The sequence below is a fragment of the Leptodactylus fuscus genome, chromosome 5 (genome assembly GCF_031893055.1).
Source record: "Leptodactylus fuscus isolate aLepFus1 chromosome 5, aLepFus1.hap2, whole genome shotgun sequence".
Taxonomy (NCBI): domain Eukaryota; kingdom Metazoa; phylum Chordata; class Amphibia; order Anura; family Leptodactylidae; genus Leptodactylus; species Leptodactylus fuscus.
In genome coordinates, this window is record NC_134269.1 from 15,993,740 (window position 1) to 16,065,828 (window position 72,089).

Here is a 72,089-nt window from a genome sequence, read left to right on the forward strand (position 1 = left end):
GTCACTGTTATGGGGCACTGTGGGTGTCACTGTTATGGGGCACTGTGGGTGTCACTGTTATGGGGCACTGTGGATGTCACTGTTATGGAGCACTGTGGATATTACTGTTATGGAGCACTGTGGATGTCACTGTTATGGGGCTCTGTGGGTGTCACTGTTATGGAGCACTGTGGATATTACTGTTATGGGGGCACTGTGGGTGTCACTGTTATGGGGGCACTGTGGATGTCACTGTTATGGAGCCCTGTGGATGTCACTGTTATGGGAGCACTGTGGATGTCACTGTTATGGGAGCACTGTGGATGTCACTGTTATGGGGCACTGTGGATATTACTGTTACGGAGCACTGTGGATGTCACTGTTATGGGGCACTGTGGATGTCACTGTTATGGAGCACTGTGGATGTCACTGTTATGGGGCTCTGTGGGTGTCACTGTTATGGGGAACTGTGGATATTACTGTTATGGAGCACTGTGGATGTCACTGTTATGGAGCACTGTGGATGTCACTGTTATGGGGCTCTGTGGGTGTCACTGTTATGGGGAACTGTGGATATTACTGTTATGGAGCACTGTGGATGTCACTGTTATGGGGCACTGTGGGTGTCACTGTTATGGGGCACTGTGGGTGTCACTGTTATGGGGCACTGTGGGTGTCACTGTTATGGAGCACTGTGGATGTCACTGTTATGGAGGCACTGTGGATGTCACTGTTATGGAGCACTGTGGGTGTCACTGTTATGGGGCTCTGTGGATGTCACTGTTATGGGGAACTGTGGATATTACTGTTATGGAGCACTGTGGATGTCACTGTTATGGAGGCACTGTGGATGTCACTGTTATGGAGCACTGTGGATGTCACTGTTATGGGGCTCTGTGGGTGTCACTGTTATGGAGCACTGTGGATGTCACTGTTATGGGGGCACTGTGGATGTCACTGTTATGGGGGCACTGTGGATGTCACTGTTATGGAGCACTGTGGATATTACTGTTATGGGGCACTGTGGATGTCACTGTTATGGGGGCACTGTACATGTCACTGTTATGGGGCACTGTGGGTGTCACTGTTATGGAGCACTGTGGATATTACTGTTATGGGGCACTGTGGATGCCACTGTTATGGGGCACTGTGGATGTCACTGTTATGGAGCACTGTGGATGTCACTGTTATGGAGCACTGTGGATGTCACTGTTATGGAGCACTGTGGATGTCACTGTTATGGGGCACTGTGGATGTCACTGTTATGGAGCACTGTGGATGTCACTGTTATGGAGCACTGTGGCTGTCACTGTTATGGAGCACTGTGGATGTCACTGTTATGGGGCACTGTGGATATCACTGTTATGGAGCACTGTGGATATTACTGTTATGGGGCACTGTGGGTGTCACTGTTATGGAGCACTGTGAATGTCACTGTTATGGAGCACTGTGGATGTCACTGTTATGGAGCACCGTGGATGTCACTGTTATGGAGCACTGTGGATGTCACTGTTATGGAGCACTGTGGATGTCACTGTTATGGAGCACTGTGGATGTCACTGTTATGGGGGCACTGTGGATGTCACTGTTATGGAGCACTGTGGATGTCACTGTTATGGAGCACTGTGGCTGTCACTGTTATGGAGCACTGTGGATGTCACTGTTATGGGGCACTGTGGATATCACTGTTATGGAGCACTGTGGATATTACTGTTATGGGGGCACTGTGGGTGTCACTGTTATGGAGCACTGTGGATGTCACTGTTATGGAGCACTGTGGGTGTCACTGTTATGGAGCACTGTGAATGTCACTGTTATGGAGCACTGTGGATATTACTGTTATGGGGGCACTGTGGGTGTCACTGTTATGGAGCACTGTGGATATCACTGTTATGGAGCACTGTGGGTGTCACTGTTATGGAGCACTGTGAATGTCACTGTTATGGAGCACTGTGGATGTCACTGTTATGGAGCACTATGGATGTCACTGTTATGGGGGTACTGTAGATGTTACTGTTATGGAGGCACTGTGGATGTCACTGTTATGGAGCACTGTGGATGTCACTGTTATGGAGCACTGTGGGTATTATTATTATGGAGCACTGTGGATGTCACTGTTATGGGGCACTGTGGGTATTATTATTATGGAGCACTGTGGGTGTCACTGTTATGGAGCACTGTGGGTATTATTATTATGGAGCACTGTGGCTGTCACTGTTATGGAGCACTGTGGGTATTATTATTATGGAGCACTGTGGCTGTCACTGTTATGGAGCACTGTGGGTATTATTATTATGGAGCACTGTGGATGTCACTGTTATGGAGCACTGTGGGTATTATTATTATGGAGCACTGTGGATGTCACTGTTATGGAGCACTGTGGGTATTATTATTATGGAGCACTGTGGCTGTCACTGTTATGGAGCACTGTGGGTATTATTATTATGGAGCACTGTGGATGTCACTGTTATGGAGCACTGTGGGTATTATTATTATGGAGCACTGTGGCTGTCACTGTTATGGAGCACTGTGGGTATTATTATTATGGAGCACTGTGGATGTCACTGTTATGGAGCACTGTGGGTATTATTATTATGGAGCACTGTGGATGTCACTGTTATGGAGCACTGTGGGTATTATTATTATGGAGCACTGTGGCTGTCACTGTTATGGAGCACTGTGGGTATTATTATTATGGAGCACTGTGTATATTACTGTTATGGAGCACTGTGGGTATTATTATTATGGAGCACTGTGGATGTCACTGTTATGGAGCACTGTGGGTATTATTATTATGGAGCACTGTGAATGTCACTGTTATGGAGCACTGTGGGTATTATTATTATGGAGCACTGTGGCTGTCACTGTTATGGAGCACTGTGGGTATTATTATTATGGAGCACTGTGAATGTCACTGTTATGGAGCACTGTGGGTATTATTATTATGGAGCACTGTGGCTGTCAGTGGCCCCCAGTAGCCCCGCCCCTGTACATATAACTAGTGCACTCTGTAGTGGCAGGTGATGGACATTTCAGGGTATTACTCAGTATCCACCAATCAGAGCGCGCAGTCAGTGACTTGATTTGCATATCTTTACGCACACCGTCCTCGGCCAATCAGGACACTTCCACTCCCGAATCCCCCCAACGGAGATGCCATCAGTCTTCGCACGTCATGACGTCACTACACACCTTCAGGGGGCGGGGTCACTGCTATCGCAGTGACGTAGGTAGGAGAGTCAGTCCGAATTACTCTCAGCCAATCACAACTCACGGCGGACAAGAACGTACTCGGGGCCCCGCCCAGTGTAATACCGTGCGCGTGCTGGAGAGGGAGGAGGGCAGAGAGCGCGGCCCCGGCTGTGACTGAGGCGGAGGATCCGGGAAGATGGGGGAGAGAGCGGGAACACGGTGAGTCCTGCCCGGGGTGACACCCAGTACTGGGGTATACTGCCGGCTGGTGTCCGGGCCAAGTATAGACTGTATACTGCTATGTACTGTATGAGGGTATACACCACCCTGCTATCTATATACTGGCAACTACAGCCCTGGCTATGTATATAGTATATACTGATATCTACTGCACTACTATATACTGGTATACACCACCCTGCTATCTATATACTGGTAACTACAGCCCTGGCTATGTATATAGTATATACTGATATCTTCTGCACTGCTATATACTGGTATACACTGCACCTGGTATGTATATACTGGCAACTACAGCTCTGGGTATGTATATAGTATATACTGATATCTACTGCACTGCTATATACTGGTATACACTGCACCTGGTATGTATATACTGATATGCCCTACACCAGTATGTAAATACTGGTATACACCACCCTAGTATGTATATATACTGCTATCTACTGCCCCAAGTATGTATATGCTGTATACTGGTTTCTACTGCTTATGATATGTATATACTGTATGCTGGTATCTACTTCCCTGAGTATGTATATACTGTATACTGGTATCAACAGCCCTGGGTATGTATATACTGGTATCTACTGCATGACAATGTATATACTTGTATCTACAGCCCCAGGAATGTGTATACTGGTATCTACAGCCCTGGGTATGTATATACTGTTATCTTCTGCCCGACAATGTATATACTGGTATCTACTGCCCTGCACTTGTATATACTGTATACTGGTATCTACAGCTCTGGGTACGTGTATACTCAATACTTGTATCTACAGCCCTGGGTTCGTATATGCTGTATACTGGTATCTACAGCCCCGGGTACGTATATGCTGTATACTGGTATCTACAGCCCCGGGTACGTATATGCTGTATACTGGTATCTACAGCCCCGGGTACGTATATGCTGTATACTGGTATCTACAGCCCCGGGTACGTATATGCTGTATACTGGTATCTACAGCCCCGGGTGTGTATATGCTGTATACTGGTATCTACAGCCCCGGGTACGTATATGCTGTATACTGGTATCTACAGCCCCGGGTACGTATATGCTGTATACTGGTATCTACAGCCCCGGGTACGTATATGCTGTATACTGGTATCTACAGCCCCGGGTACGTATATGCTGTATACTGGTATCTACAGCCCCGGGTACGTATATGCTGTATACTGGTATCTACAGCCCCGGGTACGTATATGCTGTATACTGGTATCTACAGCCCCGGGTACGTATATGCTGTATACTGGTATCTACAGCCCCGGGTACGTATATGCTGTATACTGGTATCTACAGCCCCGGGTACGTATATGCTGTATACTGGTATCTACAGCCCCGGGTACGTATATGCTGTATACTGGTATCTACAGCCCCGGGTACGTATATGCTGTATACTGGTATCTACAGCCCCGGGTACGTATATGCTGTATACTGGTATCTACAGCCCCGGGTACGTATATGCTGTATACTGGTATCTACAGCCCCGGGTACGTATATGCTGTATACTGGTATCTACAGCCCCGGGTACGTATATGCTGTATACTGGTATCTACAGCCCCGGGTACGTATATGCTGTATACTGGTATCTACAGCCCCGGGTACGTATATGCTGTATACTGGGATCTACAGCCCTGGGTACGTATATGCTGTATACTGGGATCTACAGCCCCCGGTGTGTATATGCTGTATACTGGGATCTACAGCCCCGGGTACGTATATGCTGTATACTGGGATCTACAGCCCCGGGTACGTATATGCTGTATACTGGGATCTACTGCCCTGGGTACGTATATGCTGTATACTGGGATCTACAGCCCCGGGTGTGTATATGCTGTATACTGGTATCTACAGCCCCGGGTACGTATATGCTGTATACTGGTATCTATTCCCCTGGGTACGTATATGCTGTATACTGGTATCTACAGCCCCGGGTATGTATATGCTGTATACTGGTATCTACAGCCCCGGGTATGTATATGCTGTATACTGGTATCTACAGCCCCGGGTACGTATATGCTGTATACTGGGATCTACAGCCCCGGTGTGTATATGCTGTATACTGGTATCTACAGCCCCCGGTGTGTATATGCTGTATACTGGTATCTACAGCCCCGGGTACGTATATGCTGTATACTGGTATCTACAGCCCCGGGTATGTATATGCTGTATACTGGTATCTACTGCCCTGGGTACGTATATGCTGTATACTGGTATCTACAGCCCCGGGTGTGTATATGCTGTATACTGGTATCTACTGCCCTGGGTACGTATATGCTGTATACTGGTATCTACAGCCCCGGGTGTGTATATGCTGTATACTGGTATCTATTGTCTTGAGTGGGGGGTAAATACAGTTTCTCTCTTGTGCTCATCCTGAGCCTCCTGTTGCTGGTGCAGGGTCTGTCTTGTGTCTCCTCGGCCTCTTATTCCTTATATGTAGATATTTTCTGGGACAATCTGCAGTAACTCAGCCGAGCACCTTCTATATACTGAGCCTTAAAGGGACGGCTCCTGCACTGCTGATATTAATCTTCCCCCCCCCCCCCCCCCCCTGCGCTGTCTATTCTGACCGTCCCCCCTATCATCCGCCAGGAGGTGGTACAGTCCTCGGTGTTGCTCCCCCTGGTGTTTGCCGGATAGTTGCCTGGTTGTTCAGCCTTCTGGATTATTGGACGCTCACTGAAAGGAATGTATTGATTGGTCCTGGATTGGTCATGTGACCCTGATTCTGCCATAATCTCAGTATTCGGAGAGATTGTGTATTATCGGATGTGGGATTAAAGGAATCCTCCAGAATCCTGACACCCTGTGGTCTGTAGTGCGTCATGTCAGACCCCTTCCTCCTGTGCCCTCCCCCCATAGTGTCATAGTTTGGGACCTGACGTGGTTTTCTCAGTGTCCGGTATGTGGTCCGTCCTGGCACAGCTGCTTCTTGGGTAACATTGAGCAACCCTTTGCGTCTTCCCTTTATTACCTTCCCTTTTAGTATCCTGTTCTGTCTCATGGCCCCCTCCTTCCCTCTTCTGTGTCGGTCTCCACTGCTGCTTTTGCATTCTATTCTTAGCCTAGTGCTTTATATGTGTATGCGGTTCCTTGGTGGCGTTCCCCTTTAACATGTTGTTGCCCTCGCCCTGTGTAAATGTCAGTCCACACTGCGGTTACGCACACGCTCATTTACAAGGGAAATTAGGTAAGTGCATTGGCCATATTTACCTACAAATAGAGACTGATTTGCACAGGGACGCCTGCAATGTGCAGACCCCTCAGGTGCCCCCCTACCCCTCTATAAACAGGAAGTCCAGCAGTATGGAGCTATGACATGACCCAATCTTCATAACCCCTTTCTGAATCCTTTTGTGTGTCAGTCTCCACTGCTGTTCTCGCATTCTATTCTTGCATGTATTCTTTTTTCCACCTTGCACTCCTACCTATCCTTATTCATCATGGTATCCTGCGCAGTGTCATGTCCTCTATTGCTCTCTATTATCAGCCAGCTTTGGAGTCAGATGAATGACAGGGCTCCCCATAATCTCCTATCACATATCTGCAGCGTGTGACTGATCTCCTCCGCCCCTCCTATAACGGTCCTGGTGCGATCAGATATCGTGACACGCTCCGTTACAGTCCACACTAGTTTATAGGCCTGTTCACACTCCGCTAAAATGCTGCCAAATTTCCTACTCGAAAAATTTGCCAAGTACAGCAGCTAAAAAAAAATCAGGTGAGATTGTTACGGAGCAGGAGAAGGAATCCTCGGCGGAAATAAAACTTCTCTGTGCAGGTTTCAACACTCGGAGTGAAATGTGCAACAATGTTGCAACAAGATCTGTAGCGGATTTAGTGCAATGGCGCCTCGTTCACACTAGAGTGCCGAGTGTTCACCTGCGGGTAATCCCTGTACTCTGAGTCTGTAAAGGGATATGTAAAATTTGGGGTGTGAATGAGCCCTTCATGAGAGGTGTCCCAGATACACAGGATGGGGGAGAAGTGTCAGCTCCACTGCTGCTAGTGCCCCTTGTCAATGGAGCGGAGGTGCATTGTGATCCTATAGAAGTCAATGGAGAGGCGGTCACTTGTGTGCACCATCACTCTATTCACATGGGGCACTTGTGGGTCCCCCAATCCCATGTCCCACCCCGAAGCAGACCATCTCGTCCAGATAAGTTGGCACAGTTACTTATGTCTCCATTGACTTCTATGGGAATGATCGCCATCCCACAAATCCCATAGAAGTCAGTGGAAAGGCGGCCCCTATGTGCACCATCACTCTATTCACATGGGACACTTGTGGGTCCCTGTGCCTGTTTTTCTGATATAGCAGTATTGCAGAGTCCCCCAATCCCCTGTCCCACCCCGAAGCTGACCATCTCGCCTTATGTCTCCATTGACTTCTATGGGACTGATCGCCATGCCACAAATCCCATAGAAGTCAATGGAGAGGTGGTCACTTCTGCGCACCAAAGCTCCCTCAAAGGGATTATCTAGTCTCTACTACTGAGTTCGTCCTCCATATTAGATCTGCTTTCTGACAACCGGGACCCCCACAGATCAGCTGTATGAGGGCAGCATGGCTTCATGTACCAGTGCTGCCTCACTGAAGTCTACGGAACAGGGCTGCGCCATCTAAACCCGCAGCTACACTTTGTACGGCAAGTGAGCAGCACGGTCCTGGTACAGCTGATCAGCGGGGGTCTCTGATGTGAGACCCCATCAGATCTAATATTGATAGCTTATCCTAAGGATAGGTCATCTATGTTAGACGCTGGACAGCTCCTTTAATGTGGGGCCCCCATTTTCATGATGGTTGGGGCCCTCACTGACCAATAACCTCGTCCATGTAAGTTTTTTTTCCATAGACTTCTATAGAAGCTGGTTTTCCACTTCTCCCGTGACACCAGGGGCATTTGCAGCCCCCTTTATATTCAATCTCTGCAGATGGGTGCCTGTCCCACCTCCGGGACCCTCCCTCATTAGACATTTATGGCATCCCCTGTCATAGGAGTTCCCCTTTAAGGTGCCATGTTGTAGAGAACTTTGTTAGTACATTTCAGCCCTATCTGTCCCTGGGAGAGTTGGGTGACGCCTTACATCTTCACTGCCTAGTCATAAATCAATTTCATACTGCTATGTGACGGGAAAGTGGGAAAGCTGGGTAGTAAGTTCAGCTGCGACGTGGCGGTCATATGGGTGGTCACTCGGCTTTCTCATATTCCTGATGGGCAGATCTTCCTAACTGTACTGCAGTAAGGAGCTAGAGGTGCAGGAATGGAGGACAGCTGGGTCATTTCAACGCCAATCAGTCACCATGGTTGTTATCCAGCTTTTCCAGGCTCCTGACTGACATGTCAGCCATCCTAAATCCTCTGTAACAGGTGCTGCTTTTCAGAGCTCTTGGAAAGCTGGGTAACCCGATCCTGTGGGCAGTTTTTTTTTTTGTCCATGGCAGATCTAGCAGCACGTGCCTTGTACTGCTTGTTTGTCGTTCAGGATTCTGGGAAAGCTGGGTGGTGGATGCAATGTGTGCAGACAGCTGGAGTACCCTCTGCGTCAGCGGCCACTCAGGAAGGAAGCGCTGCTCATCTGACTAGTGCGGCGGCAGGTCACGAGTCTGATACCGTCTGTCACTGCCAGGACGTGTGTGCCAGACCATGTACATGGCAGTGCTCGCCCGGGACATGTATCATACTCCAGTCACTACCAAAGCTGCGTCACAAATTCTCCTGAACACACGCTCGCTGCCCTATATTGTATTTCCCCCTCTCCCCTGGATACGGGGGCGGCCTCGCCAGTCTGGATGAGATGGAGGACCCCTCCGTTCTACAGATGGGGTGCGGGTTCGGACCCTTATGGCCTATACGTAGACGCCCCAAATCTGGAACATTAATGTGAGTTTTATTTTTTCTTTGCAGGGTTTTTAAGAAGTCCAGCCCAAATTGTAAGGTGAGTAGTCCCTGCAGGATCCTTGTCACCCTCTGGTAAGGAAGGGGTTAGCTCCTAATGTCACTGTCACCATAGCTTCCCCGGGCCCCTGTGCTCGCTCAGTAGTAGGTGGAGCCTTATCTCCAGAGGGTTGCGGCGGGTCCCCGGGGTGGGAAGGCTGCAGGGCGATGTAAACACAACAAGAGGAGGCAGCAATAGAGCTGTGCAGGCGGCAGATAAGGAGCCGGGCAGAATGGACCTGTCAGATTTAGAGAGGATCCGCTGCGTTATACCCCGAGGCCTCACAGTCTATAAGAAACATCTGCGGGACGTGGTAATGACAACAGGGGCCCAGCAGGGGGCACTCTATACAAAAATCTGGTGTTACTAAGGGGCAAAAATACATGCAACTTCTATACCTAACATTACCCCATTTCTTGCAGTTGACGGTGTACCTGGGGAAGAGGGACTTTGTGGATCACCTTGATCGAGTAGATCCTGTTGGTAAGGATCACTTTATTCCATCTATTTGTATGTCCAGGGTTTTATATTTTTGATGTCTTCCCTATTATATTCCAGAGCTGCGCTCACTATTCTGCTGGTGCAGTCACTGTGTACATACATTACTTATCCTGTATTATACTCCAGAGCTGCGCTCACTATTCTGCTGGTACAGTCACTGTGTACATACATTACATTACTTATCCTGTATTATACTCCAGAGCTGCGCTCACTATTCTGCTGGTGCAGTCACTGTGTACATACATTACATTACTTATCCTGTATTATACTCCAGAGCTGCACTCACTATTCTGCTTGTGCAGTCACTGTGTACATACATTACATTACTTATCCTGTATTATACTCCAGAGCTGCGCTCACTATTCTGCTGGTACAGTCACTGTGTACATACATTACATTACTTATCCTGTATTATACTCCAGAGCTGTGCTCACTATTCTGCTGGTACAGTCACTGTGTACATACATTACATTACTTATCCTGTATTATACTCCAGAGCTGCGCTCACTATTCTGCTGGTACAGTCACTGTGTACATACATAACATTACTTATCCTGTATTATACTCCTGAGCTGCGCTCACTATTCTGCTGGTGCAGTCACTGTGTACATACATTACATTACTTATCCTGTATTATACTCCTGAGCTGCGCTCACTATTCTGCTGGTACAGTCACTGTGCACATACATAACATTACTTATCCTGTATTATACTCCAGAGCTGCGCTCACTATTCTGCTGGTGCAGTCACTGTGCACATACGTTACATTACTTATCCTGTATTATACTCCAGAGCTGCGCTCACTATTCTGCTGGTGCAGTCACTGTGTACATACATTACATTACTTATCCTGTATTATACTCCAGAGCTGCGCTCACTATTCTGCTGGTATAGCGTCTCTTCCTCACCCGCCTATGTCTTGTTTTGTAGATGGAGTAGTTCTGGTGGATACAGATTATCTGAAGGACCGTAAAGGTAATGACTATTACACCCCTATGTATTACTTCTTTACCTGTAGCGTGTAGTTAGGGGAATCCTTCTCCTGAGCACTATGGTGGTATTATTTATATGCCTGTCTATTGAGGGAGATCTTCTTATAAATTTGGCCAGATCCCTTGCACACACAGAATTCCACAAGATTAGCTGTGGTAACCATTACCCCTATTATAGTTGGGGAGCACCCCTTTAATTTTAACCCTTTCCCCCTGCAGCCATGTCATCCCCCTGTCTCAGCAGTATATGGGGCTGTTTTGTGTACTTGCGCCCCCCTCCTCCTCAGTGTATTCTCCTTGTTGTTCTCCTTTCCCTTGCTCTCCATGTCTTACTTGTTCTCTTTATTTTTTTTATTTTCTTTCCCCTTCAGTCTTCGTCACCTTGACTTGTGCTTTCCGCTATGGCCGGGAGGACCTCGACGTCTTGGGCCTGTCGTTCCGGAAGGACCTCTTTATGTCCACATTCCAGGCTTACCCCCCATTACCTGAGGAGAAGAAGCCTATAACCCGCCTGCAGGAGCGGCTGATTAAGAAGTTGGGGCAGTCAGCCCACCCCTTCTACTTCACCGTTAGTCTCAAGCCTTCTTATTTTCTTCATATCCTTCTTTTCCTCTTCATCTTCCCTCTTTTCCTTCTCTTTTTTTCTCCTTCTTCTTATATTGCTACATCCTTCCCCTCCCCTCTCCTTCCATCCCCATTTCCTCTTCCTCCTTCTTACATCGTCACATCCTCCTCCTCCTCGTTAATCCTCAGATCCTTCACACCCTCCCATCCCCAGTTCCTCTTCCTCCTTCTTCTTACATAGTCACATCCTCCTCCTCCTCAGATCCTTCCCCTCCCCTCTTTCTTCCATCCCCAGTTCCTCTTCCTCCTTCTTCTTCTTACATCGTCACATCCTCCTCCTCCTCCTCCTCCTCCTCAGATCCTTCCCCTCCCCTCTCCTTCTTCCATCCCCAGTTCCTCTTCCTCCTTCTGACATCGTCACATCCTCCTCCTCAGATCCTTCCCCTCCCCTCTCCTTCCATCCCCAGTTCCTCTTCCTCCTTCTTACATCGTCACATCCTCCTCCTCCTCGTTAATCCTCAGATCCTTCACACCCTCCCATCCCCAGTTCCTCTTCCTCCTTCTTCTTACATAGTCACATCCTCCTCCTCCTCAGATCCTTCCCCTCCCCTCTTTCTTCCATCCCCAGTTCCTCTTCCTCCTTCTTCTTCTTACATCGTCACATCCTCCTCCTCAGATCCTTCCCCTCCCCTCTCCTTCGTCCATCCCCAGTTCCTCTTCCTCCTTCTGACATCGTCACATCCTCCTCCTCAGATCCTTCCCCTCCCCTCTCCTTCTTCCATCCCCAGTTCCTCTTCCTCCTTACATCGTCACATCCTCCTCCATCCTCAGATCCCTCACACTCCTCCATCCCCAGTTCTTCTTCTTACATTGCTGCATCCTGCTCCTCCTCAGATTCTTCCCCTCCCCTGTCCTTCCATCCCCAGTTCCTCTCCTTCTTCTTACATCGTCACATCCTCCTCCCCTGTCCTTCTTCCATCCCCAGTTCCTCTTCCTCCTTACATCGTCACATCCTCCTCCATCCTCAGATCCCTCACACTCCTCCATCCCCAGTTCCTCTTCTTACATCGCTGCATCCTCCTCCTCCTCCTCCTCAGATCCTTCCCCCTCCCCTCTCCTTCCCCTCCCCAGTTCCTCTTCCTCCTTACATCGTCACATCCTCCTCCATCCTCAGATCCCTCACACTCCTCCATCCCCAGTTCCTCTTCTTACATCGCTGCATCCTCCTCCTCCTCCTCCTCAGATCCTTCCCCCTCCCCTCTCCTTCCCCTCCCCAGTTCCTCTTCCTTTTAGTCACTTTCTTTTTCTTTTTTTTTCCCCCCTTTTTCTCCAGATTCCACAGAATTTGCCATGTTCAGTGACGCTGCAGCCAGGACCGGAGGATACTGGGAAGGTGAGTGAGCGGTATGTGCCGGCAGTGGTGTTGTCCTCTGTACATGCGGGGGGCTGTGACACAGGTTGGGGGATGTATTGTGGAGTTTTCCTCCTATAGCGTTATGTGGCGCACTACACTATAGCCGCACGCTGGCTGTGTGGTTTAGGATGACTGGTATTGGTCGGTACAGGGGATTTGTGATCCGAGTTGCTGCTGCTATACTTCCTGACTATCCTTGTCTTGTCTTTAGGCCTGCGGTGTCGATTATGAAATCCGTGCCTTCTGCGCCAAATCCATGGAGGAAAAGATGCACAAAAGGTAGGACTGGACAAAACTAATATAACATTAAAACTGCTTTTCAATATCTTTTTTATGTGGAGATAAAATGACTTAAAGGTACAAGCCCTGAGCCTGAGGCTGCACTACTGAGACCCCACATCAATGTCTGATAAGAGCTGTGTCATAGATACAGATATGAAGGGGCACAAGATCCTCCTAAATGCCCTGGACTTGATGCCATCAGACTGTCTCAGTAGTGCAGCCTCAGGTTTCAGGCCTCTGATTTCGCGACCTCCTATCTCAGCCTAGAAGTAAGATATGAAATTCCCGTTTTCCAAGTTTCTCTAGTGAACATTTCATCCTTTCTCAAGTCTCCTTTAAATTCAGCCTGTCGCCGCAGACGGCCCTCGCTTTATTTAGGGCTTTCGGAAAATCTGGTGTCAGCCTATTTGCGTCCTTGCGTCATTTCCATAACTTACTTCTGCGGTGTAATTGCCGGGTTATTTTCTATTGCGTTCCATACTATTGCAGGCACGGAAATGGTGTGGGCCGGGTCCCCATGGGCTGAGTGAGCGGCCCGGTGTCTCGAGAGAAGCTCATTTGTTATTTCCCCTATGGGACCCGGCGCCAGGGGCCAGGAAGCTTCTGTGATGTTTACTCAGATCTCCGAGCAACTACACGGCAGCCTCCGACACGTATAGAACGTTGCGTCCTGGGGATGGGGCAGACATGACGCGTTATAAAGGGGTTAGCAATTGATTGGTTATCAATTGAAGATCGATAGGGGTCCAACACCCTGGACCCCCACGGATCAGCTGTCTAAAGAGTCTGCAGCCTGCGGGTGAGCACTCCGACCTCTTCACTGCTTATGAAGCACAGAGCCATATATTGTATAGTGGATGTACTTGGTATTGCAGCTTCCTTGGATGGGACTGAAACAAACTGTAAAACAAGCTGCTGCATCAAACAGCTGATCCCTGGGGGTCCTGGTGGCCTACCCTAATGTTACAGCATGCTTACCCTACCTGTATACTCTCAGTATATAGATATGCACCTGTACTATATAGTAAAATAACAAAACTTGACCACACTGTGCGCCCCGCCAAACCCAAATAAACTGTGTTCCGTATAAAGTCCCCAAGCGGCGTCATTCACGCTGTAGTGTACAGACCTGTATCATAGAGCCCCCTCCGGTGGTTAGCCGCGGTCTCGCTGTCGCTCAGGACACAGGAAGAGGTGTAGACGCTGTTTCCGCCACCACCGAGAGTCTCACTCGCAGCTTCTCACCATTGACATGAAGGGGGAAGGTCAATGAACTCTCTTAAAGGGCCCTTGTCGCTGATATGGTTTGGCCTCCGCCTGATAACAGAGAGCAGTAGCCAGCACATCCCTTTAATATTCCCCCGGTCACATCTTTTTTTGCCTTACAGTCCCTCATGCAAAAATAACCCGGTGCCGGCACAAGGGGCCCCCGAGGGGAGGGATCGGAGGGACAGAGATGCGACGCAGCGGGGTATTTATAACTGGTATCCAGACTGAGAACAACAAGCGTTTAATTATAGAGCGCACGGAGTTAACTAATAACCCAGAGCGCCGCGGCGGCGTACGGAAATACATGACGTCAATGGTTAGTTGTTTATCTGTTTCTGGGAAAGCTGTGTGGCTACAAATATGGCTGCTGTCCTAGGAGAGTTCACCCAGCTTTTCCAGGTCACAGAAAGTCCTCTGGATTGTATTGATTTTCCTCCTTGGCAGCTGCCATGAAGGACATCGGGAAGGTCCGGGCCGTGCCTGTTTACTCTCCCTGTTTGTTTAGGTAAAAATAGGCATGTGGGCGGGGCTTGTGTCCCGGTCTTGTTTGCTCCACGCCACTAACTCCCTATATATGCAGGGCCTGTGCTGCGGCTGTAGCCATAGGCAGGTCGGGGGTCCTAGGCTGAGCCTCGCACCGCCCTCATGGCTTCCCCCTATCTACGTGCCGCAGCCTGATCACTACTGGCCGAGCACAGCGCCATACAGTGTATAGTGGTTGCACTTGGTATCGCAGCTCAGCCCATTTACTTGAATGGGGCTGAGCTACAAACAGGCTGATCTGTAGATCCCCCTCATGGTCCTTTAGATACATCCCGAAAAATCCCTTTTGTACCTGTAAGATGGTTAGGCCTCAGTCCTGTGCAGCCAATCACAGCTCAGCTTTCATTTCTCCAGGGCCTTGTAAGGCACGAAAGCTGAGCTGTGATTGGTTGCTAGCGGTACAAGGCCTGTGGTCCCTAAATTGAGGCCCTTGCAATGCAAAATCGTCCTCCTAATCCTGTGTGTGTTCTCTGGCGGTAGGAACTCCGTGCGTCTGGTCATCAGGAAGGTGCAGTTCGCCCCAGAGAAAGCGGGACCGCAACCCGTCGCCGAGACAACCCGGCACTTCCTGATGTCCGACCGCTCGCTGCATCTGGAGGCTTCACTCGACAAGGAGGTACGGGGGAGGGTTGTTTTTTTTTAAACGAACCCTTTAAGCACCAGTGCATTATGGGTAACCCCTCAACGCCCCCTTTAATCTCAACTTCTATCCCTTTCCAGCTCTACTACCACGGAGAACCTATCAATGTGAACGTGCACGTAACCAACAACTCCAGCAAGACCGTCAAGAGGGTGAAAGTGTCTGGTGAGTGCGGACGTGCTCCTTTGATGGCCGATCATAATCTCCATAGTATTAACCCCGTCTGGCTGCAGCCAATTTTTTGATTTTCAGCGACCTGTCCTAAGGTTAGAACATTGATATCTGATCGGTGAGAGAACCCCGGAACATCTCCTGATCAGCTGTAACATCACAGGCCACTGATGTTACTACATTCATTAGTCATTTGGCCTGTGTACTGCTCAGTCCCACTTTAGTGAATGGGTCTGAGCTATAATATTGAACACAAGCACTATATCATGTGGCCTCTTTACACAGTGCTGGGTGACAAACACCTACTGATCTGATATTGGTGACCTGTCCTGATGATAGATCTGGTGCTGAAAAAACCCTTAAAGGGGTTTTCCAGCCCCTAATTGATATTCATTTAGGGGAGGTGCAGCACCCTGTCCTCTGTATAGTATTACTTCCAGGGAGGTGCAGCACCCTGTCCTCTGTATACTATTACTTCCAGGGAGGTGCAGCACCCCGTCCTCTGTATAGTATTACTTCCAGGGAGGTGCAGCACCTCGTCCTCTGTATAGTATTACTTCCAGGGAGGTGCAGCACCCCGTCCTCTGTATAGTATTACTTCCAGGGAGGTGCAGCACCCCGTCCTCTGTATACTATTACTTCCAGGGAGGTGCAGCACCCCGTCCTCTGTATAGTATTACTTCCAGGGAGGTGTAGCACCCCGTCCTCTGTATAGTATTACTTCCAAGGAGGTGCAGCACCCCGTCCTCTGTATAGCATTACTTCCAGGGAGGTGCAGCACCCCGTCCTCTGTATAGCATTACTTCCAGGGAGGTGCAGCACCCCGTCCTCTGTATAGTATTACTTCCAGGGAGGTGCAGCACCCCGTCCTCTGTATAGTATTACTTCCAGGGAGGTGCAGCACCCCGTCCTCTGTATAGTATTACTTCCAGGGAGGTGCAGCACCCTGTCCTCTGTATAGTATTACTTCCAGGGAGGTGCAGCACCCCGTCCTCTGTATAGTATTACTTCCAGGGAGGTGCAGCACCCTGTCCTCTGTATAGTATTACTTCCAGGGAGGTGCAGCACCCCGTCCTCTGTATAGTATTACTTCCAGGGAGGTGCAGCACCCCGTCCTCTGTATAGCATTACTTCCAGGGAGGTGCAGCATCCTGTCCTCTGTATAGTATTACTTCCAGGGAGGTGCAGCACCCCGTCCTCTGTATAGTATTACTTCCAGGGAGGTGCAGCACCCTGTCCTCTGTATACTATTACTTCCAGGGAGGTGCAGCACCCTGTCCTCTGTATACTATTACTTCCAGGGAGGTGCAGCACCTCGTCCTCTGTATAGTATTACTTCCAGGGAGGTGCAGCACCCCGTCCTCTGTATAGTATTACTTCCAGGGAGGTGCAGCACCCCGTCCTCTGTATAGCATTACTTCCAGGGAGGTGCAGCATCCTGTCCTCTGTATAGTATTACTTCCAGGGAGGTGCAGCACCCCGTCCTCTGTATAGTATTACTTCCAGGGAGGTGCAGCACCCTGTCCTCTGTATACTATTACTTCCAGGGAGGTGCAGCACCCCGTCCTCTGTATAGTATTACTTCCAGGGAGGTGCAGCACCCCGTCCTCTGTATAGTATTACTTCCAGGGAGGTGCAGCACCCCGTCCTCTGTATAGTATTACTTCCAGGGAGGTGTAGCACCCCGTCCTCTGTATAGTATTACTTCCAAGGAGGTGCAGCACCCCGTCCTCTGTATAGTATTACTTCCAGGGAGGTGCAGCACCCCGTCCTCTGTATAGTATTACTTCCAGGGAGGTGCAGCACCCCGTCCTCTGTATAGTATTACTTCCAGGGAGGTGCAGCACCCTGTCCTCTGTATACTATTACTTCCAGGGAGGTGCAGCACCCCGTCCTCTGTATAGTATTACTTCCAGGGAGGTGTAGCACCCTGTCCTCTGTATAGTATTACTTCCAGGGAGGTGCAGCACCCCGTCCTCTGTATAGTATTACTTCCAGGGAGGTGCAGCACCCTGTCCTCTGTATACTATTACTTCCAGGGAGGTGCAGCACCCCGTCCTCTGTATAGTATTACTTCCAGGGAGGTGTAGCACCCTGTCCTCTGTATAGTATTACTTCCAGGGAGGTGCAGCACCCCGTCCTCTGTATAGTATTACTTCCAGGGAGGTGCAGCACCCTGTCCTCTGTATACTATTACTTCCAGGGAGGTGCAGCACCCCGTCCTCTGTATAGTATTACTTCCAGGGAGGTGTAGCACCCCGTCCTCTGTATAATATTACTTCCAGGTAGGTGCTGCACCCAAACACGTAAATGTACATGATGTATAAATGAACCAACTTTACAATGGGCGATTATTAAAAATGGCCTCCTGCTTTGTCTCGGCTGTGATCCGCTGCATAACTGTAGAAAATTAACAAAGATGCTTTCGTTTTTCGAGGTGTCCTGGGACAAAAATAAGGGTAGACCTATCAAGGGCCGTCATTTTTGGTACAGGAGCGCCCTCTAGTTGTCAGTACTGGCATTACAGATGTTTTAGGTTTTTAGTATTTGGTCCACCCTAATAACTCTCGCGCTTCTTCCTTTCAGTCCGACAATACGCCGACATCTGTCTGTTCAGCACCGCCCAGTACAAGTGCCCGGTCGCCCAGATTGAACAGGAGTGAGTACATTCCCCCAGTATCGCCTCCCGTCACCCCAATTACCTCCCCCATCTGACCACCGCCCTCTTCTTTGCAGTGACCAGGTCACCCCCAGTTCCACGTTCTGCAAAGTTTACACGCTCACCCCCCTGCTGTCCAATAACCGGGAGAAGAGGGGCCTGGCCCTAGACGGGAAGCTGAAGCACGAGGACACCAACCTGGCGTCAAGTACCATGTGAGTGCTGCGGCGTCCTGGCCGGCGCCCGGTCTTACGGAGTGGGGCCGTCTTGTAACCTCTGCTTGTTTCGGTTCCAGAGTGAAGGAGGGCTCCAGTAAAGAGGTGCTGGGGATACTGGTCTCCTACAAGGTGAAAGTGAAGCTGGTGGTGTCCCGTGGAGGGTGAGTGCCCGCTCCCTATGGTCGGTGACCTGTGCTCTATCTGGTGACCGCTGTCCTGATATCTCTCTTCTGCCCTCCCAGTGATGTCGCCGTGGAGCTGCCTTTTGTCCTAATGCATCCAAAGCCCCCAGAGCCGGTGACACGTACGCTGTCAGGTGAGTCTTATGTACACTGGCTACCGAGCCCCGAATCTAGGAGGACCCTCAGGTAACCCCTGCCAAGCCAGGGCTGGTTAAACTTTTTTGACCTCCTTTCTGGTTTCCTATTGGGTGTGCTTCATAAATCTGTTTCCCCCCCTACCCACTGGTGCAGAGAGGGAGATGGTTTATGATGCACAGCCTTCCACTGTCAGAAAGGAGAAAATTAACCCTGTAATGGGACAAATCTCTGCTTGTCAGCAGCATATTATTAAGGAGGGATTCTGTGGGGGAGACTGTGGCATAAAAGGGAGGAGGGGGGGGCATCGGCACGATGGGAGGCTTGTGTGTACAGACATGTTTTGAAGTAGTCTTTATGGTGGTCTGGGCCAGATGGAGAAGGAAAAGGCAATGTAAATACTGCTGAAATGTGCAGGTAGGAAGCCAGTTATGGGTACGTAGAGACGATGTGCAAGGGGGCCAAGCTAAGACTTTACACCAGGGCCCCTGAGCATTTCGTTACGGCGTCCTTGGTTGTATACTCTCCTCTGGTGTGGATACGAGCAGGCCTATCTGCTGCCACCTTGTGGTGAGGACACAGTGCTACATCTGTGTCACCTCCTTACACTCGGACTGCAGTTGACGTTGGAATCTAGATTCGGCTTCCCTCTATGCTGTTACTGTTCCTGCCCTGTAGGGGGCGCCACAATGTTATATATTGTTCTGGTTTGTCTCAGCCGATTGGCCATACTAATAAATGGGCTGGGGTTGATGTCACGGGTCACATGCTAGTTCTCTGGTCACTCCACAAGCTCAAGCTTCCTGTTTTCTGCTTTTCAGAGTTCCCTCAGACAGACGTCCCGGTGGACACGAATCTCATAGAATTTGAGACAAAGTAAGTGAACCCTTCCGTGTATCTCGGGGTCATCCATAGCAGCGAGGTGTAGAGGGAAGCGGGCAAGACTGTTTAACCCTTTGCCTGTGGCATGAGTAAAGGGCCCCAATGACTGTCATGATTTGTGACTCCAGTCACATCTAAAGCTGCATTCACTGTTCCACTGTGGTTTATGCCACCACATCTGCCTTCTATGAAAGGTGGGTGGAGTCAGTGTGGCAACTTTTCCCATAATGCAGTGTATCACTGCACTCTGTTGTTGCGGCTTAAAGGGGTTGTTCAGGACTGTATTGAGCTCCGCCTCCTCAGGGGAGTGAAGTCACATGACCATGCTGCAGCCTGGTCCCATTGAAATGAATGGGGCTGAGCTGCAATCCCCAACATAGCCACTACATCAGCCATGCCATCCGTATCGTAAATACTGACATCCCCTTTAATAGTCACGGGTTATTGTAAATGCAGCTTTGGTTGTGACAGGAGCGTTGTCCGCGCACTGACTCCACCCTCGCTCCTCTGTTTAGTTTCCCTCAGGACGACGACATCGTATTTGAAGACTTCGCCCGACTGAGGCTCAAGGGATTGAAAGACGACAAGGAAGACGACGAAGCCTACTGCTAGCCTAACCTGTGGTGGCTCCACCCCCTTGTCACTGGAGGCTCCGCCCACTGCCACGAGCGGAACCTGCACCCTATCCCCCGGAATGGAGATCTCTCACAGATTTTACACTCGCGCACTCAATGTGTAGCAGCGGGCAGGCAGCGTACAGGTGTATGTATATAGTCAGGTCAGGCGGTGGCGGGCTGTATAGTTCCTATACACAGACAGGTGGCGCCGTACGTCCATCTGTATACACGTCACCGTGTCGTGTGTATATTGGGAACAATGAGCGTGCATAGGCGCCATGTAACATGGTTGTACATAGGACGGGGGGGGGAGGGGAACGTGCTGCCAATCACACACTGTACGTTGTATATAGACGGCGAACGTCGCGTTATCCCGTAGTCTCATTTATACCCGACCGATCAAACATTTGTACACGCTTTCATCCGTACACACACCGTTTGTTTTTGTGTTTGGGTCTTTTTACAATTTTTTTTTTTTTCAAATAAATTTTTGATTTATTTTTTGTTTTAGTTTTTTTTTTTTTTTGGTAAAGAATCACATCCCCTCCCTCCCCCACCCCAGATCCCGGGCAGCCCGGTACGCACACACAGCACAGGTAATAATACTGCACTGCCTTCTCGCACCTTCCTGTCGTTGCCTCCGCAGGGAATTTTTTTTATTTTTTTTATTTTTTTTTTCTCTTCGAACAGCTGTGAATCAATAGGATCTGGGGCGCCATTTCTAACCTGCGGTGCGGGGGCGCAGGATTTGATAGCGCCCGACCTTAAGGGCCAGTTTTATGTCACTGTCATGAAATCTTTTACTGGAGAGATGAGGTTTTGTCGCATTTGGAGTCCTGCTGATACCGGAGGGGCACGGGGGAGGGGATTACGTGGTCTCAGGGAGTTTCAGAACCGCAGTCGTCCTCTTCTTGTTCGGCCTCATAGCAGGACAAGTCTGGATCTGCCCTAAGTTACTCCCCTGGGGGGGTAACTGGAGGAGGGTGGGGGGGAAGGGAGGACACAAATACACGCACGGCGATTCTGATATGTGAACAGGAAAAAAAAATTTTTGGGAGCCTCTTCTGGAATGAACTTCGCACAAATGGCCGGTGCCATACGCCCCTTTCCCTGGCCCCTCCTGTTTTTAACATTTTTTGTTTTGTTTTTTCCCCCCGGCTTTTATTCGTAATATATTTTGTCTTCAGATGTAAAATGATATTTTCTGTGTTGTCGATAAAGCTCCACAGGTTTCAAAAGGAAAAAAAAAAAAAAGCTTTATTTTTTATCTCTCGTTTTTTTTTTTTTGTTTTTGCTACAAATATTTGGTGAGGAGCAATAAAACCATGGTGAATGACGGCGTCGCCTGCGTCTGGTTATTGTACGGCCGTGCTGCACGATACGTGGAAGACTGACCCGGACAGAGAGCCGATCAGATTACTCAACACAGACTCTTCCACTTTCATGGACAGTGCCACACCTGTTCCACAGGTTGTGCCTGGTATTGCAACTTGGCTTATGGCGTTAAGCTGCAGTACCACCGAAAATCTTTAGATAGGAGTGGAGCCGATTTTGAGTGACTAAGCGGCTGAGAGGACATAACACACACACACGTCACATTATGATCTTATTTTGCATTGGGACCCAAAAACTGTGTTACACCTCGGCAACCAATCACAGCACAACTTTTATTTTTCAAGAACAGCATGCACAGATAATGTCATCCGTTGCGACCTTTTGTTTATGTTGTCTGTGCGTTGCAGGGAGACAGGCATAGACCGTGTTGTCTAATGTTGTCGATCATGGCCTTGGCCACCAGGTGGCACTTGTCTCTGCAATACGTCTATGTATAAGGCTCTGACATAGTTTTTTATTTTTCTTATTTATTTATTTATTTTTTTAAATGTAGATTGTGAGCCCCACATAGAGCTCACAATGTACATTTTTCCCTATCAGTATGTCTTTTTTTGGAATATGGGATGGAAATCCACGCAAACACGGGGAGAACATACAAACTCCTTGCAGATGGTTTTTTGCCCTTGATGGGATTTGAACACCAGGACCCAGTGCTGCAAGGCTGCAGTGCTAACCACTGAGCCACCGTGTGGCCCCTGATTTTATTTTATTTTTATCAGACTCCATCAGTGCTGCAAAAAATTATCACAGGCGAGCCATGATCTATCAGAATAAAGTATATCAGTGGGATATTTTACACAATGAAGATTTAATTTGAGTTTAGGTGGTTCAGACCGAAGACTTGTTTCAGGTAAAATACATTTTTCATGAACCAGAGTTTAAATTGGCTTAAACTATAGTGTAGAATACTCTTAGGGCTCCTAGGAACCTACAGTGTTGGCCAAAAGTATTGGCACCCCTGCAGTTCTGTCAGATAATACTCAGTTTCTTCCAGAAAATGATCACAAATTCTTTGGTATTCTCTTCATTTAATTTGTCTTCAATGGAAAACCACAAGAAGAATTGTCAAAAAGCCAAATTGGATATAATTCCACACCAAACATAAAAAAGGGGGTGGACAAAAGTTTTGGCACTGATGCTGAGGTATGTGATGCTTCTCTAATTTGTGTAATTAACAGCACCTGTTACTTACCTGAGGCACCTAACAGGTGGTGGCAATAACTAAATCACACTTGCATCAAGTTGAAATGGATTAAACTTGACTCCACCTCTGTCCTGTGTCCTTGCGTGACCACATTGAGCATGGAGAAAAGAAAGAAGACCAAAGAACTGTCTGAGGACTTGAGAAGCAAAATTGTGAGGAAGCATGAGCAATCTCAAGGCTACAAGTCCATCTCCAAAGACCTGAATGTTCCTGTGTCTACCGTGCGCAGTGTCATCAAGAAGTGTAAAGCCCATGGCCCTGTGGCTAACCTCCCTAGATGTGGACGCAAAAGAAACATTGCCGAGAGATTTCACCGCAAGATTGTGCGGATGGCGGATAAAGAACCTCGACTAATATCCAAACAAGTTAAAGCTGCCCTGCAGTCCCAGGGTACAACAGTGTCACCCCGTACTATCCAGTGTCAGCGTCTGAATGAGAAGGGACTGTATGGTAGGAGACCCAGGAAGACCCCACTTCTTACCCAGAGACATAAAAAAGCCAGGCTGGAGTTTGCCAAAACTTACCGGAGAAAGCCAAAACCTTTCTGGAAGAATGTTCTCTGGTCAGATGAGACAAAAGTAGGAAAAGGCCTCAACATAGAGATTACAGGGAAAAAGAGGCCTTCAAAGAAAAGAAGACGCCCCCTACAGTCAGACATGGCGGAGGTCCCTGATGGTTTGGGGTTGCTTTGCTGCCTCTGGCACTGGACTGCTTGACCGTGTGCATGGCATTATGAAGTCTGAAGATGACCAACACATTGTGCAGCATCATGTAGGGCCCAGTGTGAGAAAGCTGGGTCTCCCTCAGAGGTCAGGGCTCTTCCAGCAGGACAAGGACCCAAAACACACTTCAGGTCAGCACTAGAAAATGGTGGTGAGAGAAAGCCCTGGAGACTTGTAAAGTGGCAACAATGAGTCCAGACCTGAATCCCATAGAACACCTGTGGGGGAGGGGGAGAGATCTCTTGATGGCAGTTTGGAGAAGGCCCCCTTCACATCTCAGGGGGGACCGCGAGCAGTTTGCCAAAGAAGAATGGTCTAAGATTCCAGCAGAGCCTTGTAAGAAACTCATTGCTGGTTAGCGGAAGCGGTTGTGCGCAGTTATTGTGTCTAAAGGTTGTGCTACCAAGTATTAGGCTGAGGGGGCCAATACTTTTGACTTTTTTTTTCATTCTCTTTTTTGTTTTTTCATTGCAAGCAAAATAAAAGAAATTACCAAAGAGTTTGTGCTTGTAATCATTTTCTGGGAGACAGCGAGTATTATCTGACAGAATTGCAGGGTGCCAATACTTTTGGCCAACACTGTATCTATAAAACATAGTGTAGAACACTCTTAGGGCTCCTAGGAACTTATCTATAAAACATGTTACAAGTAACGGCAACCATTTTGCTAGCTCATTAGAAACCAACATTTTTATATAATTCAGCTAGAATCTGGATTGTTCCAAATAATTTCATTGTAAATACTGATCAGACCTTCAGTAAGAAAAAACAATCCGTCAGTAGCAGCTTATTGATGGTTTCCGTTTTGCCATAGGACAGTAGATATAAAGGGACTGGATTTGCTGACTGTGGAACTGATGAGACTATCGGGGACTTTATTCCTTTAAGAAATATTAGATAGTAATATGGGAAGAGGAAGAAAGGATTTCACCACAAGATTTTGCAAATTTTCACTTCCTTCACAAATAAGTGTCTGCGGATTTTATTTGGTCCCCAGACTTCAGGTCATTGCTCTTATAATCTGACTCTGGAGACATGTGACATCATGTCAGAAACACGGCTATCCAAAATGTATCTGATCCCCGTTCATACAATACAAGGCAAGCAAACATAAATCTAAAACAACATGGTTTTATTACGAAAAGTTGCGTTCACCCAACAATATTGTGCAGCTGTTTACACGTGACTGCCTTAGTTTTTACTAGATGGTGCAAGTTGAAGATGGAGTCACGCTGTATTCCCTATGTACCTTCTGTATTCCTCTTCCATCACGTCCGTTGGTCACATGACCATGCTGCAGCTCAGTCCCATACAAATGAAAGGTGCTGAGCTGCAATACCAAGCACCGCCACTATACAATGTGCGGCGCTGTGCTTGTTGAGTAGCAGAGGTCAAAGCAATTAATCTTAGATATATCCTAATTAATAGATATAGGGGTCAGCCACAGGAGTTGGAAGATGCTCTGACTCCAGCAGATTAACCCCATAAGATGCTGTGATCAATACCGGTGGGGGTGCAGGTGTTTCTTCTTTCACCTCCTCGGTCATCTTGGGACCAGGAAGCCAATCAATCAACTTGTAGCTGCTTTGCCCTAAAACGCAGAGGTCAGGTAATGTACTATGTACTGTAATACAGAAGTATTGCAGTATACTGTACAAGTGATCAAGCAATCCCAGGTTCAAGTCCTGTTGTGGAACAGTAAAAAAAAATAAAATCCAGTTTCAAAAATAAATTATTACTTAAATAAAAATAAACATATTTGATATCGCCGTGTGTGTATAAGTCCGCACTATCCAAAAATAATGTTATCACTTGCAGTCAACACCATGACTAAATAAATACTGCGATGTGCAAATGAATGAGATTTGGTCACCTCGCCTACCCGCAATAAAAAATTCTCTACATACCAATAAAAACTACAGCCTGCCCTGCAAAAAATGAGCCCCCATCCTCAAAAAGTTAAGGCTGTCAGAATATGGCGTCACCTACTCAATCGTTTACTCTTGTGAACTGGTGTTTTATCACCAATAGCAGTAAAACCGACTATCCATACGGTATTGCCGTAATCATCATGACCCACCAGTGAAATTTGTCATATCGTCGTTCGCGCAGCGTGGATGCCATTAAAGTAAAACACAAGTAAAGACAGAATAGTCATTTTTCACGTCGACCCCCAAAACGTTAACAAAAGCTAATCCACACATTATATGTACTCAAAACTTGTGGTGACAAATTACAACTTGTCACGCAAAAAATAAGCCCTTATATGGCTACGTCAACGGGAAAGTGAGAAATTTTGGAAGAATTTTGTTAAATGTGTCCCCCGGTTTAAGCCTTTTATGGGTTATTATCAGGATCAGTGGGGGCCCAACAATTGGCCCCAGAATAATTGACTATACCCTATACAGGGTCAGAAATAGAAAGCTCCACCCCTTATATATAGGGGCTGGACGCCATCACTGCACCTCAGCGGCCATGGACGTCAGGGGTAAAATCTTTTGACAAGTGGTTCCATAGGTGAGAAGCGTGCCACAAAGATCTTCAGGCCGTGCCCTCTTTAGCGCCTCCTGTCACCCTAATATATTATCACTGCTTATATGTTATATCACATTCAATGTATATACTCCATATGAGATCTGAGGTATACAGAGGTCCAGCGGGCCCCATAGAAATGGCCGGTTGCTGTGTTCAGTCTCCGTATAGCCGCCATGCGGTCACCTGCAGATGGCTGTATGCCACACGTTACTTTCCTCTTTGTACACACGTGGGCAGGCCAGTTTATCCTCATTCCTGTTTGCAGAAGTGTTCACGCCCCGACTAGCAGGAGGCCTACGGCCAGCGAGCAGCAGCTTCTCATTCACAAATTCTTCACTGCTTTGAGTCTTGGCCTCTGTCCTTGGCCTCACCAGCCCTTCCTGTGTAGCTTTGGCTTTAGATGGAGGATTATTATTGCTGGGAAATAAATCCATTGAAGCACGGCAGGCCTGCAGACCGTCGCCCAGGATCTGTGGGGTTACGCAATGATAGAAACTAATGGCAGGATTGGATTTGTTCCTGTGTTGTTTTTAGAGAGAGGCGCCACATTGACGACATTTTCTTACAGGTGTTATGATACGGCTATATGGAGTGCTGCCTTGGGTGTTCTTAGTTTACAATTTCCAGGACAATTTATTACTAGATGTTTTTAGAAACATGACCATTGTGTAAAGGCCACGTTATTTCTGCAATACTCCTCCAAGCTGTCCCTGCCACCAGGTTATTCCTCCACACCATGGCTGGCCGTGCTAGCTGACATATTGTCCCAATGCTCCTCCATTCCCTGCTGGCAAGCTCCTCTCCTGCTTGCTCCACCTCCCTCCTTTCCTTCCAGTTTCTGTAGGAAGTACATGCAAAGCTCATCCATCCCTGCCATGTAGACCCTCTCTCTACCTCTGCCCCTGACACCTGAGTAATATAGGTTCACAGTATAGCTTGTTCCTGTGAAGGTGTCTTGCATTCTGAAGGTTTTCCTGTATATTGTCCTTTGGCCTCTTAGACTGTCCATTCCAATCTGCCTGCTTCTTGTTACCGATGCCTTTGCCTACTGAACCTGTGCCGCCTGCCCTGACCTTTGGCTTGTCTATGACACTCTGAACAGTAGTTGCCCACCAACTTACCCGGTATTCGGGGATTCTCTTGCTCCATCCATGGGTACTATGCACTGGCATTTCTCTGTCCGTTGTCCAGCTGCCACCGATACCGCTCTGAGAGGTTGTTTTCCAGTTTGTCGACCTTTTGCCGTTTCCTGACTACATATCCCAATCTGCCTGTTTCCTGTTACCAACCTTGGCTTGTCTTTTAGTCCTGAACATGTGATGACAGCCCTGACCTTTTGCCTATGACTGTGAATGGTCTCTGCCTTCCCTTTACTACTACATACCCAAAATCTCTCTGCCGCCACCCATACTGGGACCACTCAGACAGGCAGAGGCCTTGTAATTTCCCCACAGCGAAGCCCAGATTCCTATACTGACGTTTTTTGTGTATTGACCTTGGCCTGTTTCCTGATTCTACTTGTCTGCTCATCTCTATCTGCCTGGTTACTGACCTTAGCTTGCCTTTGACTACTAACCCTGTGCTGACTGCCCTGACCTTGGGCCTGTCTCTGACTCTGAACTGTATCCACCTGCCCATGAACTCAGCCCACATTAGACACCTCTCGTGCCTGATCTCCATAGGCAATGTCTCCATAGCTTTTGGCCACCTACAATGTTAACAGGGCCACTTTAAAGAGGACCTTTCACCATATCCGGGCACATGCAGTGTTATATACTGCTGGAAAGCTGACAGTGCGCTGAATTCAGCGCACTGTCGGCTTTCCCGATCTGTGCCCGGTGTGAAGAGCTTACGGCCCGGTACCGTAGCTCTTCTATGGTCAGAAGGGCGTTTCTGACCATTAGCCAGAGACGTCCTTCTGCCTCGCGGCGCCAATCGCGCTGTGCTGTGGAGCGGGGAGGAACGCCCCCTCCCTCTGCTCACACAGCTCGTCCATAGACGAGCATTATCAGGAGCGGGAGGGGGGAGTTCCTCCCCGCTCCACAGCACAGCGCGATTGGCGCCGCGAGGCAGAAGGACGTCTCTGGCTAATGGTCAGAAACGCCCTTCTGACTGTAAAGCGCTACGGTACCGGGACCGATAGCGCTTTACACCGGGCACAGATCGGGAAAGCCGACAGTGCGCTGAATTCAGCGCACTGTCAGCTTTCTGGCAGTATATAACACTGCCTGTGCCCAGATATGGTGAAAGGTCCTCTTTAAGAGATGGCAACCTTGTATTCTCCCTGCAGCGAAGTCTCAATCCCCGTATGGGGTTGAAGGGTGAATACTGGGGAGGCTACTTAGACAACTGGTTAGGTCCACAACCTGCTGTCCATTACGTATACTCATTGCCTGCATTCACTATAGCTGAATATATAATACAGAGAAGGGGTTGGCAACCCTTGACACGCACGCCAAGGCTGGCATCTGAGCCAGAGATTGGGCTGGGAGGAAGCAAGCAGAGCTAACACTAGCAAGGGTTAATTGCGCTGAGAACGTCCCAATGACAGTGCTATTGATTGATTCGCTCATTCCTTGACCTGACAGCAGTTTTAGCATTAGGACGTTCTCAGCACGGTTAACCCATGCTAGTGTTACCTCTGCCTGCTTCCTCCTGGTCGAGAAACTTTCAGTTATGACACGGCAAAGGTCGCCCACCCAATACAGAGTGATCGTCACGAGACATAAGTGGTAACAATATACGTTCTTTTTAATAAACTGTTATTCTGTTAACAAAGCCGTATACAGATAAATTATAGCACACAACATAATACAAAACAATATATATATACACAAATCAGACCGTAAAATATATTCAAAGAACGTTAAATCGAGGCAATAGGCGGCAATGGGGTGCTTGGTCGGGCCACAGAGGAGGATGTACCATAGCTGGAGTGGGAGCGTCTCTTCTTGGTACGACGTCCCAGTTCTGGCAGACGTTCTTACCTGATGCTTTAAGCAATTTCTTATGCACACAGTTGAAGAGTAAGATTCAGAAACTCCTTAGAAAGCTGCCGCAGCAGATAGATCTCACCCTCGCTGGACCACCAGGACTCATACTACATATTACTAGGTATAGTCAGTTGACTCTAGGATCAGGCCAAGTATTCCCAGGAGTAATGAGGTCCTATCTCAAGGAATTCAAGACAATGAACCACCAGGGATCATGCAAGTTCACCAGAAAAGTTCTCAGCCCACCAGGGATCAGAAAATATTCTCCAACCACAAGAGATCAGACAACATCACCTGGAGACCTCTCAGACCACGAAGGATCAGAAAACATCTCCAAAGAATTCTCAGACCACCAGGGATTAGAAAATACCACCAGGAAGAATTGTTAGACCACCAGGGACCAGAAAACATCACCAGAAACAATTCTCAGACCACCAGAGGTCAGAGAACATTACCTGAAAAATTCGCAGATGACCAAGAATCAGGGAAATTTTCAGACCAATGGACCACCAGGGACCGGATCACATATTACCAGGATGCTCAAAAACCAAAGGACCATCTGGATACAACCCACATATAACCATGCAGGACACTAGACCACCAGGGATCAGGTGGCTCTAGAACCTATCACTAACTACAGAACTGAACTGTACCACTAGCTACATGAATTCACTGGCCCTGACTGACCACCAGCTAAAAATGGTGACTTCGCCGATCAACACAAACTGGACCACTAACCAGCAAGGGCTAGACATTGAATAAAGTAGTGATTGGCTAACAAAATCACCTTTTGTACCATCGATAACCAAGGACTAGATGTTGACTGATCATTGATCCTCAGGGACCGGACGGTAACTCGATCAACAAGGACAACTTATACCTGTCCACGCTACTGCCCTCTTGACCACCAGGCATTGGATACAGCAGGCCCTCCTGATCTACAGGAGATAGTAAGGACCTTATAAATATCTTCTACGTCAGGGGACAATGGGTCTATATGACATCACCGATGAAGACCTTACCCTAGATGGCAAGACAGAATCCTACATAACTGTGTACTGTAACCGTTTTGAGGGCTTAAAGATCCCCAAAACTCACACTCTGTCTTTGTCAATGTGCCCCGACCAGGGCAGCTCAGTAGATTTTGTACTTTTCTACTGAAGTGGTGCCCCAATCTTTGGGTCATGGACACCTACCATTGACTACATAAAGTTCACCCCTTTATCCTGAAGCATTGATCCAGAGAAAAAGGACCCCAAATATCTTCCTATTAAGAGAAAAAGCCCTTGTAGTATCTTATATTGCACGTTGCAGCCCCCCCCCCCCCCTTTTGGTCCTTTTTAGGGTACACTTCCTGTTTCCTTTAGGTCCCTGCTTTTAGAACTTCTTACAATTCCCAGCATTGCAACGTTACGGCATTCGATGAACAATAAAAACAAAAACATTACATCTGCAGGATCTCCTATGGCAATGCGTTCCTTCTTATAACAGAAGATTAGTAAAATTAAAAAACCTTAAGGGTTAATTTCATAATAAAGGGCGGAGTCAACCCCCCTTTTCCAATCCTTTGGCCACCAATCCTTCATCAGGAGTAGGTGAGGTGAAGCCTATAGCTCTATTGTACAATTTGTTGGGTAACAACCCGTTCCAAAGACTTGGGGTAATTGTAACGTGTTGCACTGGGTGTTCGTGCAGATAATGGTTTTGAGTCCGGGGGTTCAGATTGTTGCAGATCCTATAATTTTGCGGTTGTCCATGCAAACAAAGTGACATTTATCAGCAGAAAATCATGACTTTTCAGAGAGTGAATAATTTTTTGGAGAAGTAACTGTTTCGCTATGACAAGTGGCAGTCATGACATCACCGAGACACAAGACCGGTCCTAGCAGACCAAAAATTCCCCTTTTGTTGGCCAATGAGGACAGCTGGTAGAGATACTGTAGGATGAGACCAAGGTTTAACTCCATCATCTCCATACTGAGAAGATAAGGTTGGTGGAAACCACTAGTATCCTCACGAGAGAGTAGGTTGGACTGTTCCATATTTCAGCCCATGGTGGCCATCAAGTTCCTCAATATGGTTTTGATTTAGTCAGGCTCAGCCAGGGAAAGGACTAGGTTTGTGTTGTGAAGGGTCTACAAACCAGGAGACGACCCATCAAGGGTGTTGAGCACATGTTGGTTTCCATAGGTTTGGTTTCCTTAAGACTGTGCTAAGACTTCCTGCTGTTGTAGAGGTAGAGAGAGCTGTAGAAACCCCATGGTGCAAAATGGTGGCCAAGATTTTGTATTTACAACCCCTCCCAACAGACCCAGTCCTAAATTTCCTATGAAAATAGTTGCACAAAGTACAATCGTAAGCAACTATGATTAAGAGGAAGTTCTGGAACCGACCAGCAATTTGGTTCCACTGCTAAGTCTTATCTTCTAGATTAGAAAACATGGCTTCTGAGACATTTCACCCCTTGGACTTCATGGTCTTCACTCTGTTGGCTCGTCTTCTAAAGCTGTTCGTTTGTAGCTCACAGATTCTTCGTTGCAATGATTCTTACAATTAGTAAGCCTTGTCCTCCTGCACCAAATGTACATTCCAATAGACATCATCATCAGGACGATTAATATCAATGAGATAATGGCTATGGTCATGTGTTTCATTTTGCCCCTCGTCTCATCTTTTTCGGTTGGAGGGGCATTACCTGCGAGGAAAGAAGAGAAGGTGGAGTTTTAGACACGGCAAGATTGAGATACTCAAGGCCAAATAATCAATGTTGACTAAGTCCACAGACCACTTTCCATGGCCATGAAGAAGTCACCAGCCATCACTTCAAACGCCACTCATCCATTTTTATCAATATGTCATGATATCCCCAGTCCCACCCCGCGACCCACCATGCAGTAGGTCGTTATTCAGCTGTGAGTCTGGTCCAGTGGTGGTGAGGCCGATGGTCTCTAGGAGGTTCTGTGTGGTAGCAGGTCTGGCTGTAGGAGGCTCTGAAGGCTTTGATGTTCCTCCTTTCCAGGTCTGTGTGGACAGTTTTAGGAAGGGGACTGTTTTGGCTGTAGATGTTGTGGATTCTTCCGTGATTGTGGGTGGTTTGTCCTTGGAGCCTTTGGAAAAATCTTGCTTATTTTCAGATGCCGATAGACAAGGAGTCCTACCTGCAAAGAGGAGACCAAGATTATTAGACATGACAATGACATAGAAGGCAACTCAGAACTCAGTATAAGAGATGACAGGTGCCAATAATAAAGTGCTGCAACCATTTCATTATCTATCTATCTATCTATCTATCTATCTATCTATCTATCTATCTATCTATCCCCTATCTATCTATCTATCTATCTATCTATCTATCTATCTATGTATCTATCTATCTCCTATCTATCTATCTATCTATCTATCTATCTATCTATCTATCTCCTATCTCCTATCTCTCTCTCTCTCTCTCTCTCTCTCTCTCTCTCTCTCTCTCTCTCTCTCTCTCTCTCTCTCTCTCTCTATCTATCTCATATCTCATTATCTATATAAAATTTTCCTTGTATATATGAAGCTCTGGTCTGATTGTAGACAATTCTATCCTCCTTTGGAGTTGCGGAGTTTGGAGACTAGCAGTAACAATGTCACCATCTATAGTCTATGTCTTACTGCTTATAGTAGAGGGGACGATCTCACCTTGGTCAATGCATTTGGTGATGTTGCGCACCCATGGCATAGAATTTTCAGCACAGGCAATTCCTTTTGGTAGAGTAAATCTGAAAATGAAAGGCAAATGCACCAAAGTGAGAAGACTGGACAATAAATAAGGATGGGGCACAGGTATGATGTGTCAAATAGATATATACAGTATGGGCCTGCTGGCAGTGGCGTAACTAAAGTCTTGGTGGACCCAATGCAAATTTTGTCTGGGGCCCCCTACCCCATCACTACAGCGTATTCTTGATAGATACTGGTGTTATGGGTGCTGCAGCGGTATCTCAAATACTTGAAGGGGATCTATCTGATCTGTCCAACACCCAGGGCCACTGCTGATCAGCTCTTTGAAGATACTGTGGTGCTTTTGCAAGCATTGTGACTCCTTCGCTATTTACTTTGCACAGATCTGTCATATAATCACCATACAATATAATTACAGCCTGTAATAATAGTGCACAGCTGCTATAAAATAGATGGCATGTGATGTGAATAGTGAAGAAGCCCCACACAGTATAATATGTTCCATAGCGACACCACACAGTATAATATGATCAACAGTGGCTCCCACACAGTATAACATGCTCCATAGTAGCCCCCATGCAGACTATGCTTCACAGTGGCCCCACACAGTATAATATGCTTCACAGTGGCCCCACACAGTATAATATGCTTCACAGTGGCCCCACACAGTATAATATAAACCACAGTGGCCCCACACAGTATAATATGCTTCACAGTGGCCCCACACAGTATAATATGCTTCACAGTGGCCCCACACAGTATAATATGCTCCACAGTGGCCCCACACAGTATAATATGCTGCACAGTGGCCCCCACACAGTATAATATGCTTCACAGTGGCCCCCACACAGTATAATATGCTTCACAGTGGCCCCCACGCAGTATAATATGATTCACAGTGGCCCGCACACAGTATAATATGCTTCACAGTGGCCCCCACACAGTATATTATGCTTCACAGTGGCCCCCACACAGTATAATATGCTTCACAGTGGCCCCCACACAGTATAATATGCTTCACAGTGGCCCCCACACAGTATAATATGCTTCACAGTGGCCCCCACACAGTATATTATGCTTCACAGTGGCCCCCACACAGTATAATATGTTTCACAGTGGCCCCGACACAGTATAATATGCTTCATAGTGGCCCCCACACAGTATAATATGCTTCACAGTGGCCCGACACAGTATAAAATGCTGCACAGTGGCCCCACACAGTATAATATACTGCACAGTGGCTCCCACACAGTATAATATGCTTCACAGTGGCCCCCACACAGTATAATATGCTGCACAGTGGCCCCCCCACAGTATAATATGCTTCACAGTGGCCCCACACCGTATAATATGCTTCACAGTGGTCCCCACACAGTATAATATGCTTCACAGTGGCCCCACACAGTATAATATGCTTCACAGTGGCCACACACAGTATAATATGCTTCACAGTGGCCCCCACACAGTATAATATTCTTCACAGTGGCCCCACACAGTATAATATTCTTCACAGTGGCCCCACACAGTATAATATGCTTCACAGTGGCCCCACACAGTATAATATGCTTCACAGTGGCCCCCACACAGTATAATATGCTGCACAGTGGCCCCCACACAGTATAATATGCTGCACAGTGGTCCACACACAGTATAATATGCTGTACAGTGGTCCACATACAGTATAATATGCTGCACAGTGGTCCCCACACAGTATAATATGCTGCACAGTGGCCCCCACATAGTATAATATGCTTCACAGTGACTCCCACATAGTATAATATGCTTCACAGTGACCCCCACACAGTATAATATGCTTCACAGTGACCCCCACACAGTATTATATGCTGCACAGTGGCCCCCCACACAGTATAATATGCTTCACAGTGGCCCCATACAGTATAATATGCTTCACAGTGGCCCCACACAGTATAATATGCTTCACAGTGGCCCCACACAGTATAATATGCTGCACAGTGACCCCCCACACAGTATTATATGCTCCACAGTGGCCCCACACAGTATAATATGCTGCACAGTGGCCCCCACACAGTATAATGTGCTTTACAGTGGCCCCCACACAGTATAATATGCTGCACAGTGACCCCCACACAGTATAACATGCTGCACAGTGGCTCCCACACAGTATAATATGCTTCACAGTGGCCCCACACAGTATAAAATGCTCCCAAGAGTCCCCGAGAGCCGCTTCAGGTAAACCCCATGAAATTCCCTGAATATTTTTAAGATTCATCCCTCCACTTTGCTGCTATTATTATTCTCTAGGGTCTCCTCTGAGTATGATGCGCAGAGGCCCAGAGGAGGTGATTAAAAATAAACACTTATACTCACCTCACCTCTCCTGGGTATCCTTGCTTCATCCTGTTTTCTTCAGTCCTTTTCTGCTTGTCACTCGCCTCAGATGTCACTGGGGCCTGTAATTGGGCCTCAGCAGTCACGTGGTGCGCAATGACGTTATTATGCCGTCGTGCACCACCACATGACCGCAGGGGCCCAGTCACAAGCCCCAATAGTGACATCTGGGGCGTGCGACCTCGGTCACAGGCCAGAAGTGCCCAGAAGAGGATGCCAGGAAACATCAGAAGACCAGGAGAGGTGAGTAGAAGTATTTATTATTTTTAATAATAATGGCCCCTTTCCATTATCAATATGTATAGCAGTTTCCCTGACCGCTATCATGGTTGTCCAGGGCCCAGGCCAACTCCAGCTGGTTGCAGGTTCCATATCCCTCCGGGTGTGGTCAGAGTCATACGAACGGTAACTGAATCTCTAGTGCTACCTATTAAAGGCGACCTTTCACCACCTGCACCAACTCCAGCTCTTTACATCCCTCAATAGGGGCCGATCCTCTGATTTCAGGGAAATTGGAATTTTTTCGCTAGCCTGCACGGTTCCTGAGAAACCATTTCTGATAGTTTCAGCACAAGTTTAGGCTCTGTCCTGTCAGGTGGGCGGTCCTTGGGCTGCAGATGACACCCTGGGACCGCCCACCACTAGAGGGAGCTTCTATGTATAGTTATATGTATAACTAGCATCCATACGACGAGCAGAAACGCGCTCTCTTACTTGACATGGTGCGGGCAGTGCGAATAATTGGCATTTTGAACCAAAGTTTTGTAAAATTTTTCCGTCAGGTGTCCATCCTTAAGTAATCTTCCTTTACATTCTGGACAGGAATTTAGGACATTGGAGATTTGTGAGACACCTGAGAAGAGACAAGAGACAATGGATCAGGAGAGTGAAGACAGTCCCTACATTATCATATATAGTGAACAAGTGCGAAGGCAAAGAGAGAGGTGACTGCAAAAATACAGTAACATGAAGAAAGATACACCCGGTGTATGAAGGTGCGCACCGGGGAGAATGGGATAGTAGTGAGCACTGCAGAATCGGTTGTGTGCACTAATTTTGTGGCAATAGCAATGGTACGATGAACACCAGCATAAAGTGTGTGTGCACAAGTAGGATTGTGGAAGTATAGCACAGTATGTCTATGACAGTGTACATCAGTGTAAGGTGTATGTGTGAGTATGTGTGCACAAGGATAGGCACGCTCCAGCAGGACGGTGATAATGTGCACCAGCTGCAGGTGTGTATGTAAGGGCACAAGTAGGATTGTAAAGGTATTTACCAATGGGGCGGTGATAATGTGCACCACTAAAAGGTCTGCCAGTGTTTGCAGCAGTAGGCTGTGTGTACACTCTACTCTGACTATGATAGAGTGCACTTGTTGAATCTGTAAGGAACTCTTTACCCTGGTGGGACTGGAAAATTTTCACCAGCGGGACTGTGAAGTGGTTCATTAGTAGCCCTGCAAATGTGCACTAGTAGGACTGTGATGGTTCTCTATGTATTGGTAAGACTAGAAAAGTGTGCACAAGTAGGGCTGTAAATGTATGCTCCAATGTAACTATGATTCTGTACACTTTGGGAGAAATTGTATGGTGCCCTGGTAGGGCAGGTTAAGTGTGCACTAGTAGGACTGTGAGGGTGTGCATTAGTAGCACTGTGATAGTATGCACTTGTAGGACTGTGATGGTGTGTATTAGTAGGACTGTGAGGGTGTGCATTAGTAGGACTGTGATGGTATGCACTTGTAGGACTGTGATGGTGTGCATTAGTAGGACTGTGAGGGTGTGCATTAGTAGGACTGTGATAGTATGCTTTAGTAGGACTGTGATAATGTGCACTAGTAGGACTATGATAGCATGCATTAGTAGGACTGTGATAGTATGCACTTGTAGGATTGTGATGGTGTGCATTAGTAGGACTGTGATAGTATGTACTTGTAGGATTGTGATGGTGTGCACTTGTAGGACTGCGATGGTGCCTCGTATTTTTCAACTGTCCCTTAAAGAAGATGGAGATGAGGTGTGGAAAGACACATTCCTTTAAGCATGACAAGCCCAGCAGATGTGTGATCTCCTCCTCACCCTCACACAGTTAATGATTAACCCCATAGTGCACTAGTCTAATCTCGCATTACTCTGTGTTTGTGGAATGTTCTATGAGCAGCGGAAAGTACCTAGATAAGGAACGGCAAAAAGAACCAAACAAACATCTAGGGGGCGAGACTGTTTGTAATTTCGCCCCCTCTTCCTCATTCCCTTAAGAAGCTTACCAAACCGGTCCAGTTCTGTGTACTTAATCTTACTGGTTTCAATGGGAAACCACCACAGTACATGTACCCAAATGGTGGTCACCCAGGTAGGAAGTCAGCTGGTTGGTGGGACCAATGAGGTCTGCAAAAAAGGGGGAAGCTGAAAAGTGGCAAAACCCCCCTGAATCCTGATAATGTATGTAGTAGAGAGAACACTATGGGTATACAGCTACTGTCCAGGGGTCCGCCTTTAAATGTGTGTACCCCATGTCTAGGATCCTTGTCCTAAGGAGAGGCTATGAAGTCAATTGGTCTCTCTGGAGAAACTGTCCTGTCCTATATTACATGGACAACCCAATGTTTCAAACGCTGTTATGTAATGCTTGATTTTCCCTGTGGGGGTGCTGCAGAAAAAAATGTCAGGTTTCACAATAGAACACAGCGGGTGTCAGATTTTTGTCAAGGGACCCATCTAGCTGACAGAGATTGTCCAAAGTGGAGACCCCTACGCCTTTCCCACATCCTGTTACAGATGGTTCGGAGAACAAGCAATCCCAGGTCAATACAGCTGAACGGTTTCCTGAAATCTAGAACAGATGTTCCTTGTAACAAGCGAAGTCCAACCAAGATCCCAAACAGAACAAGCTCTCAGATTATTAATAGTCCCATCCCACATATGAGTGGTGACCCGTCCATTGCAGCTGGGTTGTTTCACGTGGAGCACGCTTGGGTCATGACCAAGTCAAAGGAGACGTTACACCAGATGTTATGGAGAAGAAATCAACATGAGCATGTCCAGACATGGGTCACCATCATCATGTCACCCGAGTCTAAAGAGTTGTTAGAAGGTACCGTAATAGCTTCCGAGGCGTAAAGAGTGTCACAGGGTAAGTATCAGGGGTTTGGTTGTGGACAATGAGTAATGGATGACCATACTGGGCTCGCTTATTTTGGTCCCCAACAGCAGCATGTGGCCACTAATATACGGAGATCCTGCTCAACCTGTGATGGTGCTCCATAAGGCCTACACCACTGCTGGTTAACATGTCTTACAATGATCGTGGTCAAAGAGTCAGAAACAGATGTCTTTAAGATGTAAGAAATGACAATGTACATCAAGTGGCGCCCCGTTTACACATGGAATTGGTGGGGCTACAGACCTATCATTTATGGTAAGCCTCAAAGGGACGTCCAAGCCTTAGAAGCTGGTGAGTGGACCCATCAACATCAGAGTGTGCTCAACGGTGTCATCACAGTGTGCTCAATGAGGTCATCATAGTGTTCTTAATAGTGTCATTGGAGTATCTACAACAATTTCCTCAGAGTGCCTTCAATGGTGTCATCAGAATCCTCCCTACTCCCATTAGAGTGTCCTCCACAGTGTTGTAAGAGTGCCCTCCGTTGTGTTTTCGACAGTGTCATCAGAATGCCCGCCATAGTACCATCAGAATCTTCTCTACCGCCCTCAGAGTGCCCTCCATATTGACGTCAGAGTCCTCTGTATTGCTCTCAGAGTACCCCAATAGTACCATCAGAGCCCTCTCTACTGCCCTCAGAGTACCCTCCATAGTACCATCAGAGCCCTCTCTACTGCCCTCAGAGTACCCTCCATAGTACCATCAGAGCCCTCTCTACTGCCCTCAGAGTATCCCAATAGTACCATCAGAGTCCTCTCTACTGCCCTCAGAGTACCCCAATAGTACCATCAGAGACCTCTCTACTGCCCTCAGAGTACCCCAATAGTACCATCAGAGACCTCTCTATTGCCCTCAGAGTGCCCCAATAGTACCATCAGAGCCCTCTCTACTGCCCTCAGAGTACCCCTATAGTACCATCACAGTCCTCTCTACCGCCCTCAGAGTACCCCAATAGCGCCATCTGAGGTTCTGACAGTATTTGGTGCCCCCTGTATTATGTCCTATGTGATCTGTCTCATTCCTGTCATTCCTCTCATGAGAATCAGAAGTTTTGACAAAGTTAAAGTCTCCGGTTACAGAACCTCATGTCTGCGCTCCAGGCAGGAGCAACTCTCAGCGGAGCTTATTAATACTGCCATAGACGTTCTGCAAAGCATCCGATAGACATCTGGCCTGTCTACACTTAGACTCTGCCAAGTCTCCACTACCATTGTGATGCATGGCCAAGTACAGCCTTATTTTTACTGTGTTGCTCCCATGACAACACTTCTTGTCCTGTACTATCACAGCCTTGCCTTAATGGCATATCTGGAAGCAAGAACTTGGTGATCCAACCAAGAAGGTGCCCACCAGTAAAGAACCAACCAGACCTGCTCGGAGCACCTAAAAGGCTTTGGGCTACTTATCACTTGTGTCCGGAGGTGTTGGCGAGCTTAGATACAGCCATCAGTCTGAGCTAGCACCATTCTCTCTCTCATCATGCACGCTCCATGGCCAACCTCCCGGACAGTCAGGACGTAGACGTTGCCTTAGTACATAAGGTGGTACAGATGGTTGGCTATGAGGTTGAATATGGCTAAGCCGCTCTTCTTATGGTCTCCTCTGGTTATAGGCAGTGGTGTACCATGGCTATGGATAAAGGGATAACTTGGTGCAGTTCCTTTAAGGCAGGATGGGTGCAGCAATCTGCTCCCCATAACTGGGTCACAGGAGCCATGCCCAACCAATATGGGGCTGGGAAAGTCCAACCACAGATCCCACACTTGACGGGGAACTGTATGGCATTTGGCCAGGGCATAGACATAGGTTCCTCATACTAGGTGGAGCCATAGCTAAGGGCTTATATTGGGGCTAGTCTTCATAGGTGCTTCTGGGGGCCATAAAGGAAAGTTGGGTGTACCCTACTGGTACCCTACTGGTTAGCTAGTGCCATGCATCCATGATGTGGTAGTCAAACCATGATGGAGCTTCAAGGTAGACCCAGTACTTGTTATGCCCCGAAAATAGAGGCGAGACGCCACTGGTATACTGGTCGTGTGCATTGCTAATTATGATGTTGGCCAACTAGTACCCTACTGGCACTGAAGAAGGACAAGGGCCTCAAAACAGTTGCCTGCAGGTGGGGTAGTTTGGCTCATCTCCTAGGGCTTCTTCAAGGTGGCGCTAGAGGCACAGTTTAACTTCCCCATCCATTTTTCTTATCAGCTGTCATGCTCGTGGTTGCATTGGATGTAAATACTGGCGAGGCGCCCTCATCTACCCCGATCACATGACCACAAGCACATAGCATTGCCCCTCATGCATGGCTGCCTCCTGTTCTAGACCCCGGCTGATGTATGACCAGCTCAGGACATGGTTTGGAGATCTTCACAGCATTCCTCCAGTTCGGGCTTGGCAGGTGAAGCCCCTGGGGCAGGTCTAGACTCATTCCAGGCATTGTGATGTTGTTATGACACATTGTAACAGAAAGGCGCAGGTCCTGGCACGGTCTCCGCATTCTCTGCTCTCAGGAAGGTTAGACTATTACCTGCCGTAATCTCGGTGTCCTTTAGATAAGCGGTGCCAATAATAGAGGCCATATAGGTGCCCGGGTATCCCCATTATGGTGCCATCAGGTACCGATACACCCTAGAGTTCAGCAGTTGCCAGCGCCTGCCCCCCAGGAGACTCAGGTGCCCCCATCATCAATACCCCTGCCAAGGTGCCAGCCCCAGTGGTGTATAATGAGAGTCTCAGCTTCAGATACTCCCAGAGTTTGACAGTTAGAAGCATGCAAGTCACAGATACCCTATAAGTACCCCAGATGTTCAGCAGTCACTAATGCCCCTATGACAGTGCCACCAGTGCCCCACATGCCGCAGTCACTAATGCCCCTCACTAGTGTACCAGGCACAAGTCTCCTACCTTGAGTTTGGCAGTTAGAGCTCCCATAGGCGCCCTAGATGCCACCTATAGTCTATCAGCACCAGATGCCCCCAGAAAGTGTCAGTCACCGATGCAAAAAGTTATATTCCAGCTAAATTCCAGATGGGGGCGCTGTTGCATTAGTGTCAATAGGAACTATTTGCCAGGCAAAAGAGGGTGAAAAATGGTACTGCAGTGACAAGTTACCTACCATATGACCTGAGGAGGAAACAACTGGTGCCTGTTATGTTACAACTGCCGGGACTGCATGACAATTTCAGCCAACACTAGGGGGCGCCTCAGCAGTCACCCCATCTCACCAACAGAGAAGCCCTTTGTATTCATATCAGGCATTGTGTGTGCCCCTCCAGCACCCCCTGGGCTGTGCCAGGCAATAACTGTGCCATATAACAAAGAGATCTTTGTAGGTTCTCGGTCACACAAGGGTCATAACCAAAGAATAAGAGGTTAATAGTATTTACATATGTCAGGACCACAACATCCTGAGCTGTGTATCTAATCCTATCCTGTGTGATACTGTATGCTGAGCTGTGTATCTAATCCTATCCTGTGTGATACTGAGCTGTGTATCTAATCCTATCCTGTGTGATACTGTCTACTGAGCTGTGTATCTAATCCTATCCTGTGTGATACTGTCTACTGAGCTGTGTATCTAATCCTATCCTGTATGATACTGTCTACTGAGCTGTGTATCTAATCCTATCCTGTGTGATACTGTCTACTGAGCTGTGTATCTAATCCTATCCTGTGTGATACTGTCTACTGAGCTGTGTATCTAATCCTATCATGTGTGATACCGTATACTGAGCTGTGTATCTAATCCTACCCTGTGTGATACTGTATACTGAGCTGTGTATCTAATCCCATCCTGTATGATACTGTATACTGAGCTGTGTATCTAATTCTATCCTGTGTGATACTGTATACTGAGCTGTGTATCTAATCCTATCCTGTGTGATACTGTATACTGAGCTGTGTATCTAATCCTATCCTGTGTGATACTGTATACTGAGCTGTGTATCTAATCCTATCCTGTGTGATACTGTATACTGAGCTGTGTATCTAATCCTATCCTGTGTGATACTGACTGCTGAGTGGTGTATCTAATCCTATCCTGTGTGATACTGTCTGCTGAGCTGTGTATCTAATCCTATCCTGTGTGATACTGTATACTGAGCTGTGTATCTAATCCTATCCTGTGTGATACTGTATACTGAGCTGTGTATCTAATCCTATCCTGTGTGATACTGTATACTGAGCTGTGTATCTAATCCCATCCTGTGTGATACTGTATACTGAGCTGTGTATCTAATCCCATCCTGTGTGATACTGTATACTGAGCTGTGTATCTAATCCTATCCTGTGTGATAATGTATACTGAGCTGTGTATCTAATCCTATCCTGTGTGATACTGTATACTGAGCTGTGTATCTAATCCTATCCTGTGTGATACTGTATACTGAGCTGTGTATCTAATCCTATCCTGTATGATACTGTATACTGAGCTGTATCTAATCCTATCCTGTGTGATACAGTATACTGAGCTGTGTATCTAATCCTATCCTGTGTGATACTGTATACTGAGCTGTATCTAATCCCATCATGTGTGACATCACTACATTATACCGCGTGGAGGCCACAAGGGGGAAATTATACAGGCTGCATATTATATTATGTGGGGGTACAATGGGGAATGATGCTATATGGAGCGTTATACTGTGTATTATACTGGGTCAGTGGGATATAGGAGGGGGTAGAGGTGCGGCTTATCACATAAAGGTGTAGGTGTCTTCCTGAGCTGTTTTTTGGCTTCCATCTTTGATATGTCCTATATATTAGCAGTGCCGCCTGTCCCTGATACATGATATGATACATGATATGATGTGTATACAGCTCACAGCACAGCCAATCACAGGAGCTCGCTGCTCTGCATCATCAGTTACCAGGAGAGAGCACAGCAGAGAGGTTCCTGGTGCCAGCACTGCCAGCCAGACTCGATTTATTTAAAGGGGCGCTCCACTATTTATCAACATCTTCTCAATAATGTGACCTCAGTTACAATGTCTTATAAGACTGATATTGTGCGAGGCAGTGAGCGCTGATGGGACTCATGTCAGTATATGGAAGGTAAAGACATGACTGTGTGTAAAGTAGCAGGTTCTGTAGCAGCACAGAGTATTTCAGGAGAGGACTGTGCTGGTCCTGTGGTGAGATTAGTCCACCTATATTATAATGTAAGTGAGGTCGGAGATGTAAGTGTCAGGAGAAGTGTCATGTAGAGATGAGTAGATTATGGTGGAGCTGGGTTGCCAGCAGCACAGAGTATTTCAGGAGCTGGGCATGCTGCTCCTCTGTGAGTGTGTGTTGGCGGTTGGGTGTGCACCGATGGTAGAAAATAACATTTATACTGTTCAGTTGTCAGCGTCCCGCTGGGTGCCAACAATAAGTCTGCGCCACCTCTGGACATGTTGTTTTCCTGGTGAGTAGGTCGTACAACTCTCCTCAACCCCATAAGGTGCAGGCGCGGGCTTGTACATCACACCCTCCGACTACAGCAACAACGGGGACAAAACCTGTTCTTACAGGACTGCTTAGATATGGTTGGGGTCTTGGGGTCCTTCACAGATAACGCCTACATAATACTAGCATATAGTGCTAACATAATACTACCAGCCAGTGTGTACATAATACTACCAGATAATGCCAATATAATACTACCATATAGTGTCCACATAATACTACCAGACAGTGCTTAGATAATGCTACCAGATAATGCCCATATAATACTACCAGATAATGCATACATAATACTAGCATACAGTGCCCACATAATACTACCAGCCAGTGTATGCATAGTACTACCAGATAATGCCCATATAATACTACCAGATAATGCCCATATAATACTACCAGATAATGCCCATATAATACTACCAGATAATGCCCATATAATACTACCAGATAATGCCCATATAATACTACCAGATAATGCATACATAATACTAGCATACAGTACCCATATAAGACTATCAGAGAGTGTCCGCATAATACTAGCATATAGCATCCATATAATACTACCATATAATACATACATAATTCTACCAGATAATGCCCATATAATACTACCAGATAATGCATACATAATACTAGCATACAGTGCCCACATAATACTACCAGACAGTACCCATATAAGACTATCAGAGAGTGTCCACATAATACTAGCTTATAGTGTCCATATAATACTATCAGATAATGCCTATATAATACTACCATGCTCACATGACACTAGCATGCAGTGCCCGTATAACATTACCAAACAGTGCCCAAATAATTCTACCTAAGAGTGCCCACATAACACTAGCATGCAGTGCCCAAATAATAAATGTATACAGTGCCCATACATAAATGTACACATATTACAACCATACACTACTCACATATATTATACAATGTGCTATAAAATGCCAACATAATACTGCCATAAAGTATACACATAGTGCAACTGCTCAGTGCCTTAAGAATACCACCTTACAGTGCTCACATAAGGGTGGGTTCACACTATGCTGGATGTCCATTGTGATAGTGCGCAGACCCCTATATCATATGGACATTAATGGACACTATATCTGATGTCAATGGCTTCATTTTTTTACCTGATCCATTTAATCTGCTAGTTTTTTTTGCTTTTTTTTGTTTCTGCTTTCTGAGCATGCGCAGAAAAACAACCTACAGTATAAGGGACAGTATAAGGGAGAGTATAACGGACAGTATAAGGGATAGTATAAGGGAGAGTATAACGGACAGTATAAGGGAGAGTATAAGGGAGAGTATAAGGGAGAGTATAAGGGACAGTATAAGGGAGAGTATAAGGGACAGTATAAGGGAGAGTATAACGGACAGTATAAGGGAGAGTATAAGGGACAGTATAAGGGAGAGTATAACGGACAGTATAAGGGAGAGTATAAGGGACAGTATAAGGGAGAGTATAAGGGACAGTATAAGGGAGAGTATAAGGGACAGTATAAGGGAGAGTATAACGGACAGTATAAGGGAGAGTATAAGGGACAGTATAAGGGAGAGTATAACGGACAGTATAAGGGAGAGTATAAGGGACAGTATAAGGGAGAGTATAAGGAAGAGTATAAGGGAGAGTATAAGGGACAGTATAAGGGAGAGTATAAGGGACAGTATAAGGGAGAGTATAACGGACAGTATAAGGGATAGTATAAGGGACAGTATAAGGGAAAGTATAAGGGAGAGTATAAGGGAGAGTATAAGGGACAGTATAACGGACAGTATAAGGGATAGTATAAGGGAGAGTATAAGGAAGAGTATAAGGGACAGTATAAGGGAGAGTATAAGGGACAGTATAAGGGAGAGTATAAGGGAGAGTATAACGGACAGTATAAGGGATAGTATAAGGGACAGTATAAGGGAGAGTATAAGGGACAGTATAAGGGACAGTATAACGGACAGTATAAGGGATAGTATAAGGGACAGTATAACGGACAGTATAAGGGATAGTATAAGGGACAGTATAAGGGACAGTATAAGGGAGAGTATAAGGGACAGTATAAGGGATAGTATAAGGGACAGTATAAGGGAGAGTATAACGGACAGTATAAGGGAGAGTATAAGGGAGAGTATAACGGAGAGTATAACTGACAGTATAAGGGACAGTATAGGGGAGAGTATAAGGAAGAGTATAAGGGACAGTATAAGGGACAGTATAAGGGAGAGTATAAGGGATAGTATAAGGGACAGTATAAGGGACAGTATAAGGGAGAGTATAAGGGACAGTATAAGGGAGAGTATAAGGGAGAGTATAAGGGACAGTATAAGGGACAGTATAAGGGAGAGTATAAGGGACAGTATAAGGGACAGTATAAGGGACAGTATAAGGGAGAGTATAAGGGATAGTATAAGGGACAGTATAAGGGACAGTATAAGGGAGAGTATAAGGGACAGTATAAGGGAGAGTATAACGGACAGTATAAGGGATAGTATAAGGGACAGTATAAGGGACAGTATAAGGGAGAGTATAAGGGACAGTATAAGGGAGAGTATAAGGGAGAGTATAATGGACAGTATAAGGGATAGTATAAGGGACAGTATAAGGGAGAGTATAAGGGACAGTATAAGGGACAGTATAACGGACAGTATAAGGGATAGTATAAGGGACAGTATAAGGGACAGTATAAGGGACAGTATAAGGGAGAGTATAAGGGACAGTATAAGGGATAGTATAAGGGACAGTATAAGGGAGAGTATAACGGACAGTATAAGGGAGAGTATAAGGGAGAGTATAACGGAGAGTATAACGGACAGTATAAGGGACAGTATAGGGGAGAGTATAAGGAAGAGTATAAGGGACAGTATAAGGGACAGTATAAGGGAGAGTATAAGGGATAGTATAAGGGACAGTATAAGGGACAGTATAAGGGAGAGTATAAGGGACAGTATAAGGGAGAGTATAAGGGACAGTATAAGGGAGAGTATAAGGGAGAGTATAAGGGACAGTATAAGGGATAGTATAAGGGACAGTATAAGGGAGAGTATAAGGGACAGTATAAGGGAGAGTATAACGGACAGTATAAGGGATAGTATAAGGGAGAGTATAAGGGACAGTATAAGGGATAGTATAACGGACAGTATAAGGGAGAGTATAAGGGAGAGTATAACGGAGAGTATAACGGACAGTATAAGGGACAGTATAAGGAAGAGTATAAGGGACAGTATAAGGGACAGTATAAGGGAGAGTATAAGGGACAGTATAAGGGAGAGTATAACGGACAGTATAAGGGATAGTATAAGGGACAGTATAAGGGACAGTATAAGGGAGAGTATAAGGGACAGTATAAGGGAGAGTATAAGGGAGAGTATAACGGACAGTATAAGGGATAGTATAAGGGACAGTATAAGGGAGAGTATAAGGGAGAGTATAACGGACAGTATAAGGGATAGTATAAGGGACAGTATAAGGGAAAGTATAAGGGAGAGTATAAGGGAGAGTATAAGGGACAGTATAACGGACAGTATAAGGGATAGTATAAGGGAGAGTATAAGGAAGAGTATAAGGGACAGTATAAGGGAGAGTATAAGGGACAGTATAAGGGAGAGTATAAGGGAGAGTATAACGGACAGTATAAGGGATAGTATAAGGGACAGTATAAGGGAGAGTATAAGGGACAGTATAAGGGACAGTATAACGGACAGTATAAGGGATAGTATAAGGGACAGTATAAGGGACAGTATAAGGGAGAGTATAAGGGACAGTATAAGGGATAGTATAAGGGACAGTATAAGGGAGAGTATAACGGACAGTATAAGGGAGAGTATAAGGGAGAGTATAACGGAGAGTATAACTGACAGTATAAGGGACAGTATAGGGGAGAGTATAAGGAAGAGTATAAGGGACAGTATAAGGGACAGTATAAGGGAGAGTATAAGGGATAGTATAAGGGACAGTATAAGGGACAGTATAAGGGAGAGTATAAGGGACAGTATAAGGGAGAGTATAAGGGAGAGTATAAGGGACAGTATAAGGGACAGTATAAGGGACAGTATAAGGGAGAGTATAAGGGATAGTATAAGGGACAGTATAAGGGAGAGTATAAGGGACAGTATAAGGGAGAGTATAACGGACAGTATAAGGGATAGTATAAGGGACAGTATAAGGGACAGTATAAGGGAGAGTATAAGGGACAGTATAAGGGAGAGTATAAGGGAGAGTATAATGGACAGTATAAGGGATAGTATAAGGGACAGTATAAGGGAGAGTATAAGGGACAGTATAAGGGACAGTATAACGGACAGTATAAGGGATAGTATAAGGGACAGTATAAGGGACAGTATAAGGGACAGTATAAGGGAGAGTATAAGGGACAGTATAAGGGATAGTATAAGGGACAGTATAAGGGAGAGTATAACGGACAGTATAAGGGAGAGTATAAGGGAGAGTATAACGGAGAGTATAACGGACAGTATAAGGGACAGTATAGGGGAGAGTATAAGGAAGAGTATAAGGGACAGTATAAGGGACAGTATAAGGGAGAGTATAAGGGATAGTATAAGGGACAGTATAAGGGACAGTATAAGGGAGAGTATAAGGGACAGTATAAGGGAGAGTATAAGGGAGAGTATAAGGGACAGTATAAGGGATAGTATAAGGGACAGTATAAGGGAGAGTATAAGGGACAGTATAAGGGAGAGTATAACGGACAGTATAAGGGATAGTATAAGGGAGAGTATAAGGGACAGTATAAGGGATAGTATAACGGACAGTATAAGGGAGAGTATAAGGGAGAGTATAACGGAGAGTATAACGGACAGTATAAGGGACAGTATAAGGAAGAGTATAAGGGACAGTATAAGGGACAGTATAAGGGAGAGTATAAGGGACAGTATAAGGGAGAGTATAACGGACAGTATAAGGGATAGTATAAGGGACAGTATAAGGGACAGTATAAGGGAGAGTATAAGGGACAGTATAAGGGAGAGTATAAGGGAGAGTATAACGGACAGTATAAGGGATAGTATAAGGGACAGTATAAGGGAGAGTATAAGGGAGAGTATAACGGACAGTATAAGGGATAGTATAAGGGACAGTATAAGGGAAAGTATAAGGGAGAGTATAAGGGAGAGTATAAGGGACAGTATAACGGACAGTATAAGGGATAGTATAAGGGAGAGTATAAGGAAGAGTATAAGGGACAGTATAAGGGAGAGTATAAGGGACAGTATAAGGGAGAGTATAAGGGAGAGTATAACGGACAGTATAAGGGATAGTATAAGGGACAGTATAAGGGAGAGTATAAGGGACAGTATAAGGGACAGTATAACGGACAGTATAAGGGATAGTATAAGGGACAGTATAAGGGACAGTATAAGGGACAGTATAAGGGATAGTATAAGGGACAGTATAAGGGAGAGTATAACGGACAGTATAAGGGAGAGTATAAGGGAGAGTATAACGGAGAGTATAACTGACAGTATAAGGGACAGTATAGGGGAGAGTATAAGGAAGAGTATAAGGGACAGTATAAGGGACAGTATAAGGGAGAGTATAAGGGATAGTATAAGGGACAGTATAAGGGACAGTATAAGGGACAGTATAAGGGAGAGTATAAGGGACAGTATAAGGGAGAGTATAAGGGACAGTATAAGGGAGAGTATAAGGGACAGTATAAGGGACAGTATAAGGGACAGTATAAGGGAGAGTATAAGGGATAGTATAAGGGACAGTATAAGGGAGAGTATAAGGGACAGTATAAGGGAGAGTATAACGGACAGTATAAGGGATAGTATAAGGGACAGTATAAGGGACAGTATAAGGGAGAGTATAAGGGACAGTATAAGGGAGAGTATAAGGGAGAGTATAATGGACAGTATAAGGGATAGTATAAGGGACAGTATAAGGGAGAGTATAAGGGACAGTATAAGGGACAGTATAACGGACAGTATAAGGGATAGTATAAGGGACAGTATAAGGGACAGTATAAGGGACAGTATAAGGGACAGTATAAGGGATAGTATAAGGGACAGTATAAGGGAGAGTATAACGGACAGTATAAGGGAGAGTATAACGGAGAGTATAACGGACAGTATAAGGGACAGTATAGGGGAGAGTATAAGGAAGAGTATAAGGGACAGTATAAGGGACAGTATAAGGGAGAGTATAAGGGATAGTATAAGGGACAGTATAAGGGACAGTATAAGGGAGAGTATAAGGGACAGTATAAGGGAGAGTATAAGGGACAGTATAAGGGAGAGTATAAGGGAGAGTATAAGGGACAGTATAAGGGATAGTATAAGGGACAGTATAAGGGAGAGTATAAGGGACAGTATAAGGGAGAGTATAACGGACAGTATAAGGGATAGTATAAGGGAGAGTATAAGGGACAGTATAAGGGATAGTATAACGGACAGTATAAGGGAGAGTATAAGGGAGAGTATAACGGAGAGTATAACGGACAGTATAAGGGACAGTATAGGGGAGAGTATAAGGAAGAGTATAAGGGACAGTATAAGGGACAGTATAAGGGAGAGTATAAGGGACAGTATAAGGGAGAGTATAACGGACAGTATAAGGGATAGTATAAGGGACAGTATAAGGGACAGTATAAGGGAGAGTATAAGGGACAGTATAAGGGAGAGTATAAGGGAGAGTATAACGGACAGTATAAGGGATAGTATAAGGGACAGTATAAGGGAGAGTATAAGGGACAGTATAAGGGACAGTATAACGGACAGAATAAGGGAGAGTATAACGGACAGTATAAGGGATAGTATAAGGGACAGTATAAGGGACAGTATAAGGGACAGTATAAGGGAGAGTATAAGGGACAGTATAAGGGATAGTATAAGGGACAGTATAAGGGAGATTATAACGGACAGTATAAGGGAGAGTATAAGGGAGAGTATAACGGACAGTATAAGGGACAGTATAGGGGAGAGTATAAGGAAGAGTATAAGGGACAGTATAAGGGACAGTATAACGGAGAGTATAACGGACAGTATAAGGGATAGTATAGGGGAGAGTATAAGGAAGAGTATAAGGGACAGTATAACGGACAGTATAAGGGACAGTATAGGGGAGAGTATAAGGGACAGTATAAGGGAGAGTATAACGGACAGTATAAGGGATAGTATAAGGGACAGTATAAGGGAGAGTATAAGGGACAGTATAAGGGAGAGTGTAAGGGATAGTATAAGGGACAGTATAAGGGACAGTATAAGGGAGAGTATAAGGGACAGTATAAGGGAGAGTATAAGGGAAAGTATAAGGGACAGTATAAGGGACAGTATAAGGGAGAGTATAAGGGACAGTATAAGGGAGAGTATAAGGGAGAGTATAAGGGACAGTATAAGGGAGAGTATAAGGGACAGTATAAGGGAGAGTATAAGGGAGAGTATAACGGACAGTATAAGGGATAGTATAAGGGACAGTATAAGGGAGAGTATAAGGGAGAGTATAAGGGAGAGTGTAAGGGATAGTATAAGGGAGAGTATAAGGGACAGTATAAGGGACAGTATAAGGGAGAGTATAAGGGACAGTATAAGGGAGAGTATAAGGGACAGTATAAGGGAGAGTATAAGGGAAAGTATAAGGGACAGTATAAGGGAGAGTATAAGGGAGAGTATAAGGGACAGTATAGGAGAGAGTATAAGGAAGAGTATAAGGGACAGTATAAGGGACAGTATAAGGGAGAGTATAAGGGAGAGTATAAGGGACAGTATAAGGGAGAGTATAAGGGACAGTATAAGGGAGAGTATAAGGGACAGTATAAGGGAGAGTATAAGGGAAAGTATAAGGGACAGTATAAGGGAGAGTATAAGGGAGAGTATAAGGGAGAGTATAACGGACAGTATAAGGGATAGTATAAGGGACAGTATAAGGGACAGTATAAGGGAGAGTATAAGGGACAGTATAAGGGAGAGTATAAGGGAGAGTATAAGGGACAGTATAAGGGATAGTATAAGGGACAGTATAAGGGAGAGTATAAGGGACAGTATAAGGGAGAGTATAAGGGAAAGTATAAGGGACAGTATAAGGGACAGTATAAGGGAGAGTATAAGGGACAGTATAAGGGAGAGTATAAGGGAGAGTATAAGGGACAGTATAAGGGAGAGTATAAGGGACAGTATAAGGGAGAGTATAAGGGAGAGTATAAGGGAGAGTATAACGTACAGTATAAGGGATAGTATAAGGGACAGTATAAGGGAGAGTATAAGGGACAGTATAAGGGAGAGTATAAGGGACAGTATAAGGGAGAGTATAAGGGAGAGTATAAGGGAGAGTATAAGGGAAAGTATAAGGGACAGTATAAGGGACAGTATAAGGGAGAGTATAAGGGACAGTATAAGGGAGAGTATAAGGGAGAGTATAAGGGAGAGTATAAGGGAGAGTATAACGGACAGTATAAGGGATAGTATAAGGGACAGTATAAGGGAGAGTATAAGGGACAGTATAAGGGAGAGTATAAGGGAGAGTATAAGGGATAGTATAAGGGACAGTATAAGGGACAGTATAAGGGAGAGTATAAGGGAGAGTATAAGGGACAGTATAAGGGAGAGTATAAGGGAGAGTATAAGGGACAGTATAAGGGAGAGTATAAGGGACAGTATAAGGGAGAGTATAACGGATAGTATAAGGGACAGTATAAGGGAGAGTATAACGGACAGTATAAGGGAGAGTATAACGGACAGTATAAGGGATAGTATAAGGGACAGTATAAGGGACAGTATAAGGGAGAGTATAAGGGACAGTATAAGGGATAGTATAACGGACAGTATAAGGGAGAGTATAAGGGAGAGTATAACGGAGAGTATAACGGACAGTATAAGGGACAGTATAGGGGAGAGTATAAGGAAGAGTATAAGGGACAGTATAAGGGACAGTATAAGGGAGAGTATAAGGGAGAGTATAAGGGACAGTATAAGGGAGAGTATAACGGACAGTATAAGGGACAGTATAAGGGACAGTATAAGGGAGAGTATAAGGGACAGTATAAGGGAGAGTATAAGGGACAGTATAAGGGACAGTATAAGGGAGAGTATAAGGGAAAGTATAAGGGAGAGTATAACGGACAGTATAAGGGAGAGTATAAGGGAGAGTATAACGGAGAGTATAACGGACAGTATAAGGGACAGTATAGGGGAGAGTATAAGGAAGAGTATAAGGGACAGTATAAGGGACAGTATAAGGGAGAGTATAAGGGAGAGTATAAGGGACAGTATAAGGGACAGTATAAGGGAAAGTATAAGGGAGAGTATAAGGGAAAGTATAAGGGAGAGTATAAGGGAGAGTATAAGGGAGAGTATAAGGGACAGTATAAGGGAGAGTATAAGGGAAAGTATAAGGGAGAGTATAAGGGAGAGTATAAGGGACAGTATAAGGGAGAGTATAAGGGAAAGTATAAGGGACAGTATAAGGGAGAGTATAAGGGACAGTATAAGGGACAGTATAAGGGGCAGTATAAGGGACAGTATAAGGGAGAGTATAAGGGAAAGTATAAGGGACAGTATAAGGTACAATATAAGGGACAGTATAAGGGAGAGTATAAAGGATAGTATAAGGGAGAGTATAACAGACAGTATAAGGGACAATATAACGGATAGTATAAGGGACAGTATAAAGGATAGTATAAGGGAGGGTATAAGGGACAGTATAAAGGAGAGTATAATGGACAGTATAAGGGAGAATATAACGGACAGTATAAGGGGCAGTAATAATGGCCAGTATAACAGACATAACACTGCCATACTGCACCTATATTACACTGCTATACTGTGCCTGTATAACTCTGCCATACAGTACCTATATAACACTGCCATACCGGGTCTACAAAGCACTGCCATACAGTGCATATATAACATTTCCATACAGGGTCTACAAAATACTGCCATACAGTACCTATATAACACAGCCATCAGTACCTATATAACACTGCCATACAGAGTCTACATAACACTGCCATATACTACTTCCATAAAGTCTGCACATACGGTAATAGTGCTATATGGTGCCATACAATCCTACATCACACCACACCAGCTACAACTCCCAATCTTCTATACAGCAGCACTTTCCATCCTCTAGCACTCCGACTACAACTCCCAGCCGGGCACAGTCAGGACATGCAGGGGCTTGTGAGACCTGAGCTTCATGGTATTTGGTCACACTCATGAACCATCACGTTATACTCAGATATGTCTGTATATATATCTATATATATCTACTGTATGTATACATCTACTGAGGACAGGCTGGGAAATGACCCATGTGGATCCCTGACCGAGGCAAACTGAGGAACCATACTGATCCCTAAAATCCAAAGAAAACAGTATCTGCCCCTGGGAAAGCTGGGTGTCAGCCACTACAGCTACTGTTACTGCTCCTTTAAGGGTTCTTGTCCTTAACGTGACTCATGTACATGTGACTGCCCAACTGGTCCGAATGGCTTCTGGGAAAATCCCCATAGGAGCCGTAATGGTGGCCATAGTGGTTGTCACATAAAACACAGCAGAGATGAGTCTGTCACATGTAGAAGAGCTGAGATAGTCACATACAGCAGAGATGAATTGGTCAGATGTAGCAGAGCTGAGATTGTTACAGTAGATGTAGTAGAGCTGAGATTGTCACATACAGCAGAGATGAATGGGTCAGATGTAGCAGAGATGAGTTTGTCAGATGTAGCAGTGCTCAGCTAGTCACATACAGCAGAGATGAATGGGTCAGATGTAGCAGAGCTGAGATTGTCACATACAGCAGAGATGAATGGGTCAGATGTAGCAGTGCTCAGCTAGTCACATACAGCAGAGATGAATGGGTCAGATGTAGCAGAGCTGAGATTGTCACATACAGCAGAGATGAATGGGTCAGATGTAGCAGAGCTGACTTTTCCATTACAGCTCACCATACTTTGCTTTCCATAGACCTGCAGATAAAATTACATATGACCTTCTCAGCTCTGCTACATCTGTACTTCTGTATATAGTGCGGCACGTACCTGGCTGCGGAGTCAGCTCCAATATCAGGAAGAAGAAAATCGTAGTAAATCGCGGGCGCCACATCTTGTCACGACAAGGTCTCTCGTACGACTAAGATTAACCCTTCAGATGTTGGTGTCCTGGAGAGTGCCTCGCACGTCTCTCACATGTCCCCAGCTTCCTGACTGTCTCTCTCTCTGTCTCTGTCTCTTCCCTCTTCTCCCCACTCTCCGCCCCTCTCCCACGTCTTCGCCTTCTCCAGACCTTCTTCTCTTCTTCCAAGTTTCGCTTTCATTTGCTTTGGACTTTCCCATCCACGTCATGTGATCAATCTGCTGATCCTGCTGTCACCTAACACTTGTCACAGCTGAGGGTTTGTTACAGTTGTATCCAGTCCGGACAATCCTCTGATACAAGTTACCTGCATTGATACATTGTAACAAACTATCAGGACAGAAGACAGGACAGCTGAAGGTGTGTTACAGTTGTATCCAGTCCAGACAATCCTCTGATACAAGTTACCTGCATTGATACATTGTAACAAACTAACAGGACAGCTGAGGGTTTGTTACAGTTGTATCCAGTCCGGACAATCCTCTGATACAAGTTACCTGCATTGATACATTGTAACAAACTATCAGGACAGAAGACAGGACAGCCGGACAATCCTCAGGACTCCAGGCTGATACATGTAACCTGCGCTGATACATTGTAGCAAATGTGTTGTGCTCGTGTGTTCAGCTTAGGCCTGGTTCACATCTGCGTTTGTTATTTTGTTCAGGGAGTCCATATGGGTTTGATCAGGTCTCTCTGACTGGTGGCCATCTTGTTCCTGAAATGTAATATAATCCCCCTAATCTGCAGAGACCTGGCTAGTGTCAGTGTGAACATGTCCTAATGCACTGTTTATGCTTCAGAATGATATATACATTATGATCTTAAAAGGATCCCCAAGACTCCATACTCGACTCTAATAAAGATGAGTGACCTGGTTCCCGAGGAGCCAGGATTGTCACAAATTGTACAAAAATCTGAAATTTTGGGGGTTCTCTGAAGTCATTATCATGCACCTGACTACCCCCAGGTTGAAGGACTTACTAAGAACTTTGGACCTGGCCTTTAAAGAGAACCTTTCACTACCTGCACCAGCTCACACCCTGTGCATCCTTTAATAGCTGCCCCTGCACTGATTCTGGTACAGGTGGAATTTTTTCTCTAGCCCTCACCATTCCTGAGCAATCAGTGCTTTTAGTTTTGGTGCCTGATATGATAACTAGACTCCCTAATGCCAAGTGGGTGGTGTCAGGCAGGTGCAGGAAAGGGGTGTGACTCAGAGCTCCAATCAGAGGAAGACAGTGTAAGAACTCTAAGTCACACCCCTTGCCTGCCCCAGCCTGACTCCACCCACTGCCTGACTCCACCCACTTCCTGATACCACCCACTTGGTATTAGGGAGTCTAGTTATCATATCAGGCACCAAAGCTAACTGTACCAGTTGCTTGAGAACGGTGAAGGCTAGAGAGAAAATTCCAACTGTGCTGTTATCAGAGGGGCAGAGCCTATTAAAGGGTCTGATACATTGTAACGAAGACTCAGCAGTTTAGGGCAGATTAAATAAGCCATTGGTTAGAAACGAGAAAACATCCATTCAATGAAAGCAAGCAGAGATAGCGTTGGATTAGATCTTAAGAGACATTGCATGACCTACTGTAGCCTCCTTATTGCCTTGGTGTTCAGCCGTGAATCCTATTGGGGTGTATAAGCCATATACTGTGTGAACCAAGATATACTGTATATAAAGGAATCCTGATGAACCAGTTCATGAAGAGGTGACACTGTTCCGGTGTTGCCTGCGGTGCCTTGAGAAAGTATTCACCCCCCGGACAGCGACATGTTTGATTGTGTACTACAGCAGATGTCATCATACGTATCACTCATCACAAGACTCCAGAAACAGTGACACCTTAGTCAAGAGAATGAGGTCAAGCTGCAAAACCACACACAGCCCAAAGGTGGCGATGTCCATGGAGATACAACAGTCCTGTAAAGTAGAATTTGCCCCCTCCTGGTCCTCAGTTGTGTCATGTGACCAGCACTAAGGCTCTACAATAGACACAGTGTCCCATCCATTCCTATGAGACTAACATGGTGCCCATAGATAAGAGATTTTGGGGAGGGGTACATCAGGACTAGTAAGTGACCCGAAAATAATCATCACAACACTCATGAAAAAACACCTGACAACACAGAACCCCCCACCCCAAGCATCAGGTTGTCGGAGAAACCTTCACTATCTGAGAGGAGAATACCCCAAGACCAGGCATAAGGGTGGGGGGAAAAGACCGGAGGATGAAAACCAGGAGGCCATCTATATCCCAACAGGGAAGGGGTCAGGGCCCCAAATACACCAACCCCCATTCTGTACCCAGCCAGCAGATGTTAACCCCTGAATGGCAGGCAGTGGGCCAAACAAAAGGCTTTTATAGCTTTTATCCCTGCAGTCATGGTGGACCCCCCTAAACCAGAGCGGCCCCTACTCAGAACCACAGAGGACTGAGGGCTACGTACAGCTCAGATCAGGGGTCACAGTTGGGAAAATGTTCTGCACATAGAGAAAATTTGAAGTTGAAGGGTCACATTCCTTACAAGCTCTATAGAGTTATATAGTTACATAGTAGATGAGGTTGGATAAAGACATCAGTCCATCAAGTCCAACCTATAACCCTACAATCCCCTACAGATTTATGGTAAATAACCCCAGTAGTGGCCCCATACAGTATAGCGTCCTGTAGTGGCCCCATACAGTATAATGTCCTGTAGTAGTGGCCCCATACAGTATATTGTCCTGTAGTAGTGGCCCCATACAGTATAGTGTCCTGTAGTAGTGGCCCCATACAGTATAGGGTCCTGTAGTAGTGGTCCCATACAGTATAGTGTCCTGTAGTAGTGGTCCCATACAGTATACTGTCCTGTAGTGGTGGCCCCATACAGTATAGTGTCCTGTAGTGATGGCCCCATGCAGTATAGTGTCCTGTAGTGGTGGCCCCATACAGTATAGTGTCCTGTAGTAGTGGCCCCATACAGTATAGCGTCCTGTAGTAGTGGTCCCATACAGTATAGTGTCCTGTAGTAGTGGTCCCATACAGTATAGCGTCCTGTAGTTTTGGCCCCATACAGTAAAGTGTCCTGTAGTAGTGGCCTCATACAGTATAGTGTCCTGTAGTAGTGACCCCATACAGTATAGTGTCCTGTAGTAGTGGTCCCATACAGTATAGTGTCCTGTACTAGTGGCCCCATACAGTATAGTGTCCTGTAGTAGTGGCCCCATACAGTATAGTGTCCTGTAGTAGTGGCCCCATACAATATATTATCCTGTAGTAGTGGCCCCATACAGTATAGTGTCCTGTAGTAGTGGCCCCATACAGTATAGTGTCCTGTAGTGGTGGTCCCATACAGTATAGTGTCCTGTAGTAGTGACCCCATACAGTATAGCGTCCTGTAGTAGTGGCCCCATACAGTATAGTGTCCTGTAGTGGTGGTCCCATACAGTATAGTGTCCTGTAGTAGTGGTCCCATACAGTATAGGATCCTGTAGTAGTGGTCCCATACAGTACAGCGTCCTGTAGTAGTGGCCCCATACAGTATAGCGTCCTGTAGTAGTGGTCCCATACAGTATAGTGTCCTGTAGTAGTGGCCCTATACAGTATAGTGTCCTGTAGTATTGACCCCATACAGTATAGTGTCCTATAGTAGTGGTCCCATACAGTATAGTGTCCTGTAGTGGTGGTCCCATACAGTATAGTGTCCTGTAGTGGTGGTCCCATACAGTATAGTGTCCTGTAGTAGTGGCCCCATACAGTATAGTGTCCTGTAGTAGTGGTCCCATACAGTATAGTGTCCTGTAGTGGTGGCCCCATACAGTACAGTATAGTGTCCTGTAGTAGTGGCCCCATACAGTATAGTGTCCTGTAGTAGTGGCCCCATACAGTATAATATCCTGTAGTAGTGGCCCCATACAGTATAGTGTCCTGTAGTAGTGGCCCCATACAGTATAGAGTCCTGTAGTGGTGGCCCCATACAGTATAGTGTCCTGTAGTAGTGGCCCCATACAGTATAGTGTCCTGTAGTAGTGACCCCATACAGTATAGCGTCCTGTAGTAGTGGCCCCATACAGTATAGTGTCCTGTAGTAGTGGCCCCATACAGTATAGTGTCCTGTAGTAGTGGCCCCATACAGTATAGTGTCCTGTAGTAGTGGCCCTGTACAGTATAGTGTCCTGTAGTAGTGGTCCCATACAGTATAGTGTCCTGTAGTGGTGGTCCCATACAGTATAGTGTCCTGTAGTAGTGGTCCCATACGGTATAGCGTCCTGTAGTAGTGGCCCTGTACAGTATAGTGTCCTGTAGTAGTGGCCCCATACAGTATAGTGTCCTGTAGTAGTGGTCCCATACAGTATAGTGTCCTGTAGTAGTGGTCCCATACAGTATAGTGTCCTGTGGTGGTGGTCCCATACAGTATAGTGTCCTGTAGTTGTGGTCCCATACAGTATAGCGTCCTGTAGTAGTGGTCCCATACAGTATAGCGTCCTGTAGTAGTGGCCCCATACAGTATAGCGTCCTGTGGTAGTGGTCCCATACAGTATAGTGTCCTGTAGTAGTGGTCCCATACAGTATAGTGTCCTGTAGTAGTGGCCCCATACAGTATAGTGTCCTGTAGTAGTGGTCCCATACAGTATAGTGTCCTGTAGTGGTGGCCCCATACAGTACAGTATAGTGTCCTGTAGTAGTGGCCCCATACAGTATAGTGTCCTGTAGTAGTGGCCCCTACAGTATAGTGTCCTGTAGTAGTGCCCCATACAGTATAGTGTCCTGTAGTAGTGGCCCCATACAGTATAGTGTCCTGTAGTAGTGGCCCCATACAGTATAGTGTCCTGTAGTTGTGGCCTCATACAGTATAGTGTCCTGTAGTAGTGGCCCCATACAGTATAGTGTCCTGTAGTAGTGCCCCATACAGTATAGTGTCCTGTAGTAGTAGGCCCATACAGTATAGTGTCCTGTAGTAGTGGCCCCATACAGTATAGTGTCCTGTAGTAGTGGTCCCATACAGTATAGTGTCCTGTAGTGGTGGCCCCATACAGTACAGTATAGTGTCCTGTAGTAGTGGCCCCATACAGTATAGTGTCCTGTAGTAGTGGCCCTGTACAGTATAGTGTCCTGTAGTAGTGGTCCCATACAGTATAGTGTCCTGTAGTGGTGGTCCCATACAGTATAGTGTCCTGTAGTAGTGGTCCCATACGGTATAGCGTCCTGTAGTAGTGGCCCTGTACAGTATAGTGTCCTGTAGTAGTGGTCCCATACAGTATAGTGTCCTGTAGTAGTGGTCCCATACAGTATAGTGTCCTGTGGTGGTGGTCCCATACAGTATAGTGTCCTGTAGTTGTGGTCCCATACAGTATAGCGTCCTGTAGTAGTGGTCCCATACAGTATAGCGTCCTGTAGTAGTGGCCCCATACAGTATAGTGTCCTGTGGTAGTGGTCCCATACAGTATAGTGTCCTGTAGTAGTGGTCCCATACAGTATAGTGTCCTGTAGTAGTGGCCCCATACAGTATAGTGTCCTGTAGTAGTGGTCCCATACAGTATAGTGTCCTGTAGTGGTGGCCCCATACAGTACAGTATAGTGTCCTGTAGTAGTGGCCCCATACAGTATAGTGTCCTGTAGTAGTGGCCCCTACAGTATAGTGTCCTGTAGTAGTGCCCCATACAGTATAGTGTCCTGTAGTAGTGGCCCCATACAGTATAGTGTCCTGTAGTAGTGGCCCCATACAGTATAGTGTCCTGTAGTTGTGGCCTCATACAGTATAGTGTCCTGTAGTAGTGGCCCCATACAGTATAGTGTCCTGTAGTAGTGCCCCATACAGTATAGTGTCCTGTAGTAGTGGCCCCATACAGTATAGTGTCCTGTAGTAGTGGTCCATTACAGTATAGCATCCTGTAGTAGTGGCCCCGTACAGTATAGCGTCCTGTAGTGGTGGCCCCATACAGTATAGTGTCCTGTAGTAGTGGTCCCATACAGTATAGTGTCCTGTGGTGGTGGTCCCATACAGTATAGTGTCCTGTAGTAGTGGTCCCATACAGTATAGCGTCCGGTAGTAGTGGTCCCATACAGTATAGCGTCATAGCGTCCTGTGGTAGTGGTCCCATACAGTATAGCGTCCTGTAGTAGTGGCCCCATACAGTATAGTGTCCTGTAGTAGTGGCCCCATACAGTATAGTGTCCTGTAGTAGTGGCCCTGTACAGTATAGTGTCCTGTAGTAGTGGTCCCATACAGTATAGTGTCCTGTAGTAGTGGTCCCATACAGTATAGTGTCCTGTAGTGGTGGTCCCATACAGTATAGTGTCCTGTAGTAGTGGTCCCATACAGTATAGTGTCCTGTAGTGGTGGTCCCATACAGTATAGTGTCCTGTAGTAGTGGCCCCGTACAGAATAGTGTCCTGTAGTAGTGGTCCCATACAGTATAGTGTCCTGTAGTGGTGGCCCCATACAGTACAGTATAGTGTCCTGTAGTAGTGGCCCCATACAGTATAGTGTCCTGTAGTAGTGGCCTCATACAGTATAGTGTCCTGTAGTAGTGGCCCCATACAGTATAGTGTCCTGTAGTGGTGGTCCCATACAGTATAGCGTCCTGTAGTAGTGGCCCCATACAGTATAGCGTCCTGTAGTAGTGGCCCCATACAGTATAGTGTCCTGTAGTAGTGGTCCCATACAGTATAGCATCCTGTAGTAGTGGCCCCGTACAGTATAGCGTCCTGTAGTGGTGGCCCCATACAGTATAATGTCCTGTAGTAGTGGCCCCATACAGTATAGTGTCCTGTAGTAGTGGCCCTGTACAGTATAGTGTCCTGTAGTAGTGGTCCCATACAGTATAGTGTCCAGTGGTGGTGGTCCCATACAGTATAGTGTCCTGTAGTAGTGGTCCCATACAGTATAGCGTCCTGTAGTAGTGGCCCCATACAGTATAGTGTCCTGTAGTAGTGGCCCCATACAGTATAGTGTCCTGTAGTAGTGACCCTGTACAGTATAGTGTCCTGTAGTAGTGGTCCCATACAGTATAGTGTCCTGTAGCAGTGGTCCCATACAGTATAGTGTCCTGTAGTGGTGGTCCCATACAGTATAGTGTCCTGTAGTAGTGACCCCATACAGTATAGTGTCCTGTAGTAGTGGTCCCATACAGTATAGTGTCCTGTAGTGGTGGTCCCATACAGTATAGTATCCTGTAGTAGTGGCCCCGTACACAATAGTGTCCTGTAGTAGTGGTCCCATACAGTATAGTGTCCTGTAGTGGTGGCCCCATACAGTACAGTATAGTGTCCTGTAGTAGTGGCCCCATACAGTATAGTGTCCTGTAGTAGTGGCCCTGTACAGTATAGTGTCCTGTAGTAGTGGTACCATACAGTATAGTGTCCTGTAGTGGTGGTCCCATACAGTATAGTGTCCTGTAGTGGTGGCCCCATACAGTATAGCGTCCTGTAGTAGTGGTCCCATACAGTATAGTGTCCTGTAGTAGTGGTCCCATACAGTATAGTGTCCTGTAGTAGTGGTGCCATACAGTATAGTGTCCTGTAGTAGTGGTCCCATACAGTATAGTGTCCTGTAGTAGTGGTCCCATACAGTATAGCGTCCTGTAGTAGTGGCCCCATACAGTATAGCGTCCTGTAGTAGTGGTCCCATACAGTATAGTGTCCTGTAGTAGTGGCCCTGTACAGTATAGTGTCCTGTAGTAGTGACCCCATACAGTATAGTGTCCTGTAGTAGTGGTCCCATACAGTATAGTGTCCTGTAGTAGTGGTCCCATACAGTATAGTGTCCTGTAGTAGTGACCCCATACAGTATAGTGTCCTGTAGTAGTGGTCCCATACAGTATAGTGTCCTGTAGTGGTGGCCCCATACAGTACAGTATAGTGTCCTGCAGTAGTGGCCCCATACAGTATAGTGTCCTGTAGTAGTGGCCCCGTACAGTATAGTGTCCTGTAGTAGTGCCCCATACAGTATAGTGTCCTGTAGTAGTGGCCCCATACAGTATAGTGTCCTGTAGTAGTGGCCCCATACAGTATAGTGTCCTGTTGTAGTGGCCTCATACAGTATAGTGTCCTGTAGTAGTGGCCCCATACTGTATAGTGTCCTGTAGTAGTGCCCCATACAGTATAGTGTCCTGTAGTAGTAGCCCCATACAGTATAGTGTCCTGTAGTAGTGGCCCCATACAGTATAGTGTCCTGTAGTAGTGGCCTCATACAGTATAGTGTCCTGTAGTAGTGGCCCCATACAGTATAGTGTCCTGTAGTGGTGGTCCCATACAGTAAAGCGTCCTGTAGTAGTGGCCCCATACAGTATAGCGTCCTGTAGTAGTGGCCCCATACAGTATAGCGTCCTGTAGTAGTGGTCCCATACAGTATAGTGTCCTGTAGTAGTGGTCCCATACAGTATAGTGTCCTGTAGTAGTGGTGCCATACAGTATAGTGTCCTGTAGTAGTGGTCCCATACAGTATAGTGTCCTGTAGTAGTGGTCCCATACAGTATAGCGTCCTGTAGTAGTGGCCCCATACAGTATAGCGTCCTGTAGTAGTGGTCCCATACAGTATAGTGTCCTGTAGTAGTGGCCCTGTACAGTATAGTGTCCTGTAGTAGTGACCCCATACAGTATAGTGTCCTGTAGTAGTGGTCCCATACAGTATAGTGTCCTGTAGTAGTGGTCCCATACAGTATAGTGTCCTGTAGTAGTGGCCCCATACAGTATAGTGTCCTGTAGTAGTGGTCCCATACAGTATAGTGTCCTGTAGTGGTGGCCCCATACAGTACAGTATAGTGTCCTGCAGTAGTGGCCCCATACAGTATAGTGTCCTGTAGTAGTGGCCCCGTACAGTATAGTGTCCTGTAGTAGTGCCCCATACAGTATAGTGTCCTGTAGTAGTGGCCCCATACAGTATAGTGTCCTGTAGTAGTGGCCCCATACAGTATAGTGTCCTGTTGTAGTGGCCTCATACAGTATAGTGTCCTGTAGTAGTGGCCCCATACTGTATAGTGTCCTGTAGTAGTGCCCCATACAGTATAGTGTCCTGTAGTAGTAGCCCCATACAGTATAGTGTCCTGTAGTAGTGGCCCCATACAGTATAGTGTCCTGTAGTAGTGGCCTCATACAGTATAGTGTCCTGTAGTATTGGCCCCATACAGTATAGTGTCCTGTAGTGGTGGTCCCATACAGTAAAGCGTCCTGTAGTAGTGGCCCCATACAGTATAGCGTCCTGTAGTAGTGGCCCCATACAGTATAGTGTCCTGTAGTAGTGGTCCCATACAGTATAGCATCCTGTAATAGTGGCCCCGTACAGTATAGCGTCCTGTAGTGGTGGCCCCATACAGTATAATGTCCTGTAGTAGTGGCCCCATACAGTATAGTGTCCTGTAATAGTGGCCCCATACAGTATAGTGTCCTGTAGTAGTGGCCCTGTACAGTATAGTGTCCTGTAGTAGTGGTCCCATACAGTATAGTGTCCTGTAGTGGTGGTCCCATACAGTATAGTGTCCTGTAGTAGTGGTCCCATACAGTATAGCGTCCTGTAGTAGTGGTACCATACTGTAGAGCGTCCTGTAGTAGTGGCCCCATACAGTATAGTGTCCTGTAGTGGTGGTCCCATACAGTATAGTGTCCTGTAGTAGTAGCCCTGTACAGTATAGTGTCCTGTAGTAGTGGCCCCATACAGTATAGTGTCCTGTAGTAGTGGTCCCATACAGTACAGTATAGTGTCCTGTAGTAGTAGCCCCATACAGTATAGTGTCCTGTAGTAGTGGCCCCATACAGTATAGTATCCTGTAGTAGTGCCCCATACAGTATAGTGTCCTGTAGTAGTGGCCCCATACAGTATAGTGTCCTGTAGTAGTGGCCTCATACAGTATACTGTCCTGTAGTAGTGGCCCCATACTGTATAGTGTCCTGTAGTAGTGCCCCATACAGTATAGTGTCCTGTAGTTGTGGCCCCATACAGTATAGTGTCCTGTAGTAGTGGCCCCATACAGTATAGTGTCCTGTAGTAGTGGTCTCATACAGTATAGTGTCCTGTAGTAGTGACCACATACAGTATAGTGTCCTGTAGTAGTGGCCCCGTACAGTATAGTGTCCTGTAGTAGTGGCCCTATACAGTATAGTGTCCTGTAGTAGTGGCCCCGTACAATATAGTGTCCTGTAGTAGTGGCCCCGTACAGTATAGTGTCCTGTAGTAGTGGCCCCGTACAATATAGTGTCCTGTAGTAGTGGCCCCATACAGTATAGTCCTGTAGTAGTAGCCCTGTACAGTATAGTGTCCTGTAGTAGTGGCCCCATACAGTATAGTGTCCTGTAGTAGTGGCCCCGTACAATATAGTGTCCTGTAGTAGTGGCCCCGTACAGTATAGTGTCCAGTAGTGGTGGCCCCATACAGTATAATGTCCTGTAGTAGTGGCCCCATACAGTATAGTGTCCTGTAATAGTGGCCCCATACAGTATAGTGTCCTGTAGTAGTGGCCCCATACAGTATAGTGTCCTGTAGTAGTGGCCCCATACAGTATAGTGTCCTGTAGTGGTGGCCCCCATACAGTATAGTGTCCTGTAGTAGTGGCCCCATACAGTATAGTGTCCTGTAGTACTGGTCCCATACAGTATAGTGTCCTGTAGTGGTGGCCCCATACAGTCTAGTGTCCTGTAGTGATGGCCCCATACAGTATAATGTCCTGTAGTAGTGGCCCCATACAGTACAATATCTTGTAGTAGTGGCCCCATACAGTATAGTGTCCTGTAATAGTGGCCCCATACAGTATAGTGTCCTGTAGTAGTGGCTCCATACAGTATAGTGTACTGTAGTAGTGGCTCTCATAAAGTATAGTGTCCTGTAGTAGTGGCCCCATACAGTATAATGTCCTGTAGTAGTGGCCCCATACAGTATAGTGTCCTGTAATAGTGGCCCCATACAGTATAGTGTCCTGTAGTAGTGGCCCCATACAATATAGTGTCCTGTAGTGGTGGCCCCGTACAGTATAGTGTCCTCTAGTGGTGGCCCCCATACAGTATAGTGTCCTGTAGTAGTGGCCCCATACAGTATAGTGTCCTGTAGTAGTGGTCCCATACAGTATAGTGTCCTGTAGTGGTGGCCCCATACAGTATAGTGTCCTGTAGTAGTGGCCCCATACAGTATAGTGTCCTGTAATAGTGGCCTCATACAGCATAGTGTCCTGTAGTTGTGGCCCCATACAGTATAGTGTCCTGTAGTGTTGGCCCCGTACAGTATAGTGTCCTGTAGTGGTGGCTCTCATAAGGTATAGTGTCCTGTAGTAGTGGCCCCATACAGCATAGTGTCCTGTAGTTGTGGCCCCATACAGTATAGTGTCCTGTAGTGTTGGCCCCGTACAGTATAGTGTCCTGTAGTGGTGGCTCTCATAAGGTATAGTGTCCTGTAGTAGTGGCCCCATACAGTATAGTGTCCTGCAGTAGTGGCCTCATACAGTATATTGTCCTGTAGTGGTGGCCCCGTACAGTATAGTGTCCTGTAGTGGTGGCCCCATAGAGTATAGTGTCCTGTAGTGGTGGCCCCCATACAGTATAGTGTCCTGTAGTAGTGGCCCCATACAGTATAGTGTCCTGTAGTAGTGGCCCCATACAGTATAGTGTCCTGTAGTAGTGGCCCCATAGAGTATAGTGTCCTGTAGTGGTGGCCCCCATACAGTATAGTGTCCTGTAGTAGTGGCCCCATACAGTATAGTGTCCTGTAGTAGTGGCCCCATACAGTATAGTGTCCTGTAGTAGTGGCCCAATACACTATAATGTACTGTAGTAGTGGCCCCATACAGTATAGTGTCCTGTAGTAGTGGCCCCATACAGTATAGTGTCCTGTAGTAGTGGCCTCATACAGTATAGTGTCCTGTAGTAGTGGCCCCATACAGTATAGTGTCCTGTAGTAGTGGCCCCATACAGTATAGTGTCCTGTAGTAGTGGTCCCATACAGTATAGTGTCCTGTAGTAGTGGCCCAATACAGTATAATGTCCTGTAGTAGTGGCCCCATACAGTATAGTGTCCTGTAGTAGTGGCCCCATACAGTATAATGTTCTGTAGTAGTGGCCCAATACACTATAATGTACTGTAGTAGTGGCCCCATACAGTATAGTGTCCTGTAGTGTTGGCCCCGTACAGTATAGTGTCCTGTAGTGGTGGCTCTCATAAGGTATAGTGTCCTGTAGTAGTGGCCCCATACAGCATAGTGTCCTGTAGTTGTGGCCCCATACAGTATAGTGTCCTGTAGTGTTGGCCCCGTACAGTATAGTGTCCTGTAGTGGTGGCTCTCATAAGGTATAGTGTCCTGTAGTAGTGGCCCCATACAGTATAGTGTCCTGCAGTAGTGGCCTCATACAGTATATTGTCCTGTAGTGGTGGCCCCGTACAGTATAGTGTCCTGTAGTGGTGGCCCCATAGAGTATAGTGTCCTGTAGTGGTGGCCCCCATACAGTATAGTGTCCTGTAGTAGTGGCCCCATACAGTATAGTGTCCTGTAGTAGTGGCCCCATACAGTATAGTGTCCTGTAGTAGTGGCCCCATAGAGTATAGTGTCCTGTAGTGGTGGCCCCCATACAGTATAGTGTCCTGTAGTAGTGGCCCCATACAGTATAGTGTCCTGTAGTAGTGGCCCCATACAGTATAGTGTCCTGTAGTAGTGGCCCAATACACTATAATGTACTGTAGTAGTGGCCCCATACAGTATAGTGTCCTGTAGTAGTGGCCCCATACAGTATAGTGTCCTGTAGTAGTGGTCCCATACAGTATAGTGTCCTGTAGTAGTGGCCCAATACAGTATAATGTCCTGTAGTAGTGGCCCCATACAGTATAGTGTCCTGTAGTAGTGGCCCCATACAGTATAATGTTCTGTAGTAGTGGCCCAATACACTATAATGTACTGTAGTAGTGGCCCCATACAGTATAGTGTCCTGTAGTAGTGGCCCCGTACAGTATAGCGTCCTGTAGTAGTGGCCCCATATCGTATAGTGTCCTGTAGTAGTGGCCCCATACAGTATAGCGTCCTGTAGTAGTGGCCCCATACAGTATAGTGTCCTGTAGTAGTGGCCCCATACAGTATAGTGTCCTGTAGTGGTGACCCCATACAGTATAGTGTCCTGTAGTAGTGACCCCATACAGTATAGCGTCCTGTAGTAGTGGCCCCATACAGTATAGTGTCCTGTAGTAGTGGCCCCATACAGTATAGTGCCCTGTAGTAGTGGCCCCATACAATATAATGTCCTGTAGTAGTGGCCCCATACAGTATAGTGTCCTGTAGCAGCGGTCCCATACAGTATAATGTCCTGTATGGAGCACTGTGGATGTCACTGTTATGGGGGCACTGTGGATGTCACTGTTATGGAGCACTGTGGATGTCACTGTTGTGGGGCACTGTGGATGTCACTGTTTTGGGGCACTGTGGATGTCACTGTTATGGGGCACTGTGGATGTCACTGTTATGGAGCACTATGGATGTCACTGTTATGGGATACTGTGGATGTCACTGTTATGGGAGCACTGTAGATGTTACTGTTATGGAGGCACTGTGGATGTCACTGTTATGGGGCACTGTGGATGTCACTGTTATGGGGCACTGTGGATGTCACTGTTATGGGGCACTGTGGATGTCACTGTTATGGGGCACTGTGGGTGTCACTTTTATGGGGCACTGTGGATGTCACTGTTATGGGGACACTGTGGATGTCACTGTTATGGGGAACTGTGGTTGTCACTGTTATGGGGGCACTGTGGCTGTCACTGTTATGGAGGCACTGTGGATGTCACTGTTATGGGGAACTGTGGATGTCACTGTTATGGAGGCACTGTGGATGTCACTGTTATGGAGGCACTGTGGATGTCACTGTTATGGGGCACTGTGGATGTTACTGTTATGGGGGCATTGTGGATGTCACTGTTATGGGGCACTGTGGATGTCACTGTTATGGAGGCACTTTGGATGTCACTGTTATGGGGGCACTGTGGATGTCACTGTTATGGGGCACTGTGGGTGTCACTGTTATGGGGGCACTGTGGGTGTCACTGTTATGGGGGCACTGTGGATGTCACTGTTATGGGGGCACTGTGGATGTCACTGTTATGGGGCACTGTGGATGTCACTGTTATGGGGGCACTGTGGATGTCACTGTTATGGGGAACTGTGGTTGTCACTGTTATGGGGGCACTGTGGATTTCACTTATGGAGGCTCTGTGGATGTCACTGTTATGGGGAACTGTGGATGTCACTGTTATGGGGCACTGTGGATGTCACTGTTATGGAGGCACTGTGGATGTCACTGTTATGGGGAACTGTGGATGTCACTGTTATGGGGCACTGTGGATGTCACTGTTATGGAGGCACTGTGGATGTCACTGTTATGGAGGCACTGTGGATGTCACTGTTATGGGGCACTGTCGGTGTCACTGTTATGGGGGCACTGTAGATGTCACTGTTATGGGGGCACTGTACATGTCACTGTTATGGGGGCACTGTGGATGTCACTGTTATGGGGCACTGTGGATGTCACTGTTATGGGGCACTGTACATGTCACTGTTATGGGGGCACTGTGGATGTCACTGTTATGGGGCACTGTGACATGTTATGGAGGCTATTTAGACTGCACTGGCGCTTTAATGGGGTAATCTGAAGATCTTGCTGTACTTTCTCCCCTTCTCCTCTGCCACATGAAGTTATAAGTGTTTTGTGGTACCCCTGAGCCCTCCCCCCCTTTTGCACTCTCATCACATGACCTGTCCTTATCTTCACTTCAGGGAGATCCTCCATTGTCTTCACTTCCTTCAGAAATGATGAGGAGCAGAATGACAAGTCTCCAGGTCATCGGGCATTTCCTCCTATTAAAGGGACCCTCAGGGCAAACAGTATAAGTGAGAAGAACTCAATGGCAAGGGGTATGACATCTAAGAGAGATGTTTCCGAGCACAAGTAGCTGTCACCCAGCTTTCCTACAGTCCTGAAAGACCAAACTGCTGCATTATTCAGTGACATGGAAGTGCAGGGGTGGAGGATGCCTTACTACAGTACTAGGAAAGCTGGGTGACAAGTCCTGTATCACCAGTTGTATTAGTCCACATAGTAATTGTCACTTTACTGTTACAGTTTGTGTCCTCATCACTTCCTCCACCCTGGCCACAAGGCCACCCACTCCTGACACCCATGCAAAGGTGACATGTTGTAGGGGAGGGTCGGGGGAAGTCGCTGGTCTGTACTTCCCCAGTCATCAGTTCCAGTGGTTTCCAGTGACAGGACATCAGAAACATCATAAACAACCATGGAGGAAGCGAGGCGCAGAGTGCAGGCTACACCAATAATCCAACAGTAACCACTAACGCCTGCATTCTGCTGAGTATAGTAATACATACCCCAGTAGTGTAGACCATTACCCCTATTAGTTCATGTTCAATAGTGAAGAGGTCACAATGCCTGCACAAACGCTATGGCTCCTTTGGACAGCTGATCAGCGCTGGTCCTTGTCCCACTGATCTCTATACTGGGGATAGGTCATCAATAGCAAGGAACTGGAATATCTGTTTAAAGGGGGATATCCACCTAAGGGTCCCCACTCCAATCTCATCACAATGTTGGGTACAGCCTGATATTCCAACTGCTGACAATACATCACCAGCAGCAGAGATTGACACTCTGCCCTGCTGGCTGGAGAGATTGGCGTTCATCACTTCCGCCTGGAGATATCGCTGCTCATCACTGCTACCTGGAGAGATCAGTACTCATCTCTGCTGTCTGGAGAGATTGGAAGTCATCGTTGCCCCCTGGAGAAATTGGTCTCAGCACTGCTGCTTGGAGCAATCAGTACTCATCTCTGTTGTCTGGAGAGATCAGTGCTCATCACTACTGCCTGGAGAGATTGGCGCTCATCATTGCTGCCTGGAAAGATCAGCACTCTTTACTGCTGCCTGGAAAGATCGGCATTCATCACTCCCACCTGATTAAATCGGCACCTATCACTGTTCCTTGAGAGATATTAGTGCTCATCTTCCCCCCTGGAGAGATCTGCACTCATTGCTACCCCTGGACAGATTGGTGCTCATCTCTGCTGTCTGGAGATCGGCGTTCACTGCTGCCCCCAGGAGAGATCGGTGCTTGTTACTACTGCTTGGAGAGATTGGTGCTCATCACTGCTGCCTGGCAAGATTGGCACTTATTACTACTGCCTGGAGAGATTGGTGCTCATCACTGCTGCCTGGCGAGACAGGTGCTCATCACTGCTGCCTGGCGAGACAGGTGCTCATCACTGCTGCCTGGAGAGATTGGTGCTCATCACTGCTGCCTGGAGAGATAGGTGCTCATCACTGCTGCCTGGAGAGATAGGTGCTCATCACTGCTGCCTGGAGAGATAGGTGCTCATCACTGCTGCCTGGAGAGATAGGTGCTCATCACTGCTGCCTGGAGAGATAGGTGCTCGTCACTGCTGCCTGGAGAGATAGGCACTTGTCACTACAGCCTAGTGAGATCGCTACTATTCATGTTGCCTGGAGAGATCAGCACTCGTCACTTCTCCCTGGAGAGATCAGTACTCATCTCTGCTGTCTGTAGAGATTGGTGCTCATCTCTGCTGCCTGAAGACTTTAGTATATTGACCTGTACATGCAGCAGAGATGAGTGCTGATCTCGGCTGCAAGTGATGTAATATCTTTACAAAGGAATCAAAGGGCAGTGTGTTGGGTCAACAGACAGGGCATCTGCCATCCCAAGCCAGTTTTGAGCCCCTTACCCGCCTGGACCCAATGGCGGTCACAATCGTTACACCTAGTGGTAATAAGAATCTACAGATTGTTGAGAATAATTTGCACCATTTACAAAAACTCTTTGTTTTGGAGATTGGAGATTTTTGAGTTTTAGCTTCTCTGTAAAAACCAGTCATCATATAGCAGCACAAGTGGGATATTCTGCCCCTGTGTGCTGGTAGGACAGATGGAATTGTTAATTCATTAACCAGCACAACCTGGCCCTATAAGAGGGCACAAGGACCTCCCACCTGCGTGTTAATACAAGAGTACATAATCTACACAACTCATAACAATGATATCACAATAATAATAGGGAG

General features: G+C 46.6%; 2 protein-coding genes across 2 annotated transcripts; one reads left to right on the plus strand and one right to left on the minus strand.

Annotated features, from left to right (window-relative positions):
- Window positions 1-3,285: 3,285 nt before the first annotated feature.
- Window positions 3,286-21,785, plus strand: ARRB2 (arrestin beta 2). Its single transcript, XM_075272485.1, has 15 exons — window positions 3,286-3,390; window positions 9,325-9,355; window positions 9,778-9,838; window positions 10,787-10,831; window positions 11,220-11,416; window positions 12,746-12,805; window positions 13,038-13,105; window positions 15,401-15,536; window positions 15,641-15,725; window positions 18,318-18,390; window positions 18,468-18,605; window positions 18,686-18,769; window positions 18,851-18,924; window positions 19,747-19,801; window positions 20,323-21,785. The coding sequence occupies exons 1-15, from the start codon at window positions 3,368-3,370 to the stop codon at window positions 20,417-20,419; spliced, it is 1,227 nt and encodes a 408-aa protein (XP_075128586.1). The 5' UTR covers window positions 3,286-3,367; the 3' UTR covers window positions 20,420-21,785.
- A 7,278-nt stretch (window positions 21,786-29,063) lies between these two features.
- On the minus strand, window positions 29,064-55,144 carry LOC142202399 (uncharacterized). Its single transcript, XM_075272494.1, has 5 exons — window positions 54,959-55,144; window positions 36,072-36,210; window positions 32,946-33,025; window positions 32,162-32,431; window positions 29,064-31,968 (listed from the first exon to the last, which is right to left on the minus strand). Exons 1-5 carry the CDS (start codon window positions 55,020-55,022, stop codon window positions 31,754-31,756), a joined length of 768 nt encoding a protein of 255 aa, XP_075128595.1. The 5' UTR covers window positions 55,023-55,144; the 3' UTR covers window positions 29,064-31,753.
- Window positions 55,145-72,089: the final 16,945 nt, after the last annotated feature.

Coding starts and splice junctions, on each gene's coding strand:
- ARRB2 (XM_075272485.1), top strand. CDS start 3,368: ATGGGGGAGAGAGCGGGAACACG. Junction 9,356..9,777: donor AGTCCAGCCCAAATTGTAAG/GTGAGTAGTCCC, acceptor CATTTCTTGCAG/TTGACGGTGTACCTGGGGAA. Junction 10,832..11,219: donor TTATCTGAAGGACCGTAAAG/GTAATGACTATT, acceptor TTTCCCCTTCAG/TCTTCGTCACCTTGACTTGT.
- LOC142202399 (XM_075272494.1), bottom strand. CDS start 55,022: ATGTGGCGCCCGCGATTTACTACGATTTTCTTCTTCCTGATATTGGAG. Junction 33,026..36,071: donor CACTGCCCGCACCATGTCAA/GTAAGAGAGCGC, acceptor TTTCATTTTCAG/ATTTACTCTACCAAAAGGAA. Junction 32,432..32,945: donor CACCAAATGCATTGACCAAG/GTGAGATCGTCC, acceptor TCCTCTTTGCAG/GTAGGACTCCTTGTCTATCG.